The 60,948-nt window shown below is 47.4% G+C and overlaps 2 protein-coding genes across 2 annotated transcripts; one reads left to right on the forward strand and one right to left on the reverse strand.

The window, feature by feature from the left end:
- The first annotated feature begins 1,138 nt into the window (after positions 1–1,138).
- LOC103171002 lies at positions 1,139–7,479 on the forward strand. Its single transcript, XM_029071099.2, has 4 exons — positions 1,139–1,228; positions 4,323–4,450; positions 4,576–6,880; positions 7,326–7,479. Exons 2-3 carry the CDS (start codon positions 4,332–4,334, stop codon positions 6,833–6,835), a joined length of 2,379 nt encoding a protein of 792 aa, XP_028926932.1. The 5' UTR covers positions 1,139–1,228; positions 4,323–4,331; the 3' UTR covers positions 6,836–6,880; positions 7,326–7,479.
- A 14,033-nt stretch (positions 7,480–21,512) lies between these two features.
- ENTPD3 (ectonucleoside triphosphate diphosphohydrolase 3) lies at positions 21,513–50,873 on the reverse strand. The gene is made up of 10 exons (XM_029071107.2): positions 50,818–50,873; positions 45,767–45,894; positions 39,200–39,317; positions 33,361–33,511; positions 28,916–29,075; positions 27,104–27,337; positions 25,611–25,883; positions 25,362–25,472; positions 24,978–25,115; positions 21,513–21,792 (listed from the first exon to the last, which is right to left on the reverse strand). The coding sequence occupies exons 1-10, from the start codon at positions 50,855–50,857 to the stop codon at positions 21,556–21,558; spliced, it is 1,590 nt and encodes a 529-aa protein (XP_028926940.1). The 5' UTR covers positions 50,858–50,873; the 3' UTR covers positions 21,513–21,555.
- Between the last annotated feature and the right edge of the window lie 10,075 nt (positions 50,874–60,948).

The following is a 60,948-nucleotide window of genomic DNA, read 5'->3' on the forward strand; positions in this document are numbered from 1 at the left end:
GGACTCCCAAGCCCGGGCTCTTGCCACTGAGCCACGCTGCTTCTCTATACTCAATACTATTGAATGCTCCAATAATGTTGGTATTTGTTAAACGCTTACTATGTGCAGAGCACTGTTCTAAGCGCCGGGGTAGATAGAGGGTAATCAGGTTGTCCCACGTGAGGCTCACAGTTCATCCCCATTTTACAGATGAGGGAACTGAGGCACAGAGAAGTGAAGTGACTTGGCCCACAGCCGCCAAGTGGCAGAGGCGGGATTCGAACCTCTTGTCTGCTGTGAAGCCTTGGTCAAGTCACTTCTGGGCCTCAGTGACTTAATCTGTAAAATGGGGATGACGCCTGTGAGCCCCACTTGGGGCATGGGTTGGGTTCAACCTGGTAAGCTTGTGTCTACTCCAGCACTTAGAACAGTGCCTGGCACATAGTAAGCGTTGGTTCGAATCCTGCCTCTGCCACTTGTCAGCTGTGTGACTGTGGGCAAGTCACTTCTCTGTGCCTCAGTTCCCTCACCTGTAAAATGGGGATTAAGACTGTGAGCCTCACGTGGGACAACTTGATGACCCTGTATCTCCCCCAGCACTTAGAACAGTGCTCTGTACATAGTAAGCGCTTAACAAATACCAACATTATTATTAGACTGTGCGCCCGTCAGAGGGCAGGGACTGTCTCTATCTGTTCCCGATTTGTCCATAGTAAACGCTCAGTAAATCCCATCGACTGAATGAATGAAGTGGCGGAGGCGGGATTCGAACTCGCCACCTGAGCCTCCCAAGGCCGGGCTCTTGCCACTGAGCCGCGCGGCTTCTCTTGATTCTGTTTATCGCCATTGTTCCTGTCTCTGTCCCCCGCTTAGACTGTGCGCCCGTCAGAGGGCAGGGACTGTCTCCCTCTGTTCCCGATTTGTCCATAGTAAGCGCTCAATAAATAGCATCGACTGAACGACTGAAGTGGCGCAGGCGGGATTCGAACTGGCCACCTGAGCCTCCCAAGCCCGGGCTCTTGCCCCTGAAGCGGCGCGGTTTCTCCGAGGGCGGCGGGGTGACGTCACCCGGGCCTCCGGCTGCCGGCCCCGCCCCCCCCCCCCCGCCGGGCCCCTCCCGCTCCTTCTGCGCCTGCGCGGCGGCTGCCGGACTCGGGGCCGCGCTGAGCGGGCGCGCCCCCGGCCAGCGGAGGAGGAGGAGGAGGAGGAAGAAGGACAAGCCCCGTCGTGGCTGCCGTCGTCCGTCCCGGTGCGTGGATGGTGGGCGCTCCTCCCTCTTCCCAGCCCTCACGTCGTCCGCCCCACCGTCTCGCCGCTCGGCGTCTCCGCGCGGACGCTTCCTCTCCCCGGCCTCCTCCTTCCCCCAACCTTTGGCGGTGGTTTGGACCAGGGCCTCCCCCCTCCTCGTCCCCGCTAAGGGCTTTGGGTGTTGGCGGCAGCCCCCCCCCCCGCCTTTCCAATGCGACCCTGTCATCATCGTAATTGTAATGATGATGGTATTTGGTAGGCGCTTACTACGGCCCAAGCACTGATCTGAGCGCTCGGGGGAGACAAGGTGATGAGGTGGGCCCACGTGGGGCTCACCATCAATCCCCATTTTGCAGGTCACTGAGGCCCAGAGAATAATAATGATGGTATTTGTTAAGCGCTTACTATGTGCCAAGCACTGTTCTAAGCGCTTGGGAGGATACAGGGTGATCAGGTTGTTCCAACTGGGGCTCCCCAAAATCCCCGTTTCACAGATGAGGTCACTGAGGCCCAGAGAATAATAATGATGGTATTTGTTAAGCGCTTACTATGTGCCAAGCACTGTTCTAAGCGCTTGGGAGGATACAGGGTGATCAGGTTGTTCCAAGTGGGGCTCCCCAAAATCCCCGTTTCACAGATGAGGTCACTGAGGCCCAGAGAATAATAATGATGGTATTTGTTAAGCGCTTACTATGTGCCAAGCACTGTTCTAAGCGCTGGGGGGAGACAAGGTGATGAGGTGGTTCCACGTGGGGCTCACCATCAATCCCCATTTTGCAGGTGAGGTCACTGAGGCCCAGAGACTAATAATAATAAGGTTGGTATTTGTTAAGCGCTTACTATGTGCTAAGCACTGTTCTAAGCGCTGGTGGGATAGAGGGTGATCAGGTGGTTCCAAGTGGGGCTCACCATCAATCCCCGTTTTACAGCTGAGGTCATTAGGCCCAGAGACTAATAATAATAATGTTGGTATTTGTTAAGCCCTTACTATGTGCCGAGCACTGTTCTAAGTGCTGGGGGGATACAAGGTGATCAGGTTGTTCCAATGGGACTCACAATCCCCATTTTACAGATGAGGTCACTGAGGCCCAGAGAATAATAATGATGGTATTTGTTAAGCGCTATGTGCCAAGCACTGTTCTAAGCGCTGGGGGGAGACAAGGTGATGAGGTGGTCCCACGTGGGGCTCACCATCAATCCCCATTTTGCAGGTGAGGTCACTGAGGCCCAGAGACTAATAATGTTGGTATTTGTTAAGTGCTTACTATGTGCCAAGCACTGTTCTAAGCGCTGGGGGGATACAAGGTGATCAGGTTGTTCCAAGTGGGACTCACAATCTCCATTTTACAGGTGAGGTCACTGAGGCCCAGAGAATAATAATGATGGTATTTGTTAAGTGCTTACTATGTGCCAAGCACTGTTCTAAGCGCTGGGGGGAGACAAGGTGATGAGGGCTCACCATCAATCCCCGTTTTACAGGTGAGGTGACTGAGGCCCAGAGACTAATAATAATGGTATTTGTTAAGCACTTACTATGTGCTAAGCACTGTTCTAAGCGCTGGTGGGATACAGGGTGATCAGGTTGTTTCAAGTGGGGCTCACAATCCCCATTTTACAGGTGAGGTCAGAGGCCCAGAGACTAATAATAATAATGTTGGTATTTGTTAAGCGCTTACTCTGTGCCCAGCACTGTTCTAAGCGCTGGGGGGAGACAAGGTGATCAGGTGGTCCCACGTGGGGCTCATGATCAATCCCCATTTTACAGGTGAGGTCACTGAGGCCCAGAGACTAATAATAATAATGTTGGTATTTGCTAAGCTCTTACTAGGTGCCAAGCACTGTTCTAAACGCTGGGGGGGGATACAAGGTGATCAGGTTGTCCCACATGGAGCTCACAATTAATCCCCATTTTACAGATGAGGTCACTGAGGCCCAGAGAATAATGTTGGTATTTGTTAAGTGCTTACTACAGGCCAAGCACTGTTCTAAGCGCTGGGGGATACAGGGTGATGAGGTTGTCCCACGTGGGGCTCACAGTCAATCCCCATTTTACAGATGAGGTAACCGAGGCTTTCTTTCATTCATTTGTTAATGAGGTGTACATCCCCTCTTTCCACTGAGCCACACTGCTTCTCTGACCTTAATGATTATTTCATAGAACATTAAGGATACCTGCAGGAGTTGAATTGTTAACGTCATTATCAAGTTATAAAAGTAATAATTTATTGTTCTTCTGGGCCTAATAGCAGTGTGGCTCAGTGGAGAGAGCCCGGGCTCGGGAGTCAGAGGTCATGTGTTCTAATCACGCCATCGCCACCTGTCAGCTGGGTGACGTGGGGCAAGTCCACTTCATTTCCCTGTGCCTCAATTCCCTCATCTGTAAAATGGGGATCAAGACTGTGACCCACATATGGGACAACCTGATTACCTCGAATCCCCCCCCAGTGCTTAGAACAGTGTTTGGCACATAGTAAGCGCTTAACAAATGCCATTATTATTATTATTCAGCATTGTTAACAAATCTTAAAACGTCTATTAAGGATTTAGGAAGCCAGAGTCCCCATCGGCCTGCCAGAGTTTGCTTCGGAGCAAAAGCGGCTTGGCCTAGTGGGAAGAGGACGGGCCTGGGGAGTTAGAAGACCCGTGTTCTAATCCTAGCTCTGTCACTCGTCTGCTTTGTGACTTTGGGAAAATTACTTAACTTCTCTGGGTCTCCACTGCCTCATTTATAAAAAGGGGATTCAATTCTCCCTCCTCCTTAGACTGTGAGCCCCATAAGGGACAGGGACTGTGTCTGACCTGATTTTCTTGTATCCATCCCAGAACTTGGCACATGGAAAGCACTTATTTTCTCAAGTGCTTGGTAAAGGGACTGTGTCTGACCTGATTTTCCTGTATCCAGCCCAAAGTTTGGCACATGGAAAGCACTTATTTTCCCAAGTGCTTGGTACAGTGCTCTGCACATAGTAAGCGCTCAGTAAATATGATTAATTAACAAATGTCATTATTATTATGCCTCCGTAGGGGCTAGCTTGCTCTGCAATGGGAGTCATGTTTGCCTCAACTGAATAGTTGTGTCTTGTTTTCTTCCTCAGTTGCCCAGGATGGAGGAGTCAGCCCAGCCGATAACATATTCGTCTGGGGCTCAGAAGAGAAAAAAATCACACCCCATTCCAGAGGTGAACCAGAAGCTCCCCAAAACTGTGACTCCCTTTCTGCTCCTGTAAGTTGCCAAAAAAAGGAAAATATTGCTTTCAACTCAGCCGCTTAAAATGCCAGCCTTCCAAGAGGGCAGATATAGATTGGAAAAATAAGTAAACCCGTGTGTTTTCACGTTTGCAATTACAGGAGCTCGGAGTCGGAACAGGACACGGACTCCGACGGCACATCCGGGAAGAGCTCTGAGGAGAACCTTGTAAACGGAGAAGCCCTGGATCTCTCGATCGCCAAACAGACCCTTTCCAGAGCAGTAAGCAGAGGTGAGAGCAAACCCCTGGACCGAGTGGACATCAGTAATGATGAAGATATTGGCTTGTTGAACCGCATGAGTCTGAGTGATGTGCAAAAGAGAGGCGTTTTAGTCAACCAGTGGGTACCGCCTTCAAATTTCCAGTTTCCAAAAAGACTGACGGGCTCTGGGACTAGCCAGAAGCATTGCCGCTGCAGCACCCAGCTGCTCCAAGAGTATAAATTCGCCCGCTACTCGCCATATCTAGACGGGGTCTTCTGCGGACCCTGTTTTGTTTTTAACAGCAGCAAGGAAGCAGTTTTGGTCTCCACCCCCTTGAAGGATTGGTCCAACGGCAAGAAAATCCTGGAGAGACACAGCCGATCGAAAGAGCACGGGCGGGCGGCTGCGAGGACCGAGCTGTTCGTCGCCTTTGAGCACGAGAAGAAATCGACAGGGTGGAGCCGCCACGCCCTCAGACAGATCGTCAAAATCATCATCTTCTGTGGGAGGCAGAATGTTTTACTGGGAGGGAGGTTCAACAGCGCCAAGACGGTGCACGCTATCTCACGTTATGTGGCCGAACTGGACCCAGTCTTGAAAGAGAACCTCAGCCAAGCCCCATACGGCCCCTTGGACACGTCAGAATGGATGCAGAGCAAACTTGCCGAGCTCACCGGCCTCCAGATTCAGAGCAAGATTCTGGAGAGGGCTAAAGCAGCCACATTCTTCAGTTTGATAGCGGACGGGAGCACCGACGTTTCCACGAAAGAGAACATCTCCCTCTCCGTGCGTTACGTTCACCGGAGCGGAGAGGGCCAGGTGGAACTTCGAGAAGATCCGATTGACTTCGTAGAGGGCTTTGACACAACGGAGAGAAGCCTGACAGAGCTCTTTCTGCAGAAAATCTCAGCTTGGGGCTTGCGGAAGGAGCTGCTGAGAGGCTACAGCTACCAGGGGGGCAGTCACATGAGCGGGCAGCTGGCGAGGATTTGTGACATCCTGCCCGAAGCCGTATACTCAGCCTCTAAGACCCACGAGCTCAACCTGGCGATCGTTCGATCCTGTGCTGTGAGGCCTGTGGCTAAACTGCTGGATACGCTGGGGAAAGTCACTGTGGTGCTGAAGTGGTCTATGGAGCGCTTCGGCCCCTCCCTTGCAGACTTGCAGGAATTCCTGAACGTGGACGGGGAAACCGGAGAGGAAGAGGAAGAAGAGGAGGATAATCTCCGACACCTCAGCCGGGTGGACGCCCTAAGCTGCTTCAAAGCCAAATATGCAGCGGTCTTGGGCGCTTTGCAGAAATTGGCCGATGACAGCGGGGATGCTGAAAGACTCTTGTATTCCATCACCAAGTTTGACTTCCTGGTGAGCCTGGTGTGTGTTGAGCACGTCCTTGCGTGCACCCGATCTCTGCACCTGGATATGCAGCGCGCCGACACCGATCTCATCCACACGTCCGACGAGGCCAACCTCATCATCCAGAGGTTCGGGAGAATGAAAGACGACGGTGACCCGGGGTTCGAGTCGCTTTACGATGAAGCGAAGCGATTGGCCGACGCTGCAGGTGTCCGGGAGTCGCCACCGGGCTTCGGAGGGCGGTCGGCCCCCCTGGGCGGCCCCCCGGCTGAGGACATCCAGGAGGGCTACAGGCGGGATCTGTTTGTGCCATTTCTGGACCACGTCATTTCAGAACTGCAGGAGCAACTGCTGGAGTGCTCCCCGCGATTCATTGCCCAGTACCTCGTCCCCGATAAGCTGCTTTTGCTAGAAAATGACGAGTCCGAGGCGGCCCTCTATGATGCTTTCAAGGGCGACATCTCCAACCTGGACAGCTTTAAAGCAGAGCTGCAGAGGTGGCGGGCAAAATGGATGGACATCCCCAGGAACGAGCAGCCCAATAGCATCCTGGCCGCTCTGCAGCACTTGAACCCCATCTGTTACCCCAATATCAACGCTGCCCTCTCTGTCCTGGCCACCATGCCCATCAGCGTCCCAGCCGGAGAGGCGTCGTCACGGGCTTTGCGGAGAGTCAGAATCTGGCAGAGAAACTCATTGAGAGGGAGTTGGCTGCCCGGACTGGCTCTGACTTACGTCCATCAGGACATCGACGTTGACGTGGATCTCGTTTTGGGGGATTTTGACCGCTTCTCACGCTAACCGAGAGGGTTTTGTCGCTTTCTGACTCCGGGTAGCTGTGGAATGGTGGGTCGGGGGGGGCGGGGTGATAAGGGTATTTATTGAGTCCCTACTCGGTGCAGAGCACTGAACTGAGCACTTGGGAAAGTGCAACAGTGGGCATGGTATTGGTCTAAAGTATGTTTATCTGTAAATAGTGGCACCTGGGCGCAGACCATGGAGGGTGAATGTGTCTGACCCTCGATTTCTATGTTTAGTATTTTATACGGTCCTGTTTTAAAGGAGCCTTTCAAAGGCAAATGGAGTAGTGTCCTATGGAGCCCTTACCCCCTAGAGAGAGAGCTAAATGTTTGTTTTTTAATCTTAGCTATATAGATTGACAATGCCTTTGGGTGCAAATTATAATTGTGACTACTGGTGCAATAGTGTGTTCCCTACTTTGGAATTTGGCAGTGGCCTGTAAATTTGAAGACCGAGATTGAGACTTCACTGCTGTCTTTGTCTCCTCCAGCCCTATATCCTGTGTGCTGTTGACTCCATGCTTTTGGATGAAACACAGAAGGGCATGAACCAGTTAAATAAATCTAATGCAGGGAAGAGACGATATTGATCCAGGAAAGCTCTGCAGGTGGGTGGCTTGATAATAAAAATGTAATTCTCTGGAAGTAGGGGAGCTGGAGAGGAGAATTAACGGAAGCGGCGTGTTAAGGATGGAGTGGGATGGTGAGCTTGGATAAAAGAGCCTGAAGTGGCTATGTTCATTGAAGTGGCCTGTATAACACCCTTATTCTGTGCCAAGCACTGTCCTGAGCACTGGGATAGAGGCTCGATAATCAGCCCAGACAAAGGTCCTCTACCTCCCAGGTGTCCCACTTGATAGGAAGAGCAGGTTCCCTGTTTGACTGGTGAGGAAACAGTCCCAGAGCGGTTAAGGGGCATGTCCAAAGTCACCCAGCAGGTCTGTAGCAGAGCCGGGATTAGAACCTGAGTCTCTGGACTCACAGTTCCATGTTCCTTTCCTAAGGCCACGGGGAACACCCCATGCTGACAAAGTCCAGGACTGCGTGAGGAAGCGCTCAGGCCCCTGGACAGAAGTGGGGCGATCGGAAATGGGAGATTTAGTGTATGGTGGCACTGAGGAGGCAGACCCTTTCCCCTGCAAGATGTAGGAGGGGCTCCTTGGACTTGGGGAAGCTAGCTCAGATGGAGGAGCGTTTCCTGGGGATCCCAACACCAGGTGTTGGTCCAGGATGGTGACCTGACACTCACTTGGTTGCTGTGAGTACTGGATCTCACTGGTCGTAGTCTAAAATCCATCATTCCCACTCACATCACTGCTGGCAGGGAGATAATGCTAGGGATGCAGAAATGCATTGGTCAGGAAACTTGAACTTCCTCTTTGGGGGCAGCGTCCATCTTGTAGGCAAATAGCTCTAAAGTCCCCCAGGTTTCTTTCATTTAATAATATTAAACTCCCAATGGATTTTTCTTCACCTGAAATGATAAATGCTACATTTCAACATTTTGGAGGGGTCTTTTCAAAAAGGTTTAAGTAGAGCAGTACAAGAGCTATTTAAAGCCTTCAATTTTGTAGGAAGTTAAAACCAAGGCTTAGGACCCCGTCGAGCCCTGAAACGGGAAAAACAAAGGTGGGATGTGTGGGGGAAAGAAACCAAGAAGAAAACAAGCAAAAGTTAAGGAGCAAGAAAACATAAATGGGAAATCCTTTCATGGCTTTCAAAAGCTAAGTAGTTAAACTCGGTGACAACTAAAGGAAATTTCACGTGTCCCTTCATGGGGGAGAAGAGGAAGGTCCTTTGCCTGGGGCATTTTGGGAAGTTGGAGGGAAACCTGCTTGTCTTGATTCTCTTTTGCCTCGATGGTTCCTTGTTGGGCCTGTGTCAAACAAGAGAAAACCCTAGGGTCTTTAAACTTGAAAGTCCAACATGAGGCTCACCTCAGGTCCAGTTTTGCCTGTAAATGCTCTGCTTCTGTAATCAGTCATTCAATCGATGGCTTTGATTGAGCGCCTGTTAAAAGCCTGGCACTCTACTCTTCACTTGGGAGCATACAACCCCGTTCCCTGCCCTCGAGGCCCTTACCGCCCAGTGGGGGCGGCCAGACCAAAAGTAATTACGGATCGTGAAAGACGGAGGAAGGACCAGTGTAAAGCGGGAAGCAGTATAAGCATTTTGGGATGAAACAGGCAAACAAATAATGAAATGTACTGGTTAATAATATAAATGAATCAAAGATATACGTATGTGCTAGGGGTCTGCAGAGAGGATTAATATGTTAATATTGATTCAGTATCAATAATTTAACAATAGTTAATATTAATATGTTGATAATATATTAATGTTAATATATTTAACACCACTGGGGACTGGTAAGGGCTTCTGGAGGAGGCGAGACTTTTAAGAGGGCTTCAAAGGTCAGGCGTCCTGGGTGGCCTGGTGGATTTTTTGGGAAAGGGAGTCCTGGGCTGGGGGAGTAAGTAGCATGAGCTAGGAGGCGGAAGCGGGAGTGTCGAGGTAGGTTAAGAGAGGGGCTTGCGAGAGGAAAAGAGTGCAAACTGGGAAGTAGCGGGTGAACAGAACCGATGCGTAAGATGGAGGCAGCTGTTGGGGAACCTCGAGGCCAGGGAGAAGGAGTTGCTGATAGTGCCGAGCGACTCTGCAAGATGATCCGTGTAGCGCCACAGGGTACGGACTGAAGTGGGGAGAAGCTGGGGGCAGAAAGGCTGCCGCAGGGCCTTACACATCTTCCCAGTGAAACTGGACTCTGGTGACTTTGGGGAACTTGTTCAATTAGGAAGAGGATCTCTTTCATACCTTTCCATTGCATTTGGCCAGATTTACTCCAGGAAGCAATGTGTCCTCAGAGCTAAGCCAACTTCTACCTAGGCCGAAGAGCTTGGACTAGAGACAGGTGGCGGTTTTCCCTTCAGATTATCTGGCTGTCCCCCAAGGGCTAATAATTATGCTACTTGTTAAGTGACTACTGTGTGCTTAGCACTGTTCTAAGCGCTGGAATAAGGTACTCAGGCTAGACGCAATCTCAGTCCCACATGGGGCTCACAGTATTAATCCCCATTTTACAAATGAGGTAGGTAAAGCACGGGGAAGTTAAGTGACTCAAGATCACACAGCAGGCATTTGGTAGTTTGACAGTTAGCCTACTTTAGCTTGAAAGACTTAGGTATCAGCTCCAATTCTCCACTTTCCCCACGCTGGAGGTCTGGCCCATCATGTTGTACTCCCTCAAACTCTTGGGACGGTGCTCTGCACAAAGTAAGCGTTCAACAAATACCACTGATTGATTGACTCGAGGGCTGGGAACTGTTCCCTCTGACAATAGCGTTGAGAGGGAGAGACATTTTTATGGTAACAAGCGTTTACTATGTGCCGGGCACTGTACTAAATGCTGAGGTAGATTCAAGCTAATCAGGTAGGGATAGTCCATGTCCCAAATGGGGCTCACAGTCTTAATCCCCATGTTTCAGATGACCTGAGGCATGGAGAAATTTAGGCACTTGCCCAAGGTCACACAGCTGGCAAGTGGCAGAGCAGCGGTTAGAACCCAGGTCCTTCTGACTCCCAGGCCCATGCTCTGTCCCCCTGGCCACACTGCTGCTTTAACAGAGACTTGCTGCACTATCTAAGACTTAAGTGGTGTCTTTTCCAGGTCAAAAGGGAACCTGGAGGACTGGGAAAGAGCAGGTGAGTTAGTGCTGCACTTGGTGCTGGTTTCCTGGGAGAGCTGGGGTTGGGCTGGAGGGAAGGGGTCCTACCCTGCTGAAAGACTGGGATGGGCATGTATGGGTGTGCCAGGTCTGAGGAAAAGGAGAGAATTGCCTGCCCTATAGGCCACAGAGCCTTTGCAGATGTATGAGGAAGGCCAGCATGACTTCTAATGACAGACCTCAAAGGTGAGCATGTATATATGCCCATGGCTTAGAATAGTGCTTGACTCAATAATAATAATAATAATAATGTTGGTATTTCTTAAGCACTTACTATGTGCAGAGCACTGTTCTAAGCGCTGGGGTAGATATATGGTAATCAGGTTGTCCCACGTGAGGCTCACAGTTAATCCCCATTTTACAGATGAGGGAACTGAGGCACAGAGAAGTGATGTGACTTGCCCACAGTCACACACCTGACAAGTGGCAGAGCCGGGCGTCGAACCCATGACCTCTGACTCCCAAGACCAGGCTCTTTCCACTGAGCTATGCTGCTTCTCAAGTTAAGTACTCTTAGTGAGTACTTAACAGCTATCATAAAGGTCCTCCCCGTATCTTGCCTATTCTATCGTGCAGTTAAAATAGGGCTGAGAATCCGTTTTTTGGCATTACTATTGAGCAACATGAAATTTTTATAGCATTTCTTATTTTTCCAAGACATTTTTACAGTACTTCATTTTATCCTTAGCATCCATGTGAGGTAGGGATTACTCCCATTTTCAGATGAGGAAACTGAGACCCAAATACACTGAGAATTACCTGAGGTCAACCAGCAGCTTAGTGACAGAAATGGGATTATAGGTTTTCTGACTCCCAGACCCTTGCTCCTCCCATTAGACTACACTACCTCTTACTTGTCTTATAGAGGTAAGGTATTAGGTACAGTGTGTTTCTCAACATTATCCTATATTGTGGGTTATCATAATCACATTTCACCATTCTGGGGAGTCATATGAGTGATCACAGTCATACTTCAGCATTGTGAAGAGACTGGGGCCTCAGAAACCCAGAGTGCTTACACACATTTCCAGTGTTAGCCTTAAAACATCCTGAATAAGTTGGCGAGGGGACATATTAGCTCATAAAGTCAGAGAATACTTGTTTGGTGGGTTCCCTACTCAATCAGTAGCATTCGTCGAGCCCTGCTGAGTGCTTGACACTGTACTAAGTGCTTGGGAGAGTACAACAGTAGCAAGAAATGCATTCCCTGCCCTCCTGGAGCTTTCAATCGAATGGTGTTAGGGCTCTAGACTTGTTTGGTGGGATCTCTAGACTGTAAGACCCCCCCCCCCCAGCCACACTGCTTTAGACTGTAACCTCATTAGCTCATTGTGGGCAGGGAATGTGCCTACCAACTCTACTGTAGTCTCCTCAGTGCTTAGTACAGTCCTCTGCACACAGTAAAAGGTCAATAAATACCATTGGTTGACTGGGGCTTTGGAATTGGGCCTACTGTAATAAGTTCTGGGGTAGATCCAAGCTAATTAGATTGGGCACAATCCATGTCCCTGTGGGACACAGTATTAATCCCCATTTTACAAATGAGGTAAGTAAAGCACAGATAAGTTAAGTGATTTACCCAAGTCCCACAGCAGACAAGTGGCATTCAGGATTAGAACACATGATTTTTTGACTTTCAGGCCCATGCTCTATCAATTAGACCACGGTGCTTTTCCCAGGCCCATGTTCTTTCCACTACTAGCCTTGCCCCACAAATACTTCTCACCCTAAGTCCTTGACTATTTCACTAAGTACCAGAACCCCTATCTTGATTCCACCTTGCCTCACCCCTCCAGTAGTTGGACTTCAACCTGGACTGTTTTCCATGAGCCATCGGGTTTGGGAACATAAGAGTGATCAAGAGCCCAAGGATGCTCAGAGGAAAGATTTGTTCCAACTGCTCCTCTAAGTTGCAGTGGGAGTCAGCGTTTTTTTTTTTTTTACCGTTATTATATTATTATGTTAAGCACCTGCTATGTGCCAGGCACTGTACTAAGTGCTGGGGTAGATACAAGATAATCGGTTTGGACACAGTCCGTGCTCCACATAGGGCTCACAGTCTTAATCCCTATTTTACAGATGAGGGAGCTGAGGCACAGAGAATGAAGTGACTTGCCCAAGGTCACACAGTAGACAAGTGGTGGAGCCGGGATTATAACCCAGGTTCTTCAGATTCCAAGACCCTTGCCTTATCCTCTAAGCCACACTGCTGCTCCAGAGCCTAAACCAAACTTTGGGCCTTGAGGTCGGTGGCTTCGGACAAGCGCTTACTACGTGTCTGGCAATGAACTAAAGTCTGGAATCGGGTTGGACACAGTCCATGTCCCACATGGGGCTTACAGTTGAAATCCTCATTTTACAGATGAGGTACCGGAGGCACGGAGAAATTACATGACTTGCCTAGGGTCCCATAGCGGGCAAGTGGCCGGGGGGGATTGGAACCCAGGTCCTTCCGACTCCTAGGTCTGTGCTCTGTCCACTAGGCCATCCTGATTCTCAGTGACACTTGCTCTGACTGGCAGGTGTAACACCCTGTAGGGTGGTAGGGTGGCCCTGCCCTGCTCTAACCCCTGTAGGCCTGCTTGCCCCCCACCCCATGGGTTTGCTTTGGCCTCTAAGGAGCTTTTGCAATGTAAAACCTCAGTGTCTTTCACTTTGTCGGGTGGGAGGGGAGGGGGGTGATGTACAGATAGAGTCTGGACTGCCATAATAAACGGGCCTGGGCTCACTGCCCAGAAAGCCAGCTGGGTGGCAGGCTGCGCGAGGGAGCCAAAAAGCCAAGATGAAAAGCAGACTAAATTACACAGGTGTGCCAACCCCGGGTGGATAAGCCTGCAGCAAGCATCAAAGGCGGCAAGAGAAGACGCTATCGGCATCACGGCCCGCGACCGAAACACTGAACTGGGAGTTCGTTTCTGAAACGGAGGTAACAGTTCATGCCACACCTGCCCCTCCCGCCAAGCAGACTTATAGGAATTTTGTGTGAGATCATACAGAAACTGCAAGGCACTTTGAGGTATGGGGAAGAAAAGCTTTCTGGTTAGGATCTGAGGACTGACAGGAGCCTGAGTTGATTAAGGATGATGAAGAGTGAGGATGGCTCAGGCCACATAGGCAGAAACAGGGTTGGCTTTTTTCTCCCATTGACAAGGCATCAGATCTCACAGAGCTGCTACGCTGGGATCCTGTCTCTCTGATCTGTTCAATCGGTCCTCTCTCTCCCTTTTTCTTTTTAGCCCTTTTTTGTGAAAGCACCCTTTCTAGTAATAATGGTATTTCTCCAGTCCTCGCTGGGTGCAGTGGACTGTACTAAACCCAATCTGCTATGAGGGAGCTTCACAAATAATTAAACTTTAAGCCAACGGCCCCTATTTGTATCTTTCAGTTTCACCACATTGACTTGGCATCTCCTGGCTTGACACTAGGCAGTTATAGAAGTTTTACAAAGTGGGAAAAAGGCAGACCTGTACTGGAAGTTGAAGTGAGGAGAGGATGAAGGGAGAGTGAGATGCTTTCTGTGAAAGGCTGCTGATTGATTTTACTCCTGGAAAGGTAGTGGGTATTTGAGGGAGTTTTAGTGAGAGATTTCTGCTCTTTTTCCATAATGCTCCCTTGATGAAATCTACCATCATTGTCAAAAGAGTGGTATTTGTTAAACACTGTGTGCCAAGCACAGTACTAAATCCTGGGGAAGCAGTGTGGTGTAGTGGATAGAACATGGGCCTGGGAGTCAGAAGGTTCTAATCCCGGCCCCGCCACTTGTCTGCTGTGTGACTCCACCACTTGTCTACTGTGTGACCTTGGGCAAGTAACTTCACTTCTCTGGGCCTCAATTACCTCATCTGTAAAATGGGGATTAAGACTGTGAACCCCACGTGGGACAATCTGACTACTTTGTATCTACCCCAGTGCTTAGTACAGTGCTTGGAACATAGTAAATGCTTGAGAAATACCATATTATTATTATTATCGCAAGATCATGAGATCAAATCCCAGGTCCTCCTAAATGGGTCTCACGGTGTAAAAAAGAGGAACAGGCGTTTCATCCTTGTTTTACAGATGAGGAAACTGAGGCACAGAGAAGTTAAGTGACTTGCCCAAGGACACGCAACAAGCAAGTGGTGAAGTCAGGGATTAGAATCCCAGTCTTTTTACTCCCGGGCCAATGTTCTTTCTATTAGACCATGCTTCCCAATTTTCCCATATTCAGTCAGTCATATTTATTGAGCCCTTAAAGTGTGCAAAGCACTGTACTAAGCCCTTGGGAGAGTACAACATAACAATAAATAGACACATTCCCACTGACTCCCTCATCCACCCTCCAATCAGGCTGTCAACATGTATAGGAGGACTTTGTTAGTGCATTTTTATGTTTCCGCAGACCAAGGACTGCCCCCAAAGATCACCAGAGAGTTTTTCCCTCTCCCTCTCTGTTTTGTAACATAACGAGATTATGAGAAACCTGACTGGGATTCCCATGTGACTGCTTGGCATTCCCAGCAGGAAAATCTCATTTGTCAACACATCCCTTCACTCCAAGTGTGTCTAATAACATCCTCTCGAGAGTCTTCAGGAACTCTGAGGGAATCAAGGAAATTTGGGGGTGTGACTCCCTCCCCAAACAAGTTCTTTAGGCCCAGTCAGAGGAGAAGCAGCTCAGTAGTTTTCATACACCCTGACTTTTAGCTCCTTTTTCTTTCTGTCCCCTGTTCTTTGTGTTGAACATTAAAACTCCATTTCATGGACAACTTCTGCATCCTTTGTTTTGTGCCTCCACAGAATAGGATACACAGATGGCTAGGAGACAGCAAGAAAACACCGGCCATTTCAGTGAGAGGTGCTTGCATTATGAATAGGCTCATGGCAGACAGCTTTTCAAAAGCCCTTGAGTAAGCTAAGACTGAAGAACTTGCTCTGAAGTGTGGCATTGTACTCTCCCTTAAGTGCTCAATAAATACTGTTGATTGATTGATTGAAGTGGCTCAGTCCTTGTACATACCTGCCTTTCTGTCTTTTAGGCATTGTCAGTCAGAAGGTGGTTATTTTTATCCCAAGGATGGTGGTTCATTTCCTACCCCTTAAGTAAAGAGGATATTTTTAATTTTCTGCATGGGAAGCAGTGTGGCCTAGTGGAAAGAGCAAAGGCTTGGGTGTCAGAGGGAGTCTGCTGTGGGACTTTGGGCAAGTGGCTTAACTTCTCTGCGCCTCAGTTACCTCATCTGTAAAATTGGGATAAAGACTGTGAGCCCCATGTAGGACGTGGACTGTGTCCAATCTGATTAGCTGGTATCTAGCCCAGTACTTAATACAGTGTCTGGCACATAGTAATTGTGTAACAAATATCATAAAAAAGTTATTGCGGGGAATGTGACTGTATTGAATGACCTCAGAGATTGTTTCCTCACAGCTCTGGGAGGGTTAAATCCAATTTTGCAATTAAGAAAAGAGCATAGACTAGTGCAGATAGAGTGCTTGATTCCCAGGCTCTCCCACAGACTTGCCCTAGGGTGACAATAATAAAAATAATAATGGTACTTGTTAAGCACTTACTATGTGCCAAGCATTGTTCCAAGTACTTAGGTAGATACAACTTAATCAGGTTGGACACAATCTCTGTCCCACATGGGGCTCATGCTCTTAACCCTTTTTTACGGATGATGGAACTGAGACCCAAGGTTAAGTAAGTTAGCCAAGGTCCCAGAGTAGACGTGGTGGAGCCGGGATTAGAACCCAGGTCCTTCTGACTGCCAGACCCATGCTCTAGCCACTAAGCAACATTGCTTCTCTAAAGGAATTTGATTGGATTTCACATATTGTGGTATATGTTAAGTGCCAGTGCTATGTGCCAGGCACTGTACTAAGCACTGGGGTGGATACAACCAAATTGGCTTGGACACAGTCCCTATCCCATATGGGCTCACAGTCTCAATCCCCATTTTACAGATGAGGTAACTGAGCACAGAGGAAGGGAAGTGACTTGCCCAAGGTCACACAGCAGACAAGTGGTGGAGCTAAGATTAGAACCCACCAACTTTAGACTCCCAGGCCTGTGCTCTGTCCACTAAACCATGCTGCTTTTTAATAGTGGTATTTATTAAGCATTACTATGTTCTAGACACTGTAATAAACTTGGGAGGGTGGGGCATGTGTGAATACAAGCAAACTTTCACTTCCCTTGTGCTGCTCTTTTAGGATATAGGTCAGTCAGTTATGGCAAAGGAGATTGCTAATATGGGGTGAGAGAGGAAGAAGAATTCTCCCCCTCAAGTGAGAGAATATGGGTTTGGACCACACCTCATCCTGACTCGCTCCCTTCTGATCACAACCTCCTCCTCCCCCCGTCCCTCCTCGTCCTCCCCCTTCTCCACCTGATCCTTCTCCTTGTTCTCCTTAACTTCTCTGTGCCTCACTTAAGTCACTTAACTTCTCTTAAGTCACTTAACTTCTCTGTGCCTCAGTTACCTCATCTATAAAATGGGGATTAAGATTGTGAGCCTGACATGGGACAACCTGATTACCCTGTCTACCCCAGTGCTTAGAACAGTGCTCTGCACATAGTAAGTGCTTAACAAATACCAACATTATTATTCTCCTCCTCGTCCTCCTCCTCCTCCCCCCTCCAGGCTGCATTCCAGCAGCGAAGGCCCTATTCCTGAGAGTTAATAATAATAATAATAATGTTGGTATTTGTTAAGCGCTTACTATGTGCCGAGCACTGTTCTAAGCGCTGGGGTAGACACAGGGGAAACAGGTTGTCCCACGTGGGGCTCACAGTCTTAATCCCCATTTTACAGATGAGGTAACTGAGGCACAGAGAAGTTAAGTGACTTGCCCAAAGTCACACAGCTGACAAGTGGCCGAGCCGGGATTCGAACCCATGAACTCTGACTCCAAAGCCCGTGCTCTTTCCACTGAGCCACGCTGCCTCTGACCCACTGCAGCAGGGCCTGAGTCACGAGCCTGGAGATTTTTCCCCACCAACCCAACATTTGCTAAACAAAAAAGGACATTCTGACCAAAGTCAATGTGGCAACCACTTCCAAATGTGGGGTTGCCACCAAATGCAACTCCAAGTGTCAGCAGTTATTATTATTATTATTTGTTAAGCACTCACAATGTGCCAGGGACTATTCTGAGCGCTGACACAGGCATTCCCAGAGAAGACTTCACAGCTTTAGTCACACCTTACTGACTTCAGTCACAAAACCTGCACACAGGCACAGAGCAGCCCCTTCTTTGGTGTCCCTTGATGGTAAATATGAACAAATTTGAGACGGTTCTGCTATTTTAAATAATGCATGTGTGAAGAAGTGTAGGTAGAGGATGCAAGAATGTGTTTGGTTTGGTGATGCACTACTAGAAAGCTCAGAGAAATAGCCACTGGCTCTCACAAAATACATGTTTTCTTCCCCAAGACATTTTCCTGTCAGTATGTAACAGCTGAAAGTAGGAAGGGGCAATTGAGTCTACTGAAAAGACTAAGTAGAGGTCTAGATAGAATGAATTTTCAGAATAAAACGTGATCTAGTTTAGCTAGAGTGGGCATTCATCCAGTTTTAACGTGGACATTCCAGTGTTCAGTCAGTCCTTATATTACCTGTATATTATTTAAGCAGTCTGTCTTCCTCTGCCTCAGTTCTGAATTCTGCTGCTTGGCAGTGGTGCCCATATTCTGAGGAATCTGGGAAGAGAACCTAAAGGATTGTCATCGTTCTAGTTTCATTTAGATTTCCCCACTTCTCTTGCTGCTTAATAATAATATAGTAATTGTGGTATTTGTTAAGCATTTACTATGTGCCAAGCACTGAGATAGATGCAGTCAGATCAGACCCTGTTTCTGCCCCGTAATGAGGCTCACTGTCTCAGAGAGGGAGAACAGGAATTTAATCCCCATTTTATAGATGAGGACACTGAAGGGCAGATAAGTTAAGTGGCAAAGCTGAGATTAAAACTCAGATCTCCTGCCTAAGTGCTGTGTTCTTTCCACTAGGCCATGTTGCCTCTCCCTTCTGCTGAATTCATAAGTGGATAGGCAGTTGGGGGAAATAGAGGAAAGGAATTATCCAAGCCAGGCCCAAACCTGACTGAATTTATATGCTGACCCTCCTTACCCCAAAGGCTCGAGAATATCAGACCCAGGAGTCCAAGCCTACAACCAGCAAGGCTATATAGAACACTAAACAGAGAGCCGGAATACTTGGATTCTTATGGTCGCTTTGTTGCTGAACTGTGTCTTTGGGTGATTCACATGACCTGTTTTAAAGCCCTAGATAGTCTGTAAATGGTAAAATGGGGTGATGCTATGCATTCCCTGCTGCTGTGAAATAAACCACATATGTGCATTTAGCTCTTTGGAGGAAAAGTGTTATATAAATGCAAGACACTTGTACTATTGTTCAAGACATATTCATTGTTTTAAAATTATTTGAATGGCATCTAGAACTCCTTGGAGGGAAAAAAAATTATGAGCTAGCAAACAATTCTATATATTTCCACCCAAAAAACAGAGTCCTTCATTTATTACATAAAACAAGTATCTCAAGAAGCAGTTTTCAAAATATAACTTAATTTTGACACTTTATAAAATGAAGCAAGTAGTCTTATGTGATTTCCTGCTTTGTCCTAGTATGAAATTACAAGTCACTTCCCTCAGAAATCTAAAACCACCTCCAATTCTTGAAGAAGGAATTGTTTATCATAGAACATGGACTGTGTCCAGCCTATTTAGCTGGTATCTACCCCCCATGCTTAGTACAGTGCCTGGCACATAGCAAGCACTTATCAAGAACCATTAAAAAATCTGCAGGTTAAGGAACTTGTCCCAACCCAATAATAAATCATCAGGGTATTTAAGTGCTTACTATGTGCCAAGGACTGTGGCCAGCACTGGGATAGGTATAATACAATCAGATCAGACTCAGTTCCTGTTACACAGGGGGCTCACATTCTGAAGGATAAGGGAGAGTGAGTATTTTATCCCTATTTTACACACGTCTTCAAGTATACACATTGGATCGTTGCATAAAACACACAAACAAAACCATCAACTAGAGTTGAGGATCTGGTGGATGGCCACCTGAGAATTTTGGTCACTCACAGAATTATCGGTTATTTAAAGTAATGCATTTCTCATGAAAATTTAATTTTCATGTATCCATTTTGGCCAAAAAATCTTCCACTTAAAACCAACTGTTATAATGAGTCTGATTTCAAAATGGCACTGCCACTGCCAAATATTATTTGAGAACCACTTGAACTAGGGTCAGAGGAGAAAATGGTCTTGCATGCAATTTTAAATTTAAATTTAAAATGCTGGCTAATTAAACCATAACAATAGGGTAGGTGCTTTGTTTAAAGGCCCCGAAGAGGCTGTGTTTAAGATTATGGTGTGGTCTGTCTAAGGAACCTGCACTTGAGGGTAACATTCCATTCTGGGACAGTTTATGACTTGGTGTTTGACCCTCACTTCTGTGAAACTTGGTTTCCACCACCTTGTGCCTAGGTGGTTTTGTGCATATTTTGGGGCCTAGACTTTTGAGCCCTCCACCCCCCCACTCCTCCCTCCTACCCCACAGGCTAAAGTGACTTGAGGGAGTGGGAAAAAGGTGTTGTTCTGCTATTAGATTAAAGGACCAACATGCTTTGGGGGAAAGTGAAGGTGAGCTCAGTGGCCTCTACAATCCTAGCAACCCCAAAGCATCACCCAGCCACTCTCCCAACTGGGCAGTGGCCACGGGGATGGGGTGGGGGAAGCATTCTGCCAAGGGCAATCAATCAGTGATATTAAATAAGCACTTACTATGTGTAGAGCACTGTACCAAGTGCTTGGGATAGTACCATAACAGAATTAGCAGAAATGTTCCCTGCCCATAATAGTAATTTTCCTGTCTACAACATGTGGTCACCTACCCCAACCTCCCTCAGCAGTGGGGGAGGAAGGCCTTTCAGTAGGTCCTGACTTCCTCCCTGCAAAGAAGGGCTGGTGATGCTGGCCACCATCTCACCTAAAGGGAGCAGCTGCCTCGGGAGATACTGGGCTAAATGTCAGTAATTTTAAGAAGTGTCAAGGACTCTCTCAGGCTACCATGTTACTATTCAGTGATCAAAGCAGTCATTTACTAAGTTTTCTGTTTAATAATGTGCCCTGATAAGCAGTCCTTTACCAAATGGTGCCTGGCTATCACCACCAGGGAGAAATTTAGACCCTGGATGTATATAGAGTACTTACAGATTCTCAGATGGGAGGAGCCGTACAAGATTAGGGGTATAGTAAACTGTGACTGAGCCACAATGTCACGCAAAAGGCTTTCTGGGGCACCATGCACTGTTCTAACCCCAGGTTTATTTATTTTTTTTAAATAGCATTTGTTAAGTGTTTACTGTGTGCTAAGCACTGTACTAAGTGCTGGGGTAGATACAAGCTAATCAGGTTAGGCAGTCCATATCCCACATGGGGCTCACAGTCTTAATCTGCATTTTACAGATGAGGTAACTGAGGCCCAGAGAAGTGAAGTAACTTGCCCAAGTTCACAGAGCAGACAAATGGAGCCGGGTTTAGAACCCAGATCCTTCCGACTCCCAGGTCTGTGCTATATCCATGAGGTCATGTGGCTTATTAGGGCCTTCAGTGCTCTTCCTACTGCTTTTGGGGAGGGTGCTGCTTTCTTTTTGACTCTCCAGAAGGGATGAATCTTTGGGAGGGGAGGTGGAGGTGGAACCTGCTCTCGCTGTCCTGCCGCCCTCCGGTACCAACTGGAGTTCTGATGGTTTACTGGGTCTGTGAGAGGCTATTTTTTTCAAAAGCGGTCCAACCTTGATGAATGCTCCTCTCCCTCCCCTCCACAGCCCACACCAAATTGAATGGAAAATGGAATCCGTGGCGTGCCCTGCCCCTCCCACCCTGCTCCTTCGAGTTCTTCGATGTTCCCTCCCCCCGCCCTCCCCTCCCCCCAGCCCCAAGATCACATCTCCGACTTCAGGGCTATTCATCAGGTGTTCATTCTACATCAAATCCGTGGTCAATGACGTGACGAGAGGTCTTCTGCAGTTGTGACACCACACACAAGTAAACAAGGAACACCAGGCAGAGCAAGGCCACTGCTGAGGAGATGATGAGCAGTCCCAGAAACACAGGGGGCTTCATAGGCACGTGGATCAGAGGGCTCTCGGCTGGGATCATGTTGGTGAGGTTCAGCATGTACCCCAGGGACCAGGCTATGCTGCTGTTACCAACCTGCAAAGTAGAGAGGACATCTCTCACCATCATCCTCAACAAAAAGGTTATGGGCCAAATGCTGTAATAGCCTCACTGGAGCAGATGTCTTTTCTTCCCTTCTCTGTAGGTCTATAGGAGGAAGAAAATTGGCCGTGGAGTATGAGATAGCTAGCTCCTCTGGGCTTCTATCTTTGCCTATTGGCTACCATTCTGGGACTCCCATGATGTCCCTGCTGCCTTTGCAGGCAGGACATGCAAGACACCCTAGGCTGTGTCTAAGGCATGACTTTGGGCAAGTCGCTTGCTTCTCTCTGCCTCAGGTTTCTCATTGTAAAATGGGGATTAAATACCATTTAATCATATTTATTGAGCACTTACTGTGTGCAGAGCACCATACTAACTGCTTGCGAGAGTACAATACAATAACCGGCCTACTTAAACTGTGTGCCCCATGTGGCCAAGCACTGTGACTGTGTCCAACCTGATTATCTTGTATCCACCCCAGTGCTTAGTCCAGTGCTAGGCACAAAAAGTAAGCGCTTAACAAATACCACAGGTACTATCTCTGCAGTGGGTTTTCCAAACCAGAAATGTCACCATCACCCTGGGACTGGGCATCAGTGCCCTTGGTATTACCAGAAACTGATGTGCCAGCCAGAGTGGCCTTGCATAATATGTCTTGCTGAATCCTGGACCAAATTGCCGGCTTTATCTTCTCTGGACCTGACTCCAAGGTTCCAAATGATGGGAGATAGGGAATTTGCCTGATGAGAAGGCCATACATCATCAGTCAAAGAGTTGATTGGAGCCCATGCCGCATTCCCTTCTTGTTTTACTTTTTTGGGTATTTGTTAAGCACTTATTACATGCCCCAAGAGCTGGGGCAGATACAAACTAATGAGTTTGCACACGATCCATGTCCCACATGGGACTCACAGTTGTAATCCCCATTTTACAGATGAGGTAACTGAGCCCCAGAGAAGTTAAATGACTTGCTCAAGGTCACACAGCGGACAAGTGGTGGAGCCAGGATTAGAACCCAGGTCCTTCTGACTCCCAGGCCTGTGCTCTATCCACTAGGCCACACTGCTTCTTATGTGTCCAGGGGTACTGTTCTTGATTTTACCAGGTGCACCAGGGGTGTAGGATCTCTTCCTTGGGAGCCGTGTGCCACCATCTCTGCCAGACCGCTAGCCCCACAGCTAATAAAGGAGACCCCTGAGTTTCTCCTGCCACTCCCATGGACATTTGTCTCAGTGCACTGACCAGCTCTGGGATTTTGGCTTTCTCTGTGGGAAACTACCTTTCCATTTTATTTCCCTTTTCGGAAAAAGACATAATAAATAGACTTGTATTCCCTGCTGGCCTGGAGTAACCTCAGAGTGGTGGGGTCAGATGCAATTTACTCCTGTGATTTCCTTCCAAAAGTCACTCTGCCTTTTTCATAATATGCTTTACCTGCCGCCAACCAAATTCTGCCCAGAACAGAGACTGTTCGATTTCTTTCACAGGGTTAGGACTGATCAGTCAAGTCACTTCTGAGGTAAAATGCGACTTGGATCAATTTTCTTCTGGTTACCAATCAATCAATCAATCAGTGGTATTTACTGAGCACTTACTAAGTATAGAGCACTATACTAAGTGCTTGGGAGAGTACCATACAACAGCATTAGCAGAAACATTCCCTGCCCCTAAGAGTAATGTTTTCCTGCCTCCAACACATGGTCAGCACCTCCAAATCCATTGAAATAATCTAGGAAGATACTTCAGCAAGTCAGTCTGAAAAGCGCAAGTTGTTTTAACTTCTCCTTGTACCAATTGTTTTCTAATCTTTGGATCAGACTTTGAACAAGCAGGCATTTTGCAAAATATTATTTGATCAGTCATGCAAGAAAACCTTGTGTTCTGAGAGTAAGAAGAATCTATGTGAAACAATCCGTTTTACGTACGGCAGGGGAGGACGAACTGTTTGTTAATCAGTCAATCGTATTTATTGAGCACTTCCTTCGTGCAGAGTACTGTACTAAATGCTTAGAAGAATACAAGTCAGTCAACAGGTTCCCTGCTCATAATGAGTGGTAAGTGGCTTCTTTCACCTTTCTGGTCAACCTGGACTGAGGAATCGAGACTTACATCTACATCCTTGACAGAAACAATGGGGGAGGATCTTCCTCCTGTCCTTTTTCTATATTTAATTGATCACCAAATTCTGTGGGCTTCTGGGATTCCACAGCACCAAGCAAACACGATTCTGGAGGATTGTATTTTGTCACTGCTTATGCCAGCACTCTGCAGTTAGTATATTCGATCTGGGCATGTCACTCCCCTTCTTAAACACCTCCAGTGGTTGCCTATCAACCTCCGCTCCAAACAAAAACTCCTCACTCTAGGCTTCAAGGCTCTACATCCCCTTGCCCCTTCCTACCTCTCCTCCCTTCTCTCTTTCCACCGCCCACCTTCTCGCCGTCCCTCGGTCTCGCCTATCCCGCCATCGACCCCTGGGCCACGTCCTCCGGCGGTCCTGGAACGCCCTCCCTCCTCACCTCCGCCAAACTCATTCTCTTCCCCTCTTCAAAACCCTACTTAAAACTCACCTCCTCCAAGAGGCCTTCCCAGACTGAGCTCCCCTTCTCCCTCTACTCCCTCTACCGCCTCCCCTTCACCTCTCCGCAGCTCAACCCTCTTTTCCCCCCCATCTCCCTCTGCTCCTCCCCCTCTCCCTTCCCATCCCCTCAGCACTGTACTCGTCCGCTCAACTGTATATATTTTCATTACCCTATTTATTTTGTTAATGAAATGTACATTGCCTTGATTCTATTTAGTTGCCATTGTTTTTATGAGATGTTCTTCCCCTTGACTCTATTCATTGCCATTGTTCTTGTCTGTCTGTCTCCCCCGATTAGACTGTAAACCCATCAAACGGCAGGGACTGTCTCTATCTGTTGCCAACTTGTCCATTCCAAGCGCTTAGTACAGTGCTCTGCACATAGTAAGCGCTCAATAAATACTATTGAATGAATGAATGAACTTCCCTCTCTAACCACTCTGGAGTGGTGGAGCTCAGATTAGACGGTGTTTCAGGCAGGGGTGCCTAGTGTTGAATATGAAAGAATGGTTTCCTCCCCCAGATGGTCTTTCTCTAAACAAAGTAAAAAACCTGCAAAGTGATGGTGGGGGAAGTGACCCCTGTTTCTTATACTTACTTCTTTTTGAAAGTGTATTTTAGGCCAGGAATCTCCAGTAAATTTGTATCCATGTATGAGCAGGTGATAGATATAGTGAGCGGAGAAGCAGTAAGACCGAGCATAGACTTCATCAAACTTGGGCAGTATCAGATGAAGCTGAAAAATAGATTGAAAACGCACAATAGGCATAATTGCCCTGCCTATTGCTTTCCTTACTTGGAACATTCACCCTTCTTTAGATCACAAGGTTGCTTGGGAGCTGTGATACAGAGAAGATTCTGTATTTCTCAACCAGAGGAATGCAGATATCAAGTGTGGCCAGCACCCTCACCCTCTACTGACACCCCTAGATGTATTCTCCGCGTGACCTGCTTTTTCATCCCTGAAAAAAGACACACTGACCTGATCCCAGTTCTGTGAACAGAAAGTCCATGTGCTTGAGTTAAAGGTGTGCAGAGAAAAATGTTCAGATAGATTCAAAGCATTGACCGTGTAGTAGAATCCTGAAAAGGCCTGCAAATAGCATCAGACAAAAAAAGGGTATTTATTTTTAAGTCAGGATCTGAACTAGAGAAGAGTTGTGGTTGTGGTGAGAGGCAGCACATCCAAAAAAGAAAAGAGTATTAAAAATAGTGGAGGTTTCTGTATTACCACAAATGTTCCTTTAACTTTAGGCTGATGGATTCCATCAAAGGAACAGTTATCCCAGCCGTGACAATCTTGGAAGTCAAACAGCGAATACACCTTTTCCCGACACTCCGCAGGGTCTCCGGATCCTCTAAAGGTGATGTGGTGTTCTGGGTCATAGTTCGCTGGTCGGAGGGCTTCAGTGCACAAACTTCCAAATGTGTGCTTCATTTTAAAATCAGTTTCGTAATCTCGAGGGTAACAGGGATTGGTGACATTGGCTTTGTCGGTTGAATTCTGTGGGTGAAGAACAGCAGGGCGTAGAAGTCATAACATTCTGTAGAGGGTGGAGAGCCATAATGGCTATCCTCGGGCAGCTCAGAAACCCTCAGGTGCTGTTTCATGTGGCTTGGCCCACAGGAAGACAATGCTGGGGGTTAGGCCCTTCCCATAGCCAAAATGTGGTTCATACAAGGCCACTGAGGCCCGTGTGAGAGCCCTCGGGGGCTGGGACAGGACCGGGCCTGATGCAGGGTACCTTCAGCCACCCAGGAGTTGGGCAAGGGAAGTGAACTCAGCAGACTCAGGCCGGCTCCCTGATGAGTGAACACTGGGTGGGCGAGGTGGTTTTAGGGTTTCTTGAAGGTCGTGGGATCTCTCCTCTCTCTCAAGGGGTTCTTTTAACTTTAGGATTGACCTGGGCCTGAAGCAGACCCCTGGAATAGCTGCTGGGATCCAGTCAGGCCTTGGGTCTGTGGGAAGGTGGGGTGGAACTGCCCTGGAGTTTGGGTGAGGAGGTGGTAAAGGGCACCCAGGGGTCTGGCCAACCCCACTGGGACCCCACCAGTAGGCAGTAGCCAGCTCAGCCAGTAGCGAGACTTTATGAGGGTGGTGAGGGGGGTGGGAGCAGTCTCTTAGTAAATTCTCTCAACTGTGGGATTCAGATTAATTACTACAAGAGTTATTTGGAGTGTTTTTATTCAATATATTCCCTTAAGCAAAACTCAGGATTGATGCAGAGAAGTAGCCTGTTGAAAAAAACGAACTCCTAAGGTGGAGAATAGAATGGAATCACTATCAACCCCCACCACTATGGAGTTGAGTTTTATTAGTTCAGAGGCAGGCTAAGGGTGCTCTCCCCTGTCCTACCTCCCTCTCCCTCTAGCTTGTCTTCTCTCCTCTGCTCCAGTCAAAGTCATTCCTCACCTGGGCCCAGGAGATGTTTAAGATGGTTTTCTTTCTCCCTGGCCTGGTTTTTGTCTCAGGAAGATTCACACAACCAAGGGATCAAGTTCAGAAGTGCCCCACATCCTAGGTACTCACCACCCATTTATCCTTACTGCTGCTGCACTAGTTAAACCCACAAATCTCAGGGCCAGAGGGTCAACTTGGTCACAGTGGCAGAATAAGAACAGTCAGAGGAGACCATAACCACCCTGGACCTAACCAAGCCCAGGAGAGAACCACAGAGAAAGCAGAAACACAACCAAGAATGCCACAGCCAATCCTGCTGTTACCTGAACAAGCATCGCCAGAAACCTCTTCTCCGCTTCATCGCGGCCATAGCACTGGAAGCTGTGTGTGTACAGGCTGTACCTGTAGCCATACAGCGACACCTCGACAGTGTCGCCGGGACCCTGGGCTGCCCCCTCTTCTGGGGTGAATGATATCTGGGTGGAAGCCCCGCCTAGATCCAGGGCACCAGTAGTTTCTGCTCCATGAGGGTGGACCCAGGTGTGCCAGATGTTCTTCTACATGGGAGAGGGAAAACAAGCCCAGAGTCACCCCACCTTGATTTTTTCTGAGGCCCGTCTCCCTTTAGCCATCATGGTGATGTGCTAGGATATTATTAAACTCAGCGCTGCAACACTCTAGAGCTGCTCAGTCTACTGGACCTGGGTAGAGGGTCTCTCAACAGGATTTTTCGGCATGGCACTGAGACACCGCTCAGACGAGCCCTTGTCTCTCTGTCTGTCCCTCCCCCATCTCTTTCATTGCTCCTACCTCCACTGCATTAGTTATGGCATCTTTTAAGTGCTCATTGTGTGCTTAGCACTGGGGAAGGCACAGTATAATTGGATCCATCAAGGTCCTTGTCCCACAAGGGGCTCCATTTCAACCAATCAGTCAATTCTATTTCATTCATTCAATCTATTTATTGATCGCTAACTCTGTGCAGAACACTATTTGAGCACTGTGTGCAGAGCACTGTACTAAGTGCTTGGGAGAGTACAGCGTAACAATATAACAGGCACATTCCCTGCCCACAATGAATTTACAGTCTAGAGCCATTGAAGAGCCACTCCCAGCCACTGGACAGTGGTCCAGGCAGAAGGTATTCCAGTCCTAAGACTCCATGTGAGGCAACACATGCTGGGGCCCAAACAACTCCCTGGGACTCTATAGGACCATGAATCGAGCGCCCTAAATTGCAGCTAGTTAAGGGGGCATCTTAAACCCTGATATTGCTGAAAAGATGCATGTCTAGGTTGTGAGTCACCTTGGGCGGGAGAGATTTGTTTCTACATGAGGTGGGTGATGTGGTTGAGAGGGTCATGGGGGTGCCTAGGGGATTGAAGATTTATGGATGGCAGGGAAAGGAAGGACAGTGTCAGATGACTGCAGCATAGGAGTAGAAGTAGCGTGCTAACTTTTCACTTTGAGGGAGGGGGTAAAAAGAGGATGGGGATTTTAGGGGAGATGAGGACTGAGACAGGTAGGCTTCAGAAGGTTAACTGGCCAGAAAGCCACCATTTGGGATCTTTTCAGCCCTGATTAGAAATTCTCCGGTCTTGTCAGAGACCTGGGCTGAGCATGGGAATCCATGTCAGTCAGTTGTGATCACCCCCACTGCTCCCACAGAATGGGTATGTATGGACAGAGGGCAAATGGGCAGACTAAAATCCCCCAGAAACCGAAAGAGAAGTCCCAAATGGGCCCAGCTCAACAGACACTGGTAAAAACTCACACTGCAGTTTGTTTTAACAAGAACTGCCGAGTTAATCCCAGGATCCTTTTGGGCAGGGAGAGTGGCTACGCAGAGGCTTTTCTGCATTAGAGGCCTTTGGGGCCAGAGAGGTCGGAAAGTTTTACATTTCCCATGAGTGACAAGATTACTATATGCAGTAACAAGCTTTTCCTGCAGCCCCACTCAGCCACTTAGCGCTTCCATCCTCTTCAGTCACCTCGAGGGCACCTTCCTGACCCTGAATGGGATGGAAATTACCCAGAACAGAAAGCCCTGGGAGCTTGCCCCTCTTGCTCAAGCTTGTGACCCCGGGGGAGACATTAAACAGTGACATTAAAAATCATGCAGTTGTTCCACACACCTCCAAGAAATTGCCCATTAAATAGTTGGCTGTTATCCATCCATACACCCCTTCCTCTTGCCCAGAAATGATTTGAGCACCCCTAAAATCAAAGGGCTGGGACTTGAAGTAGTTTTGAATGCTTGCAAGGACTTCGTTGGCTGCCGTTTCATTTTGCAACCTACGCAATGCACAGAATACAAAACACTGAGCACCTGGAAAAACAATCGTATCTTAACATGTCTTCAACCCAGTGACCGACAAGATGCCGGTCACTTTTGTGTGAAAACTTTAGTCCCACTACCCCTTCGGGGTCAGCCTTGCTGAGGAACAGTTGGGTATAATGCACAGCCCTCCAGCCCGCAAGCAGAGGTTTCTTAAAGCAAAGACAATAAATGTACAGTTGCAACCCATCAGATTGTCATGGCAATAGAATTGTGGCCAAGGGGGAAAAGGGCTCACTGACCATGCATGATGGCCACCTCTCCCCACTCTGTGATTGCCACTGCCCCCTCTCCTTCCTTTCCCTCTTCAGTTAACCAGCCAGGCTAGGAGTATGATCATTAGAGATTGCGATCTCTAAATACTTTCCACTTGTCTAGGGTTTTTACTTATGAACTCAAGGTGCAAAGCTCTGAGCCCCATTACCAAGTTTCCCAGAATGATGCAGTGCTATTTATCCAGCAATCCAGCCTGCCCTTCTGGAGATCTGAATGGGGGAAGTGTGAAGGAGGAGGAGGCAAGATGAGTATAGCAGGCAGTAGTAACTAATAGAGTACTGTTTCCAAGGCCCCTTTTCCCCCAACAGTAGGTTGGCCAGTTGTTGATCTCCATGACAATTTGACAGACTAGAGTAGGCTAGTTTTCTGAATAAAAGATATTGTGCCCACCAGCCTATTTTCACTTAGAACTTGTAAGGTGGCAGAATGATTAGCTTCAAAATGTCAGGGAGCCCCATTGGTCAGAAGGAGCAATGCAAAGCCTCCTCATTCTTTCACATCTGTTTCACCTTTTTTTTCCAGTGGTATTTGTTAAGCACTTATGTGCCACATACTGTACTAAGCTCCAAGTAGATACAAGATTATCAGGTTGGACACAGTCCATGTCCCACGTGGGTCTCACAGTCTTAATCCCCATTTTACAGATGAGGTAACTGAGGTACAGAGAAGTAAGTGACTTGCCCAAGGTCACACAGGTAAGTGGGTGAGCTGGGATTAGAACCCAGGTCCTCTGACTCCCAGGCCCAAGCTCTTTCTACCAGGCCATGCTGATTCTTTTCTAGGAAAGGAGGTAATAGGGACAGGAGCTGACATTTTTCCAGTGCTTTTAGGCCTTTTAAGTCCAAATGTTGCCTATAGAGGCTGGAGAAGGGGAGGGAAGTGATGGAAAGAGGTTGGGGAATAGATGGGAAAGGATAGGCATTGTCTACTAGTTCAAGGTCCCGATCCACTTCCCATTCACAGGACAGGCAGAGATCGTGACTTCTGTCAAGTGACTTCACTTGACAGGAACTTAAGTCCGTGAACCAGAAGTGAAATAACTCAGTGTCCCATTACTTGTTTTCCCAGAATGATCCATTCCTCTTACTTTGCTTTTTTATAATTGTGCTTATCACAATGTATCTTAAGAGCAGACCCTGCAGGGATGAAAGAAAGGTTTGTGGCATAACACTTCAAGTGCATCAGTGCATAATGACCACATGCAGGCACATGATTAGCCAACTATTCCTTGTGCATGGAGCATTATGGGATGCCTATTCTTTATTACTCATTTTGTGGTGGAGATCTTCGGAGGCAGCAAAGGGGTTCTGCATTCCAAAAGCCCCTGACAGTAGAGCAAATGTGGGGGGCATGCATCAGTAAAAGCCATCTCTGGAAGCCCGTCTCTACTATCAATCATATTTATTGAGCGCTTACTGTATGCAGAACACTATACTAAGCACTTGGGAGAGTACAGTATAACAAAGTTGAGAGAAGTAGCATAGCCTAGTAGATAGAGCACCAGGGCCTGGGAGTCAGAAGGACCTGACCGAGTTCTAATCCCTGCTCCCCCTCTTGTCTTCTGTGTGACCTTGGGCAAGTCACTTAACCTCTCACTGCCTCAGTTACCTCATCTGTAAAATGGGGATTAAGACTGTGAGCCCCATGTGGGACATGGACTGGGTCCAACCTGATTAGCTTGCATCTACTCCAGCGCTTAGAACAGTGCTTGACATAGGAAGCGCTTAACAAATACCATTATTATTATTAGAGTTGGTAGATCCGTTCCCTCCCCCTAATGAGCTGACAGTACAGAGGGGGAGACAGACATTAATATAGATCTGCTACTGCAGAAACTGTACAAATCCCTGCCCCTCTGCAGGGACATCCCCTTGACCCTAGCAGCAGCTGGAAGACACTAGATAGCTGCTCTCCATGGGTTGGATCTATTCACTAGCCCATACCCATAAAGGATTTTGGGAGCTGGCATCAGGGGACAGTGGGGATCCCAACCTTAGGACACCATTTCAGAGGTTAGGATGGCTCTCAGGAGCTGTGACATTGTACAACCACCACGACCTGACTGAGGAGCCCTCACTAGATAATGACAGTATTTGTTAAGTGCTTTGTTTCAAGCACTGTTCTAAGCACTGGGATAGATACAAGCTAATCAGGTCAGACATAGTCCCTGTTCCTCATGGGGCTCACAGTCTTTTTCCCCTTTTTACAGATTAGGTAACTAAGGCACAGAGAAGTTAAGTGCATTGCCCGAGGTCACAAAGCAGACAAGTGGCGGAGCTGGAATTAGAACCCAGGTCCTTCTATCTCCTAGGCCTGTGCTCTATCCACCAGGCCGTTCTTTCAGAGAAGTGGGAGAAGCTATTTCCCATAAGGATCCCATCTAGATGCCTGGCCCTTTTTTTGTACCAACCACTGAACTAGGTCAGGAAGCTTCTCACTTTGCAATGGAGTAGGGAAGCAGAGCTGCTATCTCATTTCTGAAGCGAGGTTGAAAGTGGGCTTGAAAAATTGGCTTTTGCTTTCAACACCATGATAAGTGGGCAGCTGCAAAGTACAAAGAGTGCAACAGGAGCTAAGGGCTGGTCTATTGGGCTGGGATCCTGAAACCACGAATAAAAAATAAATTCAGAACAGTCTGGTAAGGCTCCCCACGTTGTCAATCTCAACCAGCTGCTGAGGAGTCACCACTGCCATCTCCAGGCCCTGGGATAATTTGAGGGTAAGCTTTGCCTCATTCTCTGTGTTCAAATTTGTTGGGTTCCTTATTAAAATTGCTAATATTGGCTCTCCCGTCCTCTTCAGAAATGAACCAAACTGTGCATCATCATCAGGAAAAGCCCAATCCAATGAACTCCCCTTTTTCCAATGTTTAGTTCTCTTATCCATGAATCCCGCTCTAGGCTGTTAGCCCGGAGCTTCTAAATCTTGGAGGGTCTGGAAGACTTAGTGGTGTTCTTTAGGCTAATTAGGCCAAAAGGGAGAAATTTTCTGGGAAAAGGAATCCTTAAACCATTTCAGTTTGGGACAAATTGACAAATTGAATGGATCATACAAGGACAATCTATTGCTAATCATTTGGTTGGGGGCGAGGGTGGCATAACAACAAACTTAGAGGCTACCTTCCTGACTCTGTTTTAACATCCAAAGTACATGACAAAAAACAAAGACAACAAGGAAGGGCGTGCATTGAATGTGACAGATCATGTTGGGGATGTCTGACTAGAATTATTTCTTGCAACTTGTAGTCCAAAGCAATGGCAACCTCTATGTCTGAGGCAGCCTGTGCCTCAGTTCTTTTTATGATCATAATAATTATGGTATTTGTTAAGTACTTACTATATAACAGGCACTCTTCTAAGCACTGGGTTGGACACAAGCAAATCAGGGTGGACACAGTCCCTGGCTCACGATCTCAATCCCCATTTTACAGATAAGGTAACTGAGGCCCAGAGAAGTGAAGTGACTTGCCCAAGATCACACAGCAGACAAGTAGCAGAGCTGGGATTAGAAGCAATGACCTTCTGACTCTTAGGCCCGTGCTCTATCCACTATGCCATGGTGCTTCTCTTATCTTTTCTGCATTTGGGGGAACCCAAGAGTAGGGAAGATCTACCAAAAGCATTTAAACAAAAGTAGATCAGATAAAGGCCACACCCCCCCAAAAACAGTATAAGCTAATTACAGTTAAACGTGCCTAGAAAACTTATCAAAAAGACCATTTTTCTGCAGAACCATGAATGGTCTCAGCAAGTTTGAGCTTCTTTCTTCAGTGTCACCAGCAAACATTTCCTTTTACTAAAATCAGCAAGAGAAAGGCAATTCTCTGGAAACTTAATCTCTCTCTCTCTCTCTGGAGATCTAAAACCAAACTAAAATTTCTTTTCCTCTGATTCATTTCCAGAAAGAGAGTTTAGCTTCTGGTTCCTTTCCCCAAATATTTCTGAATAACCAAAGCATGTCTTTTACCTCAATAGTCGCATTCCAGCTGTGGCTCCCAGGTGAATGGGGGTAGTTTTATGAAGATGAGAGGGAATTTTCCCCTTGATAGTCTCCATGCAGACTTCTATGGCTTTCGGTACATCTTGAGGGTTATTCCCATAGCTGGATATCCCAGAGCCTATATAAAAGAAAAGTCAGTTCCCATTAGCTCTGTCACCTTGGAAAGCTAATCCACCGGAGATGAAAAACACTGACTTCTTCTTTTCCAAATTTGGAAAAAAACAATCCTGAGGTGAAGCAATGTGGCCCAAAGGGAGAGAGGCTGTGGTGAGCCCCTTGAGACCTGTAGTATAGCTAGCTCCTTCTGTGGGGGCCCAAATAGTGTAAGAGCCTTAGGGTTGGGCTGAAAGCAGGCAAGATTAAACAACTATCTGATCCAAGGAAACACGGGGCTGATTTCCTTGAACCCTGAAAAAATAGAAGAACGTATAAAGGCAGAGTTGTGTGTCAGATGGTGGAGATAAGAAGAAAAATGATTACCAGACATTAAACTCCTTTTACTCATTTTTTGGATGGAGAGAGCAACTGGCATTACCCTCCCATCCTCATCCTCCTAAAGAATTTTAAAAACAAATTCATGCCCCAAATTTCAAGGCACTTTTCTTGGACATATCTGTTTTATAAAGTAAATATCTTTGCTACCTGTACCCTGGTCCAGAAAAGCAATAACATGTTGGCATGATTTTTCAAACCATTGCCAGAAATAGAATAAGATACGGTGTCATAGTCAGTTCCACCCCAACCGGAATCTTCCTCTCGTAACAGAAGCCACACAAGCACCACAAAACAGATTATGTGAAACAGGGCAGCAAGGTCAGCATAGCAGCCCGTGCTAGGCCCTATTCTCTGAGGAATCCAGACTAGTGGGACCAGGGCAATCCCTCAATAATTCTCTCTTCTGAAGATACCTGAATTACTTAGGGACAAGGAAAACAGTGCTGGCTATGGGTCAAAATAAGAACAAGGGAGTATGGCTTTCATCTGTGCATATTATCCACCAACCCATAAAGAGATATCTTTAACTACCACTCTAAGTGGATGACTTCTAAGTCTACTCTGCTAGCCTCGACATCGTAATTACACATTTCCTTTTGCCTCCAGGACATTTCCCACTGATACCTCAAGCTCAATATACCTAAATGTGAACTCATCCTTCCACCTAAAACCCTCTCCTCCACAATCAATCAGTAGTATTTTTGAGGACATACTGTGTGCAGAGCATTGTACAAAGTGCTTGGGAGAGTTCAGTAGAAAAAAATAGACATGATCCTATCCTCAAGGAGTTTTTAATCTAACTTTCACTTCATATCTGACAGCACCATCCTCTCCATCTCTGAAATCCACAAATTTGGCATTACCTTTGACGCCTCCCTCTCTACTTCCATATTCAGTCTCCCTAAATCCTGCCAATCTTTCCTCCACAACATTTTAAGGGCTTATCCCTTCCTCTCTATCCAAATGGCCACTAGATGCCTGTCGAATCCCAACATGAATACTGCCTCAGCTTCCTCACTGCTCCCCTTCCTCTACTCTCTCCCTTTACCAGTCCATACTTCACGTTGCTGCCTAGATCATTATCTGAAACATCATTCAATACTCATCATCCATACCTCAAAAAGCTTCAGGTTTTACCCTTTCCTCACCATATCAAGTAGAAACTCCTGACAGTTGGTTTTAAGGCACTCCATCTACTCTTCCTCCTGCTTAACCTATCTCCATTCATTCATTCATTCAATCATATTTATTGAGCGCTTACTGTGTGTAGAACACTGTACTAAGCTACAATTCGGCAACAGATATAGACAATCTCTGCCCCTTACTGTGCCTCACCATTACCTCTCCCGCCTATAACCCCTTGTTCATTCTTTTCCTCCTTCCTGGACTTCCATTTCTCTTCCAATTTGCCTGAGCACAAATGCCTTCTGAATTCCCACCTCCCCAGGAAATCTTCGTCAATCAATTCCTCTTCTTACCAGCTTATATCTCCCCAGCTAACAACCCGGCACTTGTGCGACAACTACTTGTGTAAATTCACAAACACTGTAGCATTTCTAAATATATGTACTTACATACCCTATTATTTAAGCCCTCCAATTTTCCTTCTTTGGTCCTGAGGGCAGGGATCATGTCTACTTTATTATATTTTCCTAAGACCTTAGTCCAGTGCTCTGCACAAAGCAGGTACTCAAATACCACTGATTGGTTGATTCATATTCTTACTCATTTTTCTCACACTAGTTCGCTTCACACAAACCAAAGGAGTTTTGGGGTTTTTTGAGTTGAGAAAAAGAAGCTCCGAATTGACTCTTTTTCTTCTCTGACGCTTTTCCATATGATTCATATTGTACTTTTGGCTCTTGTCCTACATCAAGACTAGCAGACCATATCAGAAATCAGCCTGAGCGGAAGGTCTATAAAGCAATCGGGATAACCATTTTGAACTTGCTGACGATGGTTTATTCAGCTCAGATTGATTGGTTATTCATTTGGTTGCAAATGTTTGGAGAGGAGCTTGCATTACACAGCTGCGAAACCAGAAATACTGTTTTAAAAATAAATAAATAAATCTCCGAGCAGAGGGTGGATGAGAAAGAGACTTGCTGATTTTAAACTCAACTATTCAAATCTCTTTTCACAGTAAAACCTGAGCATAAGTTCAAGGTGACTGTATATATTTGGATCGATCAGGCTGCCTAGATTGGAACAGGCTGGTCCATTTATAGCAAGGGGTGACTTCTGGGTTGCATCAAGGTGTGCCTTGTCTCCGATCGCCCCTGGAAGCGCTCAATAAATGAATGAAGTGCTCCTGGAACTCGCCCCAAGGGACAGCCAGCTGGTTCCACCTTTTCCCACAGTCATGGGGCCAGAATGTTCCCAGGGCAAATTTAAGTTGGGAATTTGGCCCAACTTTATGGAGTTGGGCCCTAAAAGGGTTCATGGCAGTTTTTCTTTACTTCATTTTTTGGCTGAGTTGCAATACTGCAGGGTTTTGAGCAAAGGGCAGAGAAACAGCGTGGCCTAGTGGATAGAGCATGGCCCTGGGAGTCAGAAGGACCTGGATTCTAATCCTGACTCTGCCACTTGTCTGGGGGTAACCTTGGGCAAGTCACTTCACTTCTCCGTGCCTCAATGAACTCATCTGTAAAATGGGGATTAAAACTTTGAGCCCCATGTGGAACAGGGACTGTATCGAACCCGATTTGCTTGTATCTACCCCAGCACTTAGTAAGGTGTCTGGTGTATAGTAAACATTTAACAAATACCATAAAAAACAAAAGGGCTTGATTTCCATCTGTGACATTTGGTGAGGAGGGCACACGGGAGTGGGAAGCAGGCAGCAGAGCAAGTAGCAGGCAGTATCGATATGGGCTCTCTGACCCCAGAGCTAGGGACAGGGCTGAGTAGGGAGCTTTGGATTAACATATTGGAGAGGGGTATGGAATGGTTGGGAGTTGTCCCAGGTAGCAGAGAAGCATCATGGGCCTGGGAATCAGAAGGTCTTGGGTTCTAATCCCGGCTCAGCCACTTGTCTGCTGTGTGACCTTGGGCAATTCACTTCACTTCTCTGGGCCTCATTTACCTCATCTGTAAAATGGAGATTGAGACTGAACCCCACGTGGGACAAGGGACTATGTCCAACCCGATTTGCTTGTATCTACCCCAGGGCTCAGGACAGTGCCTGGCACATAGTAAGCACTTAACAAATACCATGATTATAATTATTATAGTAACACGGATCGGGGAGGAGCCAGAGCTAGAGCCTTGCTTATAGAACTCTAGAGAACCCTAATCTTTCCTTCTTTTCATCTTAGAGCCAGCATTTCTTTCAGTTCTTTCTATGTGCCGAGCACTGTAGTAAGTGTTTGGGAGAGAATACAAAAGAATTAGCAGACACATTCCCTTCCAAAACAAACTTACAGTCTAGAAGGGGAGACAAATATTAATATGAGTAAATAAGTAATTTATAATATATAATTTACAGATATGTACATAAGTGCTGTGGGAGTTGAGGGTGAGGCGAATATCAAATGCTCAGAGGTCACAGATCCAAGCGCATAGATGACGCAGAAGGGAAGGGGAACCAGGGAAAAGAGGACTTAATCGGGGAAGGCCTCTTGAAGGAGAAGTGACCTTAATAAGGCTTAGAAGGTGGGGAGAGTGGTGGTCTAGTGAATATGGATGGGGAGGGAGTTTCAGGCTATGGAGAGGGCATGGGAAAGATCGGCAAGATCGGGGTTGAGTGAGTAAATTGATACTAGAGGAGCGAAATGTGCAGGTTGGACTGTAGCAGGAGTGATCAGTGAAAGTCCAAGTCATATGCACCCCTGACCCAGGAAGGCAACCACCACAGTGTTTCCCTAACGGCCTTTGGGGGTCCCTGTCAGAGACTGGAATGCTAAACTGGATGGGTGGTCTCACCCAGGAAGGTCTAATGGTCTTACAGTCCTGTCGGGTTACAGTAGGATATAATAGATAGAGCACAAGCCTGGGGGTCAGAAGATCATGGGTTCTAATCCCAACTCTGCCATTTGTCTGCTGTGTGACCTTGGGCAAGTCACTTCACTTCTCTGTGCCTCAGTTACCTCATCTGTAAAATGGGGATTGAGACTGTGAGCCCAATGTGGAACAGGGATTGTGTCCAACCCAATTTGCTTGTATCCATCCCTACACTTAGTACAGTTCCTGCACATAGTAAGTGTTTAACAAATACCAGAATTATTATTATTATTACAGCCCCACTATTTGAGCCCTAATTGCCTCTTCCTCTCCCAGGTCCACAGGAGACCAGAGCAGCCACTGTGCACCCAGCTAGGGAAGCTGGTTAACCTGCTTTGTTACTAGTGAGTTATATCTAGCTTTCTTGCCCTATAAGGTTCTTTTTGAATCTGGCCAACACAAACTGAATGCTGTCAGTATCCTCTCGGTGCCATTCCCAGCAGATACACCTTCCTTTTTACTCCTACCCAGGGCACCAACTCCAGGGGTGGGACTCTGAGAACAAAGTCATTAGTTTTGCCCCCACATTTTGGGGGGCTGGTGGCTCCATTCAGTCACATGTGGATTCCTGGGATCCACATTTCCTAGCCAGGGCTTCCAACCTTGCATGCTGCTCCCCGATCTCTGGTCTCAGGGAAAAATGCTCAATCAGCCCTACTTGACCTCCCTCGAGCAAGGAACGGGCAGTTTGGACCCAGCTTGTCCCTGATCCCACCAGGGAATGGGGACATCAAGCCCCACCACAAGCTGGAAAAGCTAGTTCCTGAAGCTACCTTCTGCACGGAATACTGTCTATGATGCTAGACAGCAATCAGTCAATCAAATGATAGAACAAATGTTTCACAGTGCAGGTGAATATATTAAGAAAGTGTAATGTACATTTAGATAAATATGAAAAATCTATTTATATTAATACATGGGGATGCCAAAAACTGCTTACTGTCTGCGGTAGGTACACAAGGACTTTTGACTCACCCCCAATAATGATAATTTGTATTTATTTAATACCTATCTCCAAGCATTTTCCAAGCTTTATCTAATTTGTCTTCACACCATGTGGGAGGGTAGGCAAGAGGTATAATTATCCTTTTTTCATAGTTGGGGAAACTGAGGTCCAATGAGAAAAGCAATTTGCCAAGGCCACCTACTGAGACAGTGGTGTTACTGGGAATGAAATCTTAATCTCCTGGCTCCTGGATCGGGCCCTCTCCCCCACCTCTCCCAGCATATGAAAGAAACTCTGACACTCAACCTGCAATTCAACCTTTTGACTTTTGTCCTGCTTTCCCCAAATATTTAAGATCCTTACCTTTCACACTACACTTGAAGGTTTGGTTTACCACTCCTGTGTTGTTCTCCTTCTCTGCTGGCCATTGATACACATATGCCGTGGTTCTCGATGATCCAGCGTCAAGCACTATACCATACTGAATAAATGTAGAGGGAAGAAAAAAATCAGAAATAGACTAGTCCCCATAACAGCCTGTCCTGCAAGGTTTTTAAGGTGGACTGTTTCACCAGCCGATCATGTCGAAAAAAGCAAGATTTTTTGTAATTTCCCAGAACCCCATGCACTGTCACTGACTGGATTCAGATCTTGGGTGAATGGAGTCATGGCCAAGTGGTTAAGGAGGCGATGGACTAGAAACCCACTGAGGTTTCCCCACGCAGGTTCAAATCCTGCTGATTGAGAGTATTTTGGAGAAGCAGCATGGCATAGTGGATAGCACATGAGCCTGGGAGTCAGAAGGTCATGGGTTCAAATCCCAGATCTGCCACTTGTCTGCTGGGTGACTTTGAGCAGGTCACTTCACTTCTCTGTGCCTCAGTTACCTCATCTGTAAAATGGGGATTGGGATTGTGAGCCCCATATGGGTCAGGGACTGTATCCAACCCAATTTGCTTGTATCTGCCACAGAACTGGTCTGTATCCAACCCAATTTGCTTGTATCTGCCACAGAACTTAGTACAGTGCCTGGCACACAGCACTTAACAAATACAACAATTTTTTTTAAAGCACAGATGGTTTAACAGTCTAGAGGTGGACCAGATTTTCATCAGAAATGGGGCTTTGGTAGTTTGGAAACACTGCCACTTCCTCTGGAGCCTGTCCATTAACCATCAGCCCCTTTCTCATGTCAACCTGCTCAAGACAATGCTTGATAAGCCTGCAATGCTGGGCATAAACAGAATCAAAGCAGGGCCATGAAATCCCCCTGCCAAGCTGGAGTCTGGTCCCATTGTAATTTCCCTCCATCTCCCTGATTTCACCATGGGCTTCATCACAGCAGCTAGCAACTGAGCTCAGATGCCAATACTCTTTTTTTATGATATTTGTTGGGCACTTACAATATATCAAACACTGTTCTATGTTCTGGGATAGATTCAGGTGCATTAAGTTGGGCACAGTCCCTGTCCTGCATGGGAATCAGTGTCTAAGTAGGAGGAAGAACAGGAGAACTGAGGCATAGGGAAGTTAAATGACTTGCCCAAGGCCACACAGCAAGCATTTGGCAGAGCCGGGGTAGAACCCATGTCTTCTGACTCCCAGGCCCGTGCTCTTTCCAGTAGGTCACGCTGGTTCTCACTAGGTCATGCTGTTACTCCTGCCAGTTTACTGAGTCTGTTACAGCCAAGCATGTGGGATGTTGGGCAGATTGGGGAGGCTGGAGTGGAGCTGGAATGTTGAGATGGTTGAGGGCAGACAGGTGAGGAGGGGGTTTTGAAGCTTAGGGTTGGGACTAACAGTTTCCAAAAATCGTTAGGCAGTACAAAATGTTATTGTTCCTCTGTTCCCATTTAACCATCTCCTCCCACACTCAACCATCTCATCTCCTTTGATCATCCCCATACCATTGGGATAAGAGAAGGCAAGATCTGACCGGAGTGAAAGCACAAACATAGATTCCCTCACAAACACCAATTCCAATGAAAAACAAGGAGAGGAAGGAGAAGGGAAAAGCAGAGTACATTGTGTTAATTTCCCACTATTCGATTTTTACTAAGTCCTTACTGAACACTTCTGGGGCCTGGGCTCACAGGCTTATGTCTAACCTCATTGTTTGTCTAGATGGTTTCTCAAGATTCCTTCTGGCCCTTTGATTTTGTAGTCTTGGATTCAGAGAGGCTTCCCAAACCCTTTCTGTGCCTTAGAGCACGCCCAGCTACGCCCTTCATACAACATCCTGTTAGACAATGGTGGCCTTGGATTCTGCTTGGCACCTCACAAGAGCAGTTAGCCAACTGTGTACCCAAAGTACGAAATGGCTCTTGTAATGGAAACTCTCTCACCACACTCGCAAAAGTTATGCCTGCACATGTTGTGAAACAAAAGGATGGAAAGACAATTCTTGTCAATACATCAAGAAAGGTATCATTAGGCAACAGCGTGTTCTGAAAAGCTGTTATTACGGATTCTGCTTGGCTAGCACATAGCATTGGACTGGCCCCAGGTTTAACTTCACTGGAACAGGAGAAAGAGCCTTCTCCTCCACTGGTCGAAGTTATGGATTTCCTTCTTCCTTAGCCCCCCACATCTTCCCCTCAGCTCTGGCTGAGGCTTGATGCCAAGATTCTGAGGAGATGTGACACCCCATCCATGTGCTGGCCTCCAGCCTGTTCTGGGCAGCACTTCCTGATCCCTGCTAGCTCACTGGGTGGTCTGGAAAGCAAGCATGGGAAGAAATATTCCCTGGCCTCATTGTTCACAGCAGAGCTATATCTCGGGACTGGCTACAGATGATTAAGAACCACAGTTGCTCCTGGGCAGACTATTACTTTAGTTTCTCGCAGGGAACTAGGAGCCAGGCTGCATTCATGGCTTTGCCCCTAGACTTTTTTCGATCATTAGGAGGGATGCAGGACTGACTGGAGGGTACCACAGGTTATCCTTCTGTGCATTGGTCATACCAATCCCTGTTCACCCTGCTGAGAAGAAACTTCCAGAAAGTAGCTTCAGAAAGGCAGATCTAATCCACTCACCCACAAAGCCAAAGCAACATTTGTTTCTTCCTACCCTTTCTTTACTTTATTTTATTTTAAATGAAGTCACTGAAAAGAAGTGGAATTCCAAGCTCTTTGAAACCCTCCCCCAACCTCATAGGTAAGAGAAACCACTCTCAGGAAAGTATGCATCAGAGAACAGAAATTTCTGTTCTGTTGGAGATGGATGAATGTTTAAAGTTGTAGCATTTCAGGGTGAAGCTGGAAGCTAGCCAGAAATGTGTTTCTTCTGATGCAAAAAAAAATAATAATTACTAAGAGTCTTCCTGTGATGATGATGATGGTGGAGGATCTGGTTTTCTCATTGCTGATGTTGTATTTCATCTGCCTTTACCCCAGTTTCCTGTGTTCTTTGCAAAGTTGGGACAATGTTAAGGTTAACTCACCACACTTTACCAATTTCCTACAGAGCCCAGAAAGTGGTCATGATGGTTCTACCATGAGTGGACTAGCAGCAGCAGAAAGGTTTCTGGAAGAGACACAGCATGACCTAGTGGATAGAGCCTGGGCCTGGGAGTCAGAAAGATCTGGGTTCTAATACCGGCCCTACCACTTATCTGCTGTGTGACCTTAGGCAAGTCGTTTCACTTCTCTGGGCCTCAACTCCCTCATCTGTTAAATGGGGATTTAAACTGTGAGCCTCATGTGGGACTTTAACTGTGTCTGATCTGATTATCTTGTATCTACCCCAGCCCTTAGTACTGTGCCTGACACACTGTAAGCATTCAGAAAATACCATTAAAAAAAAATTGCCTAAAAATCCCAGACCTCAGTTGGGCATGATCAAACAGGGCTCAAGATGATTCAGTAAAACTAATTTTGCATTCCTGACTTTTACTGCTCATTGAGTTGGCAAAATGAATGAGACAGTTTTTCACCTCATTTGTACCCCTTTTCTTATTGATCAACTGCCTGAAACTCCAGGGGGCTCAATTCAGTGTTGTCAGACCACAAGTAGGAACAAGTATCATTATTCCTTATAATGATAATAATAATAATAATTGTGATATTTAAGTGCTTACTGCGTGCCATTCACTGTACTATGTGCTGGGGTAGATACACACAAACAGGGTTGGGCGCAGTCCCTGAATCATGCGGGGCTCACAACCTCAATCCCCATTTTACAGATGAGGTAACTGAGGCACAGAGGAAGGGAAGTGACTTGCCCAAGGTCACACAGCAGACAAGTGGCCAAGCAGGATTACAACCCATGACTCTTCTGATTCTCAGGCCCAGACTCTAGCCACTGCACCATGCTGCTTTAGCTTATTCTTCAGACAATAAAAATAATGGTATTTGCTAAGTGCTTACTATATTCATTCATTCATTCATTCAATAGTATTTATTGAGCGCTTACTATGTGCAGAGCACTGTACTAAGCGCTTGGAAAGTACAAATCGGTAACAGAGACAGTCCCTGCCCTTTGACGGGCTTACAGTCTAATCGGGGGAGATGGACAGACAAGAACAATGGCAATAAATAGAATCAAGGGGAAGAACATCTCATTAAAACAATGGCAAATAAATAGAATCAAGGTGATGTACCTCTCATTAATAAAATAAATAGGGTATTGAAGATATATACAGTTGAGCGGATGAGTACAGTGCTGAGGGGATGGGACGGGAGAGGGGGAGGAGCAGAGGGAGAGGGGGGAGAAGAGGGTTTAGCTGCGGAGAGGTGGGGGGGGTAGAGGGAGCAGAGGGAAAAGGGGAGCTCAATCTGGGAAGGCCTCTTGGAGGAGGTGAGCTTTAAGTAGGGTTTTGAAGAAGGGCAGAGAATTAGTTTGGCGGAGGTGAGGAGGGAGGGCGTTCCGGGACCGCAGGAGGACATGGCCCAGGGGTCGACGGCGGGATAGGCAAGAACGGGGGATGGTGAGGAGGTAGGCGGCAGAGGAGCGTAGCGTGTGGGGTGGGCAGTAGAAAGAGAGAAGGGAGGAGAGGTAGGAAGGGGCAAGGTGATGGAGAGCCTTGAAGCCTAGAGTGAGAAGTTTTTGTTTTGTGTGGAGGTTGATAGGCAACCACTGGAGGTTTTTAAGAAGGGGAGTGACATGCCCAGAGCGTTTCTGCAGGAAGACGAGCCAGGCAGCGGAGTGAAGAATAGACTGGAGTGGGGAGAGAGAAGAGGAAGGGAGATCAGAGAGCAGGCTGACACAGTAATCTAGCCGGGATATTACAAGAGCCTGTAGCAGTAAGATGCCAAGTGCTGGGGTAGATATAGAATAATCAGGTTCCAGATGAAGCTCACAAATAGTAGGAGAACAGGTAATGAATCCCCATTTTGCAGATGAGGGAACTGAGGCACAGAGAACTCAAGTGACTTGCCTAACTTCATCCAGCAGGTCAGTGACAGAGCCAGGATTAGAACCCAGGGCATCTCACTCCCAGGCCCATGTTCTTTCTACTAGGCCACACGCCTTTCCAAAGTAAGTTTTCCCGGACCACAATAGAACCCAAGCCACAGCAATGAAATGCTGAATCTTAACCACTGAGACCACAATCTTAACCACTGAGACCACCAGAGAACTTGATAGTAAGACCTTATCCTGTCTTCCCTATAACCTGCGTCACTGTTTCGTGCCTCTCTTCAGCCTTAGTGGCCCCTCAACATTCCTCTTTCAGCCTATGTTGTTCTCAGAACCCTCTCTCCCCTGAGTCAGATGTGAACTTTAGCTTCAGTTGGACATGCTCAGTTGGGGTTCTTTTCCCCCTCCTACTCCTCCTTGCTGCTCGCAAACAGTATAACAGAGGATCCCATATTTTTCATATAGATATTACAGATGGGGAGAAAGGTGAGTCCAAAGTCCAACAGGTAGCCAGAATTAGATCCCCCCCGTAGATCCCAGCCTTTCAGCTGGCCTTACATGCATCACTAATGGTACTTCATGGGACAGTAGGTGATGATCAGCACAAGACCCATATTCATTCATTCATTCAATAGTATTTATTGAGTGCTTACTATGTGCAGAGCACTGTACTAAGCGCTTGGAATGTACAAATCGGCAACAGATAGAGACAGTCCCTGCCCACTGACGGGCTTACAGTCTAATCGGGGGAGGCAGACAGACAAAAACAATAGCAATAAATAGAATCAAGGGGATGAATATCTCATTAAAACAATAGCAATAAATAGAATCAAGGTGATGTCAACACTATGGTGTTTGCTTTACTGAAGAAGGATGAGGGTAACTCCTTGCTTGACTTTAAATAATTGTTGCAGCTCTCTAATGTAAGGGGTCTAAAGGGGCTCTAATAGCTATTTTGCTTCTTTAGAAAACCTTCTGCCTTCTTAGTGTAAAAGGATTGCTGACTATGATGCCAACAGGTGGGGTATTAACTCAGAATTATTATCTGTTCCTCTCTTTCTACATGCTGAGCACCTAGTAAATGCTTCACAAATTCCACCTGAAGGCTTTTCATGGGGGGAAGGTAGGGAGAAACAGCACTTTCGAACATCCAGTAAGCGGTAGAGGACTGAGGCTAGGTACCACCTGAGGGATAATCTCCAAATAGCACTGTTCTATGGAGAACTTGACGGATAGTCTCCGAATAGCACCATTCTTTATCGGGCGCAGCTTCTGGGGAGAATCAGTTTGCAAAACGGTGCAGAATCCAACAGGGTTATAACATTGTACTTTCATTCTTAAAGAGAGCAACAAAGAGATCTGTAGGGGCCTCTTCATCACCTAGATGTGTCAGGTTAACTGGCCGTTACAAATTTATCTGATTTGGACCAGTTGGGGCTTTCCTCAGCTGGACACCGGTTTATCTTTCCTTCCAGTCTCACTGTCATAACACAAAGTGAAACAGAGCTTCTAGCATCCAGTAGTAGCTACACAGTCTGCCTCTGGTCTTTCATATGGTGATTTCCCTCTTACCTTCAGGCCTGGAGAGAGGGTTTCTCTCTGGTTGATTTGAACAAGGGTAATAGTCACCAGCACTACCACGCTGACAAGAAGAAGCACTAAAGCAACAATGACTGGAGTTCTGGAGAAAGTCTTGAAGCCTAAAATGAAAACATAAAGACTCAGGTAAGAGCAGACTCATTTATCCTCCTCTCCTGCCAACCTGGAACTACCCTTGACTTTAATAAGGCATTACGTATGCAAGAGGTTACCCTAACAGTGTCTTTCTTTTTCAATGGTGTTTGTTAAGTACTTTACACTGCCAGACAATGTAAAAAGCACTGAGGTAGATACAAAATAATGGGATTGGACACAGTCCTCGTCCCACACAGGGCTCACAGTCTTAATCTTCATTTTACAATTGAGGCAATTGAGGCACAGAGAAGTTAAGTGACTTGCCCAAGATCACATAGCAGGCAACTGGCAGGGTCAGAATTAGAACCCAGGTCCTCTGACTCCCAGGCCCGTACTCTTTCCACTAGGCCATGCTGCTGCTTGGTAGGGAAGAGTGAGAGAGGGCAGAATAGTGTGAGATTCGGTGGGAGGAATAGAACTGGGTTTGGGTATTTCCATGGTTAAAAATAGCTCATTATTTCACACTCATTTGCCTATTTGCCTACACCCTTACACTATCAATAACCCGAATGTTACACACTGTGCTAGGCAGTTAAGGCTGCTCAGTGTCCTGTTCGCAGAAACTAAGGCTTCATTACTCTTGTTAATTTATATTTAGAGACTGGAGATGCAGAAGAAAGATTGGAGATGCAAACTGCAAATATGCAGTTTATGAAATTTTCTCTACTTTTTCCTTTATATTTCCCCTTTCCCTAATATTAGAATCTCCACCAGAAAAGTTTTGTAACTTGAACATGGAATTTCTGTTTTGGGTGTGTGGCAGGGGTTTGTTGGGAGTTTTTTTACTGTTCTGGTTTAACAAGGTTTTGGGGGGGGAAATGTTGGCTAGATATCAAGGGGGACAGCTATCACATGATCCTTCCAGGCTTCTTGTTCCCACTGTTGGAACAGAACACTGGGCAGGATGGACTACCAGTCTTTTCCAGAAATGGCATTACTTAGATCAAACTCTCACAGCACCAATCGCTAGACTGCCCGAATCTTTCCCACAGTGGGAGTTTTGGCCAATAGTACTGGAAAGAATATTTTTTTAAAAAAAGAACTTTGTTACCAGGTAAAAGCAGTTGTTCAAGGAATTTATGCATTAACTAATTCAATTTGTAGGGACTTTTCAAGCATGTCAAATGAGTTTAAATTCTTCTTTTACACAGAAACCAGATTTTTTTTCAAGTGACTTCTGTATACATTGTAGGTGCTCTGGAATTTGAAGTTGACCCCCTGTCTGCAAAATGATTGCAGAGATTCTTTAATCATGCAGCCTTTTAATGCCTTGACATACCCCTGTATAGTTTGAAGGTTGCAAACTTGTTTCAACACCTGAAAGCTGGAAACAAACTCACCCAGTAGGAATTTATCGGTTGACGAGTTACAATTGTAAGAGGATGTGCAATTTATCTTGCATGTCATTTCATGCCAACTTGACAATACTAGTTATTTTCAGAGGACTCACCAATGACTTATTCCAGGATATCCTCCCTCCACACTCAACCTTAGCCCGGACTTTATTAGACTAGTGAGTTTTGGGGACTGAAGATTGAGATGGAAAAATAGGAGAACAAAAATGATCGAATATTTGGATAATAGACCCTGTGATGAAAAGATTAAATGTTAAAGGCTGGGGTGAAGGAGCACTTGGAGATCAGAAGCAGTGTGGCTCAGAGAAGCAGCATGGCTCAGTGGACAGAGCATGGGCTTGAGAGTCAGAGGTCATGGGTTCGAATCCCTGCTCTGCCACTTGTCAGCTGTGGGACTGTGGGCAAGTCACTTAACTTCTCTGTGCCTCAGTTACCTCATCTGTAAAATGGGGATTAAGACTGTGAGCCTCACGAGGGACAATCTGATTACCCTGTATCTACCCCAGCGCTTAGAACAGTGCTCTGCACATAGCACTTAACAAATACCAACATTATTATTATTATTCTGTTTCTCCCGAGACCCAGACAAGAGAGAATGGACTTGGACTGTAGCAGGAGGGATTTAAGTCAGACTTTAGGAAGAACTTCCCATTGGTAAGAGTTGTGAAACTCTCCTTCCCAAGAGAGAGTATAAAGTCTCCAGTTCGGTTTTTTTTTGAAGAAAGCAACTATCTTTCTAAGCTGGTTTGAATATAGTCTTCCTCAGAGGTAGAGGGATGAACTAGACTATCCTGTCATGTCTCTGATTCTCCTGTTGACCCCCTGTTCTCGATTTTTTTTTCCTGGAGTCTTAGTGACAGTGCCAAAAGTAAATCATTGATTCTGAAGTCACTTTTTCTTTCCTCTTTATCCAGCCTCTAATTCTAGATTATACCAAGATACCCACCCCTTCCCCATCTGGCCCCTCTAAACTTCCATCCCTGACCCTCCCAAATTCTATGAACCTCCTTGGGACCCCATCAGACTCCTGTTGTTCACCACAGAGTGGGAGCTCAGCCCAGCATATGCAAAATGTCCAGTGTATCCTCTTCAACTGGTTAGGAAATCCCAATATTGTGATGGGGAAGAGTTCAGGGTTTCAACTCCAGAACCAGACAGCTCCGAAGGTCAAGGAACATCTGAGAGCCCTCTGTTTCCAGTCCTGATTAGTGTTCCAACCCAAGAGTTTACACTGACCCTTGCAAGAGTACTAAAACCCTTCTACTAAAGAAAAGGCTCAAACAAATGTCAAGCGTGTCCTGAATTGGAGAAATATTTCTAAGCAGTGACTAGGGGGGTTAGTTATTTATTTCGAATTTCCCCAAACTAAGGGCACAAAGCAGGAGGAATCTCACAGCTTAAACCTTGTTTTCTTCCTAGTAGGAGCTGGAAACCCTCCTTCGTCTGGATTGTGGGGAAGAATCATAGGATCCTGAGATTGAGAGGGTCCCTAGAGCTCTCTTCCACTTCCAGGCAGTACTATATTTCAGCCCAGAGGAATGGCTTGGATTTTTTGTTTGTTTGGATGGCATGGTCCAAGCACAAAGACCTCCAGCACAAAGGTTCTTCCAAAAGGGATTTCACTTGTAGTGAACTGTCTTTCCAGCTACGCTGCCTCTATGGTCTGGCTACCACTAACTTTGAAACATAATTGGAGAAAAGGCACGCAGGCAGCAGCATTCACACTCTACATGGTAAGCTTTTAACTAGAGGGCAGGCTGAAAGTTAGCTTTGCCAATAATAAGATCCTAGACTGTTACCCCCATCAGACTGGGTAAAAACGCCTGACCCAGCAAGAAACTGGCTTTGAGCTCATCAGCATTCTCCCACACTCCTCCTGAAGTCTGTCTGGGACTCCCTGGCAAACCCCTTGCCTGCTACTGGCAGATAGCACTGTAGCTGACTCAGGATGGAGCATTGTAAGTGCGAGGGAGAAGGCGAGCTTGCTGCCAAACTGGAAATAAAGGAGACAGTTTTCCTTAGCACTTGTTTCTTTTGGGGGCGAACTGTCAAGCGAAGCTTCTCCTTTGAATGAAACGTAGTAAGTTGCTCAGTTCGAGTGAAGCTATTTTAGATCCCGAAGACCTTATGGGCTATCATAGCTTCCCCCATCTAAAGGTAGAACCAGGGGTGTAGTCTCCCTTTATCCCACAAACTCCAAGAAGATTCTTCTTAAGTAGAAATTAAGACATTGCCCTCATGTCAATGACAACAGATTTGGAGAAGGAATAATTTTGTGCCCATGGATAATAATAATAATGATAGTGTGTTAAGTGCTTAACTATGTGCTAACGCTGGGGTCCATACAAGCAAATCGGGTGGGACACAGTCCCTGTCCCATGTGGGGCTCACAGTCTCAATTCCCATTTTACAGATGAGGTAACTGAGGCCCAGAGAAGTGAAATGATTTGCCCAAGGTCACATAGGCAAGTGGCCAAGTGGGGATTAGAACCCATGACCTTCTGACTCCCAGGTCCGTGCTCTATCCACTATGCCATGCTGCTTCTCATGGATATGGCCTTTGGTTTTAAACCAGTTTGTCCTGTCATCCCGAGGGGAGGTTTTCAGTAAAAATGGCTAACTGAAAGACCCCTAGAACATCTCCAGCAGGGACTGCTTTGAAAGGTTTCTCCCAACAGCAAGCACTCTTCCCTCTCAAAGCTGTCTAAGAAGCCCTATATATTTTTTTCCTGCCTCAACTTTCCTTTCCACCGTTTCCATGGTAGATACTCTATCAAACAAACCAAACATACATTACCTGAAACAAACCTTCACCATGTCAAAAAACGTCACTGGAGCAGAGCACAATAGACCAAGCCCCAAGCACTTGAAGGAACGCCTTAATTTGCATTGTGATTGGAGGTAGCCAGATATTTTAATTACATGGTACTCACTTGAATACTGCAGAACCTTAGGGGTCTTTTCTGTCACTGAAGCCTCATCACAAATGCCAAAAAACACCCAGGACCATGCCCAATTCTGTACTGCACAGCATGGAGCTCAGTGTTAGCTCCTGATAAATTATTATAAATTACATAATGTGTACCATGTATAGTCATGACTCGTATGTATCATCTAAATGATAACAGTAAAAACTTATCTTAGTGGTTTTAGGCATAGATCCAGCAACAACATTCAGAATTGGGAGTACACCCAGAAAATGGCTAAATGAAGTTAAACCAACAATACCCTAAAGCTGCTGTCCTATCCAGTCAAGTTTCAGGCTCTAGTAAGTAATACAGAATGGTCTGCTATACAGTAATGGTTTACATGAGCTGCATATTCAAGGAAAAAAACCCCATGTTTTCCCTGACATCCTGGGGTTTCAGTGTAAAATATCACTTTTTCCCCTAAAGAGTGCAGGAAAACCCTGTTCTACCCAAGTTTAAAGTTCACTGAGATTGTTAACGTTCACACAAGTTTCTACTTTAGGCTGAAGTAGGGTGGTTGGGAGTCACTTAACCCAGTCATGCATGCAATCTGCCCAATACTAACCTGCTTGTTCACAGGGCTGGCGGGAAAGTATGGTAAACATCTTCTTTTTTCAAGCTAAATGGGGGAAAATGATACTGTGACCATTTTGTATTTTCATAGCAACTGGCTCCAAGGATTTCCAAGTATTTTATGTACATTATAAAAAATTACCCTCCCCAGGCTATAAAATTTAGAATCAATTATTGGCATTTATTGAGTACTTACTGTGTGCAGAATGCTGTACTAAGCACTTGGGAGAGTAATAATAATAGTAATTGTGGTATTTGTTAAGCAGTTACTATGTGCCAAGCACTGTACTAAGCGCTGGGATAGACACAAGCAAATCGGGTTGGACACAGTCCCTATCCCACATGGCGTTCACAGTCTTAATCCCCATTTCACAAATGAGGTGACTGAGGCACAGAAAAGTGAAGTGACTTGCCCAAGGTCACACAGCAGACGAGAGACAAAATCGGGATTAGAACCCAGGCTCTTCTGATTCCCAGGCCACACTGAGGACAGTATACTAGAGATGGTGATCAATTAATGATGATATTTGTTAAGCGCTTACTATGTGCAAAGCACTGTTCTAAGCGCTGGGGTAGATACAAAGTAATCAGGTTGTCCCACGTGGGGCTCCCAATCTTAATTCACATTTTACAGATGAGGTAACTGAGGCACAGAGAAGTGAAGTGACTTGCCCGAGGTCACACAGCAGAGAAGTGAGCCCACTGTTGGGTAGGGATTGTCTCTGTTGCCGAATTATACTTTCCAAGCACTTAGTATAGTGTTCTGCACACAGTAAGAGCTCAATAAATACAATTGAATGAATGAATGAATGAAACTGGCAGAGCTGGAATTAGAACCCGCATCCTTTGGCCCAAGCATGTGCTCTTTCCACTGAGCCACGCTCCTTCTCACATTCCTTGGCCACAAGGAGTTTACAACCTAGAGGAGAGTTGACCGTTGAGCTTAGTCTAGAGGGGGGAGAAATATTATCATTTTAAGACTCCCACCCACTGCATCAGTGACCGATACTCCAATAATAAAATACATTACAGCAGTTCAATTGCTCTAACTTTGAAATCGTTGAAAGAATTGACCCTGTGGGATGACGGCAGAGGGTGAGGCATATAGCCTGTTCCCCTGTCAGACTCAACCCTTTCAGACACGTTCAGTCAAAGTTCCTAGAAATTTCCAATTTTTCTGCGTTCATCTGCCTCCGACCCCCTTTCCCCCCTAATCCCCCCAGGGGCCTAAGAGGGCAGGCCGGACTGCAGCAAGGTGAGGTCTCTCTGCGCAGAAGTGGGGGACAGTCACCCGCTGAACCAGCGCATGGGTTGGGAGGCAGAGGCCAAGGAGGACCTGCTCCCTGCACATCCCTGGATCGAATCCCGGCTCTGCCACTTGTCAGGTGTGTGACTGTGGGCAAGTCACTCAACTTCTCTGTGCCTCGGTTCTCTCATCCGGAAAATGGGGATTAAGACTGGGAGCCTCGTGTGGGACAACCTGATTACCCTGTATCTACCCCAGCACTTAGAACAGTGCACTGCACATAGTAGGTGCTTAACAAATACCAACACTATCATTATTATCATCATTATTATCCAAAGAGGACCTACTCTCTGCACATTCCTGGATCCAAGGAGGATCTGCTCTCTGCACATCCCTGGATCCGGATTCGGCACATCCCTGGATCCAAGGAGGACCAGCTCTCTGCCCACCCCTGGATCCGGACAGTGCCCTCGGCGCATCCCTGGATCCAAGGAGGACCTGCTCTCTGCACATCCCTGGATCCAAGGAAGACCTGCTCTCTGCACATCCCTGGATCCGGACAGTGCCCTCGGCACATCCCTGAATCCAAGGAGGACCTGCTCTCTGCACATCCCTGGACCCGGACAGTGCCCTCGGCACATCTCCCTCCATCCCCGGCCTTCCCCAGCCTGTCTCTCAGAGCTACCCTGCGGGGAGGGGGTCGCCCGACCCCGAAGGACAGATCCTAGGAGGCCCCGGTGGAGACGCCGGCCGGCAATCTCACCCCGCAGGGAGAAGGTGAATCCGAGTCGCTCCGAGGCATGTTGGGGTCGTCCATCCTACTACCCTCCGGCTACTCGATGACCCCCTACTGTCTGCGGGTGCCTGGCCTGGCTGTCGGGGTCCCCCCGGTCCTCCCCCCTCCCACCCCCTTCCTTACCTGGCTGCCCAGGCCCGTTGAGGGGGTGGGATGGGGTCGGGGGGGTCCTCCAGCGGGGGGTCCGGGGTCGGGGGTCCCGGAAGGGGGTCGGGGGGTGGATGGTGCGGCCCCCGCGCGGGCTGCGACCTGCCGTCTAAGCGGGCCGGAGCGGACTGCGGCGGCCGCCGCCGGAGCCCTGCGCACCGCCTCGGCCCCGCCCCCGCCCCGCCCCTCCTGCTCCCCCCGGTTGCTCCCCAAGATCCTCCCCCGACCCCCCTGCTTGTTCTCGGCTCCCCCCGGCTGCTCCCCTGCCTGCTCCCCCGCATCCCCCGGCTCCCCCCGGCTGCTCCTCCGGACCCCCTGGCTGTCCTCGGCCCCTCCCCTGGCTCCCTCCGACTGCTCCCCCGGCTCCCCCCGGCTGCTCCCCCCGATCCCCCTGGTTGTTCTCGGCCCCTCCCCTGGTTCCCCCCGGTGCTCCCCTGGCTACTCCCCCGAATCCCCCTGGCTGCCCCCAGCTGCTCCCCCGGCTGCTCCCCCAGATCCTCCTGACTCCCCTTGGATGCTCCCCCTGGTCCCCCCGCTGCTCCCCCGGCTCCCCCGGCTGTTCCACTGGATGCTTCCCCGGATCCTCTTGGCTCCCCCCGGCTCCTCCCCTGGCTGCTCCCCCGGCTGCTCCCCTGGCTACTTCCCCGTATCCCCCTGGCTGCCCCCAGCTGCTCCCCCGGCTGCTCCCCCAGATCCTCCTGACTCCCCTTGGATGCTCCCCCTGGTCCCCCCGCTGCTCCCCCGGCTCCCCCGGCTGTTCCACTGGATGCTTCCCCGGATCCTCCTGGCTCCCCCCGGCTCCTCCCCTGGCTGCTCCCCCGGCTGCTCCCCTGGCTACTCCCCCGTATCCCCCTGGCTGCCCCCAGCTGCTCCCCCGGCTGCTCCCCCAGATCCCCCTGACTCCCCTTGGATGCTCCCCCTGGTCCCCCCGCTGCTTCCCTGGCTGCTCCCCCCGGTCTCCCTGGCTGCCCTCGACCCCTTCCCTGGCTCCCCCGGCTGCTCCCCCGGCTCCCCCTGGCTTCCCCCCGGCTCCTTCTCTGGCTGCTCCCCCGGATCCCCCTGGCTCCCCTTAGCTGCTCCCCTGGCTTGCTCCCCCGAATCCCCCCGGCTGCCCTCGGCTCCTCCCCTGGCTCCCCCCGGCTGCTCCCACGGCTGCTCCCCCAGATCCCCCTGACTCCCCTTGGATGCTCCCCCGGCTCCAGCACTGTACTAAGCACTTCGATTGGTATAGGAAGAAGGGCATTGTCAAATCAGGCGACGACATTTACTGAGCTCCTATTTTGTGCAGAGGACTGGGCCAAAAGGCTGAAGGACTACAATAGAGACATAACCCCTGCCCTGAAGCTCGACTCGCCCCTGGCTCCCCCCGGCTCCTCCCCTGGCTGCTCCCCCCCCGCTGCTCCCTCGGATCCCCCTGGCTCCCCTCAGCTGCTCCCCCCCGGCTGCTCCCCTGGCTGCTCGCCCCTGGCTAGCCTCGGCTCCTCCCCTGGCTCCCCCAGCTGCTCCCCCGGCTGCTCCCCCAGATCCCCCGACTCCCCTTGGCTGCTGCCCCGGCTGCTCCCCCCGGCCGGCTGCGGGCTCCCGGCCCGGCCCGGTGGCTGCCTCTCCCCGGGAGACCCATCACGTCCCTGCTTCTCCCCGCACAGCAGCTGCCGGAGGGCGCCGAGGATGCCAGGAGGGATGGCCACCCCCCCTCTCCTCCTCACCCAGCTTTTTCGGGGGGTGGGGGGAGCTGAGCCCACCGGGAGCCCACTCCGGCTTCATTCGTTCCATCGTATTTACTGAGCGCTTACTGTGTGCGGAGCGCCGTACCGAGCGCTCGGGAGGGTACAGCACCACAATAAACTGACACATTCCCTGCCCACAAGGAGCTTACAGTCTAGAGGAGAAGGGGCATGGCCTAGTGAATAGAGCACTGGACTGGGAGTCAGAAGGTCGTGGGTTCTAATGCCGGCTCCCCCAAGTCTGCTGTGTGACCTTGGGTAAGTCACTTCACTTCTCTGGGCCTCAGTTACCTCCTCTGGAAAAGGGGGATTGAGACTGTGAACCCCACGTGGGACAGGGACTGTGTCCGATCTGATTTGCTTGTCCTCACCCCAGCGCTCAGTTCAGTGCTTGGCACATATTAAGTGCTTCAATATTCAATAGTATTTATCGAGCGCTTCCTATGTGCAGAGCACTGTACTAAGCGCTTGGAATGTACAAATCGGTAACAGATAGAGACAGTCCCTGCCCTTTGACGGGCTTACAGTCTAATCGGGGGAGGCAGACAGATAAGAAAAATAGCAATAAATAGAATCAACATCTCATTAAAACAAGAGCAAATAAATAGAAGCAAGAGCAAATAAATAGAATCAAGTGCTTAATAATATAATACCATAATAATAATAATAATTAGAGGGATCAAGGGGATCACCCATCCCTCTGGGGACCAGGGATGCCAATGCCACCCTTGAGTGGCAGGACCTTCAGGGGGTTGCTGATCGCAGGGTTTCATGAGGGAACTGCTTTTCTCGCAGGTAAAGCTCAGGCTATACTGGTCAACTCTAACTCTCCCAACTGCTTAGTGCAGTGGACATAGTAGGGGTTCAATAAATGCAATTGATTCATTCAATCGTATTTATTGAGCACTAACTGGGTGCAGAGCACTGTACTAAGCACTTAGATTGGTATAGGAAGAAAGGCATTATCAAATCAGGCGACATCATTTACTGAGCTCCAATTTTGTGCAGAGGACTGGGCTAAAAGCCTGAAGGACTACAATAGAGACATAACCCCTGCCCTGGAGCTTACAATTTAGCTGGGGAGCCTTGACCTTAATGTCTTCCCCCATCCCATCTGTAAGGTTTCCTCCAAGACCCAAGGGTCACTGCTCCAGTGAGTTTCATGAGAGAACAGTTTTTCTCATGGGTAAAGAACAGACACTATAGTCAACTCTATTTTACTCTCCCAATTTATTGAGAATCTACACACAGTAGAGCCTCAATAAATACAATCAGCGTGGCTCAGTGGAAACAGCCCGGGCTTGGGAGTCAGAGGTCATGGGTTCGAATCCCTGCTCTGCCACTTGTCAGCTGTTTGGCTGTGGGCAAGTCACTTAACCTCTCACTGCCTCAGTTACCTCATCTGTAAAATGGGGATTAAGACTGTGAGCCTCACGTAGGACAACGTGATTACCCTGTATCTACCCCAGCGCTTAGAACAGTGCTCTGCACATAGTAAGCGCTTAACAAATACCAACATTATTATTACAATCGATTGATTGGTATTGGAAGAAAGCTACTAGGATTTTCTTTAGTCCTGAACATCCCTAAATCTGGGTTCAAACTCAAAAAGCTCTGGACAGGAAACAGGGTCCTGGGTTTCCTTCTTAGCTCCTTAACTAAAGCGTCAGGTGGGGCCAGTCCCTTGTGACTCAGAGGCTGGTCTTGTAAAATAAGGATAATATATCAGCTCCCTGCAGAGTTGCTGTGGGTCGTAGCCTGGAAAGCATTCCTAGCTGCTTCAGGATAGGTGACTTCAGACCCCGGGGAGTGTAATTATCATCCTACCTGGAGAAGGATGGAAAGAAAAGCAGTTTGGCTTAGTGGAAAGAGCATGGGCTTGGGAATCAGATTTAGTCCTAGTTCTGCCAGATGCCTGATGTGTGACCTTGGGAAAGTCATTAGCTTCTCTTTGTTTCAGTTTCCTCACATGTAAAATGAGGATTAAATACCTGTTCTCCCTCCCCTTTAGATTGTGAGTCTCATGTCAGACAGGGAATGTGTCTGACCTGATTATCTTGTATGTACCAGAATATGCAGCATGGTCTAATCATGTTGGTATTTGTTAAGCGCTTACTATGTGCAGAGCACTGTTCTAAGCGCTGGGGTAGACACAGGAGAATCAAGTTGTCCCACGTGGGGCTCACAGTCTTAATCCCCATTTTACAGATGAGATAACTGAGGCACAGAGAAGTTAAGTGATTTGCCCACAGTCACACAGCTGACAAGTGGCAGAGCCGGGATTCAAACCCATGACCTCTGACTCCAAAGCCCGGACTCTTTCCACTGAGTCACGCTGCTTCTCACACTGGTCTAGGGGAAAGAGCATGGGCCTGGGTGTCAGAGGACCTGAGTTCTAATCACAGCACCACCCCTTGTCTCCTGTGTGACCTTGGGCAAGTCACTTGACTTCTCTTTGCCTCAAGTTCCAAATCCAGTGCTTAGTAGAGTTCCTGGCACATATTATTATTATTATTATCAATAATAATTCTGTAAAACAGGGATTAACTCCTCCTCCCTTCGATGTAGACTGTAAGCCCCATTTGTGACACAGACTGTGTTTGACCTGATTATCTTGTATCTACTCCAGAGCCTAGTACAATCCCTGGCACAAGTCCTTTAACAAGTACCATTAAAAATGGTTTGACACATCATAATCCCTTAACGAATACCACAATTATCATTATTATTGTTATTATTATCATTATGAGGATCTTGTCATTGTAGAGAGACTACAGGCAGAAGGCTTGGAAAAGCTTCTGTAGTTAACTGCATTAAGATGGCATGTTAAACATAAGGTGTATGACAGATGCTTCCCTGTAGCACTGAGATCACAGATCAAAGGCCGGGGGGCTGATCAGAAATCAGAATAGAACATGGAGAAGTAAACATCTATTAACTTGCATACAGATAAGAGTTCAATTAAATTCAGAATCTAGGTTAAGTGATGGGCCCTATCTCACCCCATAAGTCACTGGGGATGGCAGGACTAGAACCCAAGAATCCAGCTCCAACAGCACCTAGAAAGAGCTTCAAAATCTTCTCCGTGTCACTTTCGGTCCACACACATGCTCCCTTTGGTTCCTGTAGGTCCACATCTCCCTCCACCCATTGCCATCTGTGTTGTTCTCAGGGCTTCCAATTTGTAGGCTCACAGACTCTATCCAGGATGGGACACGAGTCTTCCTATTGTTCTGCATCCATGCATTCTTGAATGCCTGGAACAAACACCCACTGTCCAACCCAAAAGTCACCCGTGCCTACAGCGCTGTGCTCACAGTAAGCACTCATTAAATACGATTGAATGAATGAAGAATGACCCGAATCACTGTAGAATCTCTGGAAGCAATAAGTTACTTTTCTGTCCTATCCTCTATGCCCTGCAGACAAGCAATTTGCTTTAGCGAACCCTCCATATTCTCACTCCAAGCTACATCCACCTGACAAGTTTATCTTTGAAAAGCCCAGTTAAATCGTTGGGGGTGTGTGTGGGAGGTGTCTTTGGAATCAGCCAAACCAGCCAAAATGGGAGTTAAAGGACAGAGGCCTATGGGGATAAACCAATTCTATGGGGGATTTACCTCCATGAAGGACGGCGTGTGCCCTCTTTGTTCATTGGATAATTCACCAGTTGGCTGAATTCAGGTTGATTAAGACTGAGGAGGGAGATTAAAAATAGAATTGGAAGCAAATTCTAGACTGGGCAAAAGTCTGTGAGTGGTCATTGTTTGTAGGGGAAGAGGGTGGGAGGTGGTGTTGTTTTGTTCCACTGAATTGTTCAGATAATTGAATTAAGTAAGGTGTAGGTGTAATGTGAAACAGACATTGAGTAAATGGACCTGCAGGTGAATTCTGCCGTGACGGCTTCCCTACTGTTCAGCTAATTATTATCAGTCCCACATTGGCCTCCTCACACTTGATCCAGAGCTGCTTACCATGCTCACTTGGCCCCAGCCAAAAATGTAGCAGTAGTCTGGTGTTTGCATAGGAGGAAAGGGACACAGCCAAGCCCCGGATTCTGGTAGAGCAATCCAACAGGGATCACCCTTACTGGCAAATTATATATGCTTGACTCTAGGGGTCCACACTTAACACTAGTTATGTCGAATTATTCAGATGAAGCAGGAAGCCAATCTGGAGAAATGGCCATCTGGCACTCACACCGTGGGTCTGGGCAGAGAAAGGAGGTGGGCAATCCAGAGTGGGTCAGCTGGAAAAGTCAAGAAATACCCGTGTGGAGAGGAGTGGAGATGGAGGTCATGACTGAGAAGGGACAATCCAGGGCTGGAGAGAAATCTGGGCTGTGACTCAGTGGCCCTTGAGACAACTTTGTCAACTACCTCGCCTCAACTCAGTATTTAAGCCTCTTTCATTCATCTTCCTTTCTCCTTCTCTACTCTCTTATTCTCCCTCTCTCACACTTCCCTTTGCAAGAGGTGCTCACTCTACAGGGACAAGGGCAAATGACTGGCCTCATAGCCTGTGAAGCAGGATTACCTAGTGAAAAGAACATGATCTTGAGAGGTTCTAATCCCACATTCACCACTTACCTGATGTGTGACCTTGGGCAAGTCAGTAAATACTATTGAATGAATGAAAGTTAATTTTTCTGTGCCTCAGTTTATTCATCTGCAAAATGAGGATTCAAAACCTGTTCTCCCTCAACAGTGAGCCCCATGTGGAACCTGATTATCTTGTACCCAGGATTTAGTACAATGCTTGACACAGTGATTAATAAGTATTATTATTATTATTATTATTAGGTGGGAGTCCTAGGCAGGAGGAGAGGCATGGGCAATGGGCTGAAGATGGGAGAGTCAAGAGCAAGATAAAGTAAGAATGGAGGAGAAAAGAGTATGAACTGAAATGTAGCAGATGGAAAGAGCAAATAGATAAAGGGGAGATAACTGATGGAAAGCCTTGCAACTGATGGTTAAGAGTTTTTGTCTTATGTGATTAGAGTGGGTAGCCATTGGAAGTACAGTTCTAGGAGTCAGAAAGACCTGCGTTTTAATCCCGTCTCTACCACTTGTCAGTTGTGTGACCTTGGGCAAGCCACTTCACTTCTCTGTGCCTCAATTCCCTTATCTGTAAAATGGGGATTAAGACTGTGAGCCTCATGTGGGACATGAACTGTGTCCAACCTGATCAAACACTATCCACCCCAGAGTTTACTACAGAGCCTGGCACATAGTAAGTGCTTAACATTAAAAAAAAAAAATTCATCTTGGGAACGATGTTTCCCAATCAACATTTTAGGAAGGTGATACATGCAGAGGAATGTAGAACAGATTGAAAGGGGAGAGGCTAGAGGCATAGAGACTGCTAAAGAGACTGATTGTTGATTAATTAGTTTAACAAGGATTAGTTTAACAAGGGTGGTGGCCTAAGGGTGGAGGGGGCAGAACAGATCCAGGAAATGTTGTGGTGGAAAAACTGGCAGGATTCAGTGAACTGTCTGAAAACAGGAGGTGGAGGACAGAGAGGGGTCAAAATGACAACAACGGTGAGTTCTGGGACAGAGCATGATAGTGTTATCAACTGTGTTCAGAAATAATAATGGGGGCTTTTGTTAAGTGTTAACTCTTTGCCATGCACTGTGCAACTGAGGACTGAGGAAGATGCAAATTCATCGGATGATTCACAGTCTGTCTTCCTAATTGGACTTCCTAAGGGAGTGAGGGAGAAAGGTATTGAACCCCCATTTTACAGATGAGGAAACTGAGGCAAAGAGAAGTTGCCCGAGTTCACACAGGAGACAAGCAGCAGAAGGAGAATTAAATCTTAGGCACTCTGACTCCGAGCCCCATGCTCATTCCACTAGGCCATGCTTTAGGAAGAGTAGATTTAGAAGACAAAATGAAGAGTTCAGCTTTTGCTATTTTGAGTTTAAGTTGCCAGTGGTCATCTCTAGGCTTGGATGATGGCCAATGGGGTGAAGTTACCATCTGTGGGATTATGACTGAACGCCTCTAAATCAGAATTCCCGCTAGGCATAACAATACCTCAGTGCCGTGGAGCCTCTGTTGGCCTCAGGTAGCCAGGCCCCCGCACACCCCCAACTTCACGTTCCGGCTCCAACTGGGGTGGTAAGGGAGAGGGTGGAAAGAGCCAGGAGAGAGGGCCATCCATCTTGGGGACCCAGGAAAGCAGCCAGATAAAGGGAGGCCA

This window comes from Ornithorhynchus anatinus, chromosome 8 (assembly GCF_004115215.2).
Source record: "Ornithorhynchus anatinus isolate Pmale09 chromosome 8, mOrnAna1.pri.v4, whole genome shotgun sequence".
In the NCBI taxonomy this organism is placed as follows: domain Eukaryota; kingdom Metazoa; phylum Chordata; class Mammalia; order Monotremata; family Ornithorhynchidae; genus Ornithorhynchus; species Ornithorhynchus anatinus.

Coding starts and splice junctions, on each gene's coding strand:
- LOC103171002 (XM_029071099.2), top strand. CDS start 4,332: ATGGAGGAGTCAGCCCAGCCGATAACATATTCGTCTGGGGCTCAGAAG. Junction 4,451..4,575: donor GTGACTCCCTTTCTGCTCCT/GTAAGTTGCCAA, acceptor TTGCAATTACAG/GAGCTCGGAGTCGGAACAGG.
- ENTPD3 (XM_029071107.2), bottom strand. CDS start 50,857: ATGTTTACCATACTTTCCCGCCAGCCCTGTGAACAAGCAG. Junction 25,473..25,610: donor AAGTTAAAGGAACATTTGTG/GTAATACAGAAA, acceptor TGCTATTTGCAG/GCCTTTTCAGGATTCTACTA. Junction 21,793..24,977: donor AAATACACTTTCAAAAAGAA/GTAAGTATAAGA, acceptor TCTACTTTGCAG/GTTGGTAACAGCAGCATAGC.